Raw genomic sequence first — 70880 nt, 5'->3', positions numbered from 1 at the left:
AAAATGCACAGGTTTGGTAGGTTTCCCTATGTGTCGGCTGAGCTAGAGGCCAAAATCTACAGGTAGGCACTTTGCAAAAAACAGCTCTGTATTTTGTCAAAAAATGGGATGTGTCCACGTTGTGTTTTGGGGCATTTCCTGTCGCGGGCGCTAGGCCTACCCACACAAGTGAGGTATCATTTTTATCGGGAGACTTGGAGGAACGCTAGGTAGAAGGAAATTTGTGGCTCCTCTCAGATTCCAGAACTTTCTGTCACCGAAATGTGAGGAAAACTTGTTTTTTTAGCCACTTTTTGAGGTTTGCAAAGGATTCTGGGTAACAGAACCTGGTCAGAGCCCCACGAGTCACCCCATCTTGGATTCCCCTAGGTCTCTAGTTTTCAAAAATGCACAGGTTTGGTAGGTTTCCCTATGTGCCGGCTGAGGTAGAGGCCAAAATCTACAGGTAGGCACTTTGCAAAAAACAGCTCTGTATTTTGTCAAAAAATGGTATGTGTCCACGTTGTGTTTTGGAGCATTTCCTGACGCTGGCGCTAGGCCTACCCACACAAGTGAGGTACCATTTTTATCGGGAGACTAGGGGGAACGCTGGGTGGAAGGAAATTTGTGGCTCCTCTCAGATTCTAGAACTTTCTGTCACCGAAATTGAGGAAAACTTGTTTTTTTAGCCACTTTTTGAGGTTTGCAAAGGATTCTGGGTAACAGAACCTGGTCAGAGCCCCACGAGTCACCCCATCTTGGATTCCCCTAGGTCTCTAGTTTTAAAAAATGCACAGGTTTGGTAGGTTTCCCTATGTGTCGGCTGAGCTAGAGGCCAAAATCTACAGGTAGGCACTTTCAAAAAACAGCTCTGTATTTTGTCAAAAAATGGGATGTGTCCACGTTGTGTTTAGGGGCATTTCCTGTCGCGGGCGCTAGGCCTACCCACACAAGTGAGGTATCATTTTTATCCGAAGACTTGGGGGAATGCTGGGTGGAAGGAAATTTGTGGCTCCTCTCAGATTCCAGAACTTTCTGTCACCGAAATGTGAGGAAAACTTGTTTTTTTAGCCACTTTTTGAGGTTTGCAAAGGATTCTGGGTAACAGAACCTGGTCAGAGCCCCACGAGTCACCCCATCTTGGATTCCCCTAGGTCTCTAGTTTTAAAAAATGCACAGGTTTGGTAGGTTTCCCTATGTGCCGGCTGAGCTAGAGGCCAAAATCTACAGGTAGGCACTTTGCAAAAAACAGCTCTGTATTTTGTCAAAAAATGGGATGTGTCCACGTTGTGTTTTGGGGCATTTCCTGTCGCGGGCGCTAGGCCTACCCACACAAGTGAGGTATCATTTTTATCGGGAGACTTGGAGGAACGCTAGGTAGAAGGAAATTTGTGGCTCCTCTCAGATTCCAGAACTTTCTGTCACCGAAATGTGAGGAAAACTTGTTTTTTTAGCCACTTTTTGAGGTTTGCAAAGGATTCTGGGTAACAGAACCTGGTCAGAGCCCCACGAGTCACCCCATCTTGGATTCCCCTAGGTCTCTAGTTTTCAAAAATGCACAGGTTTGGTAGGTTTCCCTATGTGCCGGCTGAGGTAGAGGCCAAAATCTACAGGTAGGCACTTTGCAAAAAACAGCTCTGTATTTTGTCAAAAAATGGGATGTGTCCACGTTGTGTTTTGGGGCATTTCCTGTCGCTGGCGCTAGGCCTACCCACACAAGTGAGGTATCATTTTTATCGGGAGACTTGGGGGAATGCTGGGTGGAAGGAAATTTGTGGCTCCTCTCAGATTCCAGAACTTTCTGTCACCGAAATGTGAGGAAAACTTGTTTTTTTTAACTACTTTTTGAGGTTTGCAAAGGATTCTGGGTAACAGAACCTGGTCAGAGCCCCACGAGTCACCCCATCTTGGATTTCCCTAGGTCTCTAGTTTTCAAAAATGCACAGGTTTGGTAGGTTTCCCTATGTGCCGGCTGAGCTAGAGGCCAAAATCTACAGGTAGGCACTTTGCAAAAAACAGCTCTTTATTTTGTCAAAAAATGGGATGTGTCCACGTTGTGTTTTGGGGCATTTGCTGTCGCGGGCGCTAGGCCTACCCACACAAGTGAGGTATCATTTTTATCGGGAGACTTGGGGGAACGCTAGGTAGAAGGAAATTTGTGGCTCCTCTCAGATTCCAGAACTTTCTGTCACCGAAATGTGAGGAAAACTTGTTTTTTTAGCCACTTTTTGAGGTTTGCAAAGGATTCTGGGTAACAGAACCTGGTCAGAGCCCCACGAGTTACCCCATCTTGGATTCCCCTAGGTCTCTAGTTTTCAAAAATGCACAGGTTTGGTAGGTTTCCCTATGTGCCGGCTGAGCTAGAGGCCAAAATCTACAGGTAGGCACTTTGCAAAAAACAGCTCTGTATTTTGTCAAAAAATGGGATGTGTCCACGTTGTGTTTTGGGGCATTTCCTGTCGCGGGCGCTAGGCCTACCCACACAAGTGAGGTATAATTTTTATCGGGAGACTTGGGGGAACACTGGGTGGAAGGAAATTTGTGGCTCCTCTCAGATTCCAGTACTTTCTGTCACCGAAATGTGAGGAAAACTTGTTTTTTTAGCCACTTTTTGAGGTTTGCAAAGGATTCTGGGTAACAGAACCTAGTCAGAGCCCCACGAGTCACCCCATCTTGGATTCCCCTACGTCTCTAGTTTTCAAAAATGCACAGGTTTGGTAGGTTTCCCTATGTGCCGGCTGAGCTAGAGGCCAAAATCTCCAGGTAGGCGCTTTGGAAAAAACAGCTCTGTATTTTGTCAAAAAATGGGATGTGTCCACGTTGTGTTTTGGGGCATTTCCTGTCGCGGGGGTAGGCCTACCCACACAAGTGAGGTATCATTTTTATCGGGAGACTTGGGGGAACGCTGGGTGGAAGGAAATTTGTGGCTCCTCTCAGATTCCAGAACTTTCTGTCACGAAATGTGAGGAAAACGTGTTATTTTAGCCATATTTTGAGGTTTGCAAAGGATTCTGGGTAACAGAACCTGGTCAGAGCCCCACAAGTCACCCCATCTTGGATTCCCCTACGTCTCTAGTTTTCAAAAATGTGCTGGTTTGGTCGGTTTCCCCAGGTGCCGGCTGAGCTAGAGGCCAAAATCCACAGGTAGGCTCTGTTTTCTATGAAAAAATGTGATGTGTCCACGTTGTGTTTTGGGGCATTTCCTGTCGCGGGCGCCAGGCCTACCCACACAAGTGAGGTATCATTTTTATCGGGAGACTTGAGGGAATGCTGTGTGGAAGGAAATTTGTGGCTCCTCTCAGATTCCAGAACTTTCTGTCACAGAAATGTGAGGAAAACTTGTTTTTTTAGCCACTTTTTGAGGTTTGCAAAGGATTCTGGGTAACAGAACCTGGTCAGAGCCCCACGAGTCACCCCATCTTGGATTCCCCTAGGTCTCTAGTTTTCAAAAATGCACAGGTTTGGTAGGTTTCCCTATGTGCCGGCTGAGCTAGAGGCCAAAATCTACAGGTAGGCACTTTGCAAAAAACTGCTCTGTATTTTGTAAAAAAATGGGATGTGTCCACGTTGTGTTTTGGGGCATTTCCTGTCGCGGGCGCTAGGCCTACCCACACAAGTGAGGTATAATTTTTATCCGGAGACTTGGGGGAACGCTGGGTGGAAGGAAATTTGTGGCTCCTCTCAGATTCCAGAACTTTCTGTCACAGAAATGTAAGGAAAACTTGTTTTTTTAGCCACTTTTTGAGGTTTGCAAAGGATTCTGGGTAACAGAACCTGGTCAGAGCCCCACGAGTCACCCCATCTTGGATTCCCCTAGGTCTCTAGTTTTCAAAAATGCACAGGTTTGGTAGGTTTCCCTATGTGCCGGCTGAGCTAGAGGCCAAAATCTACAGGTAGGCACTTTGCAAAAAACAGCTCTGTATTTTGTCAAAAAATGGGATGTGTCCACGTTGTGTTTTGGGGCATTTGCTGTCGCGGGCGCTAGGCCTACCCACACAAGTGAGGTATCATTTTTATCGGGAGACTTGGGGGAACTCTAGGTAGAAGGAAATTTGTGGCTCCTCTCAGATTCCAGAACTTTCTGTCACGAAATGTGAGGAAAACGTGTTATTTTAGCCATATTTTGAGGTTTGCAAAGGATTCTGGGTAACAGAACCTGGTCAGAGCCCCACAAGTCACCCCATCTTGGATTCCCCTACGTCTCTAGTTTTCAAAAATGTGCTGGTTTGGTCGGTTTCCCCAGGTGCCGGCTGAGCTAGAGGCCAAAATCCACAGGTAGGCTCTGTTTTCTATGAAAAAATGTGATGTGTCCACGTTGTGTTTTGGGGCATTTCCTGTCGCGGGCGCCAGGCCTACCCACACAAGTGAGGTATCATTTTTATCGGGAGACTTGGGGGAATGCTGTGGGGAAGGAAATTTGTGGCTCCTCTCAGATTCCAGAACTTTCTGTCACAGAAATGTGAGGAACATGTGTTTTTTTAGCCAAATTTTGAAGTTTGCAAAGGATTCTGGGTAACAGAACCTGGTCAGAGCCCCACAAGTCACCCCATCTTGGATTCCCATATGTCTCTAGTTTTCAAACATGCACAGGTTTGGTAGGTTTCCCTATGTGCCGGCTGAGCTAGAGGCCAAAATCTACAGGTAGGCACTTTGCAAAAAACAGCTCTGTATTTTGTCAAAAAATGGGATGTGTCCACGTTGTGTTTTGGGGCATTTCCTGTCGCGGGGGTAGGCCTACCCACACAAGTGAGGTATCATTTTTATCGGGAGACTTGGGGGAACGCTGGGTGGAAGGAAATTTGTGGCTCCTCTCAGATTCCAGAACTTTCTGTCACCGAAATGTGAGGAAAACTTGTTTTTTTAGCCACTTTTTGAGGTTTGCAAAGGATTCTGGGTAACAGAACCTGGTCAGAGCCCCACGAGTCACCCCATCTTGGATTCCCCTAGGTCTCTAGTTTTCAAAAATGCACAGGTTTGGTAGGTTTCCCTATGTGCCGGCTGAGCTAGAGGCCAAAATCTACAGGTAGGCACTTTGCAAAAAACAGCTCTGTATTTTGTCAAAAAATGGGATGTGTCCACGTTGTGTTTTGGGGCATATCCTGTCGCGGGCGCTAGGCCTACCCACACAAGTGAGGTATAATTTTTATCCGGAGACTTAGGGGAACGCTGGGTGGAAGGAAATTTGTGGCTCCTCTCAGATTCCAGAACTTTCTGTCACCGAAATGTGAGGAAAACTTGTTTTTTTAGCCACTTTTTGAGGTTTGCAAAGGATTCTGGGTAACAGAACCTGGTCAGAGCCCCACGAGTCACCCCATCTTGGATTCCCCTAGGTCTCTAGTTTTCAAAAATGCACAGGTTTGGTAGGTTTCCCTATGTGTCGGCTGAGCTAGAGGCCAAAATCTACAGGTAGGCACTTTGCAAAAAACAGCTCTGTATTTTGTCAAAAAATGGGATGTGTCCACATTGTGTTTTGGGGCATTTCCTGTCGCGGGGGCTAGGCCTACCCACACAAGTGAGGTATCATTTTTATCGGGAGACTTGTGGGAATGCTGGGTGGAAGGAAATTTGTGGCTCCTCTCAGATTCCAGAACTTTCTGTCACGAAATGTGAGGAAAACGTGTTATTTTAGCCATATTTTGAGGTTTGCAAAGGATTCTGGGTAACAGAACCTGGTCAGAGCCCCACAAGTCACCCCATCTTGGATTCCCCTACGTCTCTAGTTTTCAAAAATGTGCTGGTTTGGTCGGTTTCCCCAGGTGCCGGCTGAGCTAGAGGCCAAAATCCACAGGTAGGCTCTGTTTTCTATGAAAAAATGTGATGTGTCCACGTTGTGTTTTGGGGCATTTCCTGTCGCGGGCGCCAGGCCTACCCACACAAGTGAGGTATCATTTTTATCGGGAGACTTGGGGGAATGCTGTGGGGAAGGAAATTTGTGGCTCCTCTCAGATTCCAGAACTTTCTGTCACAGAAATGTGAGGAACATGTGTTTTTTTAGCCAAATTTTGAAGTTTGCAAAGGATTCTGGGTAACAGAACCTGGTCAGAGCCCCACAAGTCACCCCATCTTGGATTCCCATATGTCTCTAGTTTTCAAACATGCACAGGTTTGGTAGGTTTCCCTATGTGCCGGCTGAGCTAGAGGCCAAAATCTACAGGTAGGCACTTTGCAAAAAACAGCTCTGTATTTTGTCAAAAAATGGGATGTGTCCACGTTGTGTTTTGGGGCATTTCCTGTCGCGGGCGTAGGCCTACCCACACAAGTGAGGTATCATTTTTATCGGGAGACTTGGGGGAACGCTGGGTGGAAGGAAATTTGTGGCTCCTCTCAGATTCCAGAACTTTCTGTCACCGAAATGTGAGGAAAACTTGTTTTTTTAGCCACTTTTTGAGGTTTGCAAAGGATTCTGGGTAACAGAACCTGGTCAGAGCCCCACGAGTCACCCCATCTTGGATTCCCCTAGGTCTCTAGTTTTCAAAAATGCACAGGTTTGGTAGGTTTCCCTATGTGCCGGCTGAGCTAGAGGCCAAAATCTACAGGTAGGCACTTTGCAAAAAACAGCTCTGTATTTTGTCAAAAAATGGGATGTGTCCACGTTGTGTTTTGGGGCATATCCTGTCGCGGGCGCTAGGCCTACCCACACAAGTGAGGTATCATTTTTATCCGGAGACTTAGGGGAACGCTGGGTGGAAGGAAATTTGTGGCTCCTCTCAGATTCCAGAACTTTCTGTCACCGAAATGTGAGGAAAACTTGTTTTTTTAGCCACTTTTTGAGGTTTGCAAAGGATTCTGGGTAACAGAACCTGGTCAGAGCCCCACGAGTCACCCCATCTTGGATTCCCCTAGGTCTCTAGTTTTCAAAAATGCACAGGTTTGGTAGGTTTCCCTATGTGTCGGCTGAGCTAGAGGCCAAAATCTACAGGTAGGCACTTTGCAAAAAACAGCTCTGTATTTTGTCAAAAAATGGGATGTGTCCACATTGTGTTTTGGGGCATTTCCTGTCGCGGGGGCTAGGCCTACCCACACAAGTGAGGTATCATTTTTATCGGGAGACTTGGGGGAATGCTGGGTGGAAGGAAATTTGTGGCTCCTCTCAGATTCCAGAACTTTCTGTCACAGAAATGTGAGGAAAACTTGTTTTTTTTAGCCACTTTTTGAGGTTTGCAAAGGATTCTGGGTAACAGAACCTGGTCAGAGCCCCACGAGTCACCCCATCTTGGATTCCCCTAGGTCTCTAGTTTTCAAAAATGCACAGGTTTGGTAGGTTTCCCTATGTGCCGGCTGAGCTAGAGGCCAAAATCTACAGGTAGGCACTTTGCAAAAAACAGCTCTGTATTTTGTCAAAAAATGGGATGTGTCCACGTTGTGTTTTGGGGCATTTGCTGTCGCGGGCGCTAGGCCTACCCACACAAGTGAGGTATCATTTTTATCCAGAGACTTGGGGGAACGCTGGGTGGAAGGAAATTTGTGGCTCCTCTCAGATTCCAGAACTTTCTGTCACCGAAATGTGAGGAAAACTTGTTTTTTTAGCCACTTTTTGAGGTTTGCAAAGGATTCTGGGTAACAGAACCTGGTCAGAGCCCCACGAGTCACCCCATCTTGGATTCCCCTAGGTCTCTAGTTTTCAAAAATGCACAGGTTTGGTAGGTTTCCCTATGTGTCGGCTGAGCTAGAGGCCAAAATCTACAGGTAGGCACTTTGCAAAAAACAGCTCTGTATTTTGTCAAAAAATGGGATGTGTCCACATTGTGTTTTGGGGCATTTCCTGTCGCGGGGGCTAGGCCTACCCACACAAGTGAGGTATCATTTTTATCGGGAGACTTGGGGGAATGCTGGGTGGAAGGAAATTTGTGGCTCCTCTCAGATTCCAGAACTTTCTGTCACAGAAATGTGAGGAAAACTTGTTTTTTTTAGCCACTTTTTGAGGTTTGCAAAGGATTCCGGGTAACAGAACCTGGTCAGAGCCCCACGAGTCACCCCATCTTGGATTCCCCTAGGTCTCTAGTTTTCAAAAATGCACAGGTTTGGTAGGTTTCCCTATGTGCCGGCTGAGCTAGAGGCCAAAATCTACAGGTAGGCACTTTGCAAAAAACAGCTCTGTATTTTGTCAAAAAATGGGATGTGTCCACCTTGTGTTTTGGGGCATTTGCTGTCGCGGGCGCCAGGCCTACCCACACAAGTGAGGTATCATTTTTATCGGGAGACTTGGGGGAATGCTGGGTGGAAGGAAATTTGTGGCTCCTCTCAGATTCCAGAACTTTCTGTCACAGAAATGTGAGGAAAACTTGTTTTTTTTAGCCACTTTTTGAGGTTTGCAAAGGATTCTGGGTAACAGAACCTGGTCAGAGCCCCACGAGTCACCCCATCTTGGATTCCCCTAGGTCTCTAGTTTTCAAAAATGCACAGGTTTGGTAGGTTTCCCTATGTGCCGGCTGAGCTAGAGGCCAAAATCTACAGGTAGGCACTTTGCAAAAAACAGCTCTGTATTTTGTCAAAAAATGGGATGTGTCCACGTTGTGTTTTGGGGCATTTAATGTCGCGGGCACTAGGTCTACCCACACAAGTGAGGTATCATTTTTATCGGGAGACTTGGGGGAACGCTAGGTAGAAGGAAATGTGTGGCTCCTCTCAGATTCCAGAACTTTCTGTCACGAAATGTGAGGAAAACGTGTTATTTTAGCCATATTTTGAGGTTTGCAAAGGATTCTGGGTAACAGAACCTGGTCAGAGCCCCACAAGTCACCCCATCTTGGATTCCCCTACGTCTCTAGTTTTAAAAAATGTGCTGGTTTGGTCGGTTTCCCCAGGTGCCGGCTGAGCTAGAGGCCAAAATCCACAAGTAGGCTCTGTTTTCTATGAAAAAATGTGATGTGTCCACGTTGTGTTTTGGGGCATTTCCTGTCGCGGGCGCCAGGCCTACCCACACAAGTGAGGTATCATTTTTATCGGGAGACTTGGGGGAATGCTGTGTGGAAGGAAATTGGTGGCTCCTCTCAGATTCCAGAACTTTCTGTCACAGAAATGTGAGGAACAGGTGTTTTTTTAGCCAAATTTTGAAGTTTGCAAAGGATTCTGGGTAACAGAACCTGGTCAGAGCCCCACAAGTCACCCCATCTTGGATTCCCATATGTCTCTAGTTTTCAAACATGCACAGGTTTGGTAGGTTTTCCTATGTGCCGGCTGAGCTAGAGGCCAAAATCTACAGGTAGGCACTTTGCAAAAAACAGCTCTGTATTTTGTCAAAAAATGGGATGTGTCCACGTTGTGTTTTGGGGCATTTCCTGTCGCGGGCGTAGGCCTACCCACACAAGTGAGGTATCATTTTTATCGGGAGACTTGGGGGAACGCTGGGTGGAAGGAAATTTGTGGCTCCTCTCAGATTCCAGAACTTTCTGACACCGAAATGTGAGGAAAACTTGTTTTTTTAGCCACTTTTTGAGGTTTGCAAAGGATTCTGGGTAACAGAACCTGGTCAGAGCCCCACGAGTCACCCCATCTTGGATTCCCCTAGGTCTCTAGTTTTCAAAAATGCACAGGTTTGGTAGGTTTCCCTATGTGTCGGCTGAGCTAGAGGCCAAAATATACAGGTAGGCACTTTGCAAAAAACAGCTCTGTATTTTGTCAAAAAATGGGATGTGTCCACATTGTGTTTTGGGGCATTTCCTGTCGCGGGGGCTAGGCCTACCCACACAAGTGAGGTATCATTTTTATCGGGAGACTTGGGGGAATGCTGGGTGGAAGGAAATTTGTGGCTCCTCTCAGATTCCAGAACTTTCTGTCACAGAAATGTGAGGAAAACTTGTTTTTTTTAGCCACTTTTTGAGGTTTGCAAAGGATTCTGGGTAACAGAACCTGGTCAGAGCCCCACGAGTCACCCCATCTTGGATTCCCCTAGGTCTCTAGTTTTCAAAAATGCACAGGTTTGGTAGGTTTCCCTATGTGCCGGCTGAGCTAGAGGCCAAAATCTACAGGTAGGCACTTTGCAAAAAACAGCTCTGTATTTTGTCAAAAAATGGGATGTGTCCACGTTGTGTTTTGGGGCATTTGCTGTCGCGGGCGCTAGGCCTACCCACACAAGTGAGGTATCATTTTTATCGGGAGACTTGGGGGAATGCTGGGTGGAAGGAAATTTGTGGCTCCTCTCAGATTCCAGAACTTTCTGTCACAGAAATGTGAGGAAAACTTGTTTTTTTTAGCCACTTTTTGAGGTTTGCAAAGGATTCCAGGTAACAGAACCTGGTCACAGCCCCACGAGTCACCCCATCTTGGATTCCCCTAGGTCTCTAGTTTTCAAAAATGCACAGGTTTGGTAGGTTTCCCTATGTGCCGGCTGAGCTAGAGGCCAAAATCTACAGGTAGGCACTTTGCAAAAAACAGCTCTGTATTTTGTCAAAAAATGGGATGTGTCCACGTTGTGTTTTGGGGCATTTGCTGTCGCGGGCGCCAGGCCTACCCACACAAGTGAGGTATCATTTTTATCGGGAGACTTGGGGGAATGCTGGGTGGAAGGAAATTTGTGGCTCCTCTCAGATTCCAGAACTTTCTGTCACAGAAATGTGAGGAAAACTTGTTTTTTTTAGCCACTTTTTGAGGTTTGCAAAGGATTCTGGGTAACAGAACCTGGTCAGAGCCCCACGAGTCACCCCATCTTGGATTCCCCTAGGTCTCTAGTTTTCAAAAATGCACAGGTTTGGTAGGTTTCCCTATGTGCCGGCTGAGCTAGAGGCCAAAATCTACAGGTAGGCACTTTGCAAAAAACAGCTCTGTATTTTGTCAAAAAATGGGATGTGTCCACGTTGTGTTTTGGGGCATTTAATGTCGCGGGCACTAGGTCTACCCACACAAGTGAGGTATCATTTTTATCGGGAGACTTGGGGGAACGCTAGGTAGAAGGAAATGTGTGGCTCCTCTCAGATTCCAGAACTTTCTGTCACGAAATGTGAGGAAAACGTGTTATTTTAGCCATATTTTGAGGTTTGCAAAGGATTCTGGGTAACAGAACCTGGTCAGAGCCCCACAAGTCACCCCATCTTGGATTCCCCTACGTCTCTAGTTTTCAAAAATGTGCTGGTTTGGTCGGTTTCCCCAGGTGCCGGCTGAGCTAGAGGCCAAAATCCACAGGTAGGCTCTGTTTTCTATGAAAAAATGTGATGTGTCCACGTTGTGTTTTGGGGCATTTCCTGTTGCGGGCGCCAGGCCTACCCACACAAGTGAGGTATCATTTTTATCGGGAGACTTGAGGGAATGCTGTGTGGAAGGAAATTGGTGGCTCCTCTCAGATTCCAGAACTTTCTGTCACAGAAATGTGAGGAACATGTGTTTTTTTAGCCAAATTTTGAAGTTTGCAAAGGATTCTGGGTAACAGAACCTGGTCAGAGCCCTACAAGTCACCCCATCTTGGATTCCCATATGTCTCTAGTTTTCAAACATGCACAGGTTTGGTAGGTTTCCCTATGTGCCGGCTGAGCTAGAGGCCAAAATCTACAGGTAGGCACTTTGCAAAAAACAGCTCTGTATTTTGTCAAAAAATGGGATGTGTCCACGTTGTGTTTTGGGGCATTTCCTGTCGCGGGCGTAGGCCTACCCACACAAGTGAGGTATCATTTTTATCGGGAGACTTGGGGGAACGCTGGGTGGAAGGAAATGTGTGGCTCCTCTCAGATTCCAGAACTTTCTGTCACCGAAATGTGAGGAAAACTTGTTTTTTTAGCCACTTCTTGAGGTTTGCAAAGGATTCTGGGTAACAGAACCTGGTCAGAGTCCCACGAGTCACCCCATCTTGGATTCCCCTAGGTCTCTAGTTTTCAAAAATGCACAGGTTTGGTAGGTTTCCCTATGTGTCGGCTGCGCTAGAGGCCAAAATCTACAGGTAGGCACTTTGCAAAAAACAGCTCTGTATTTTGTCAAAAAATGGGATGTGTCCACGTTGTGTTTTGGGGCATTTCCTGTCGCGGGCGCTAGGCCTACCCACACAAGTGAGGTATCATTTTTATCGGGAGACTTGGAGGAACGCTAGGTAGAAGGAAATTTGTGGCTCCTCTCAGATTCCAGAACTTTCTGTCACCGAAATGTGAGGAAAACTTGTTTTTTTAGCCACTTTTTGAGGTTTGCAAAGGATTCTGGGTAACAGAACCTGGTCAGAGCCCCACGAGTCACCCCATCTTGGATTCCCCTAGGTCCCTAGTTTTCAAAAATGCACAGGTTTGGTAGGTTTCCCTATGTGCCGGCTGAGGTAGAGGCCAAAATCTACAGGTAGGCACTTTGCAAAAAACAGCTCTGTATTTTGTCAAAAAATGGGATGTGTCCACGTTATGTTTTGGGGCATTTAATGTCGCGGGCGCTAGGCCTACCCACACAAGTGAGGTATCATTTTTATCGGGAGACTTGGGGGAATGCTGGGTGGAAGGAAATTTGTGGCTCCTCTCAGATTCCACAACTTTCTGTCACAGAAATGTGAGGAAAACTTGTTTTTTTTAGCCACTTTTTGAGGTTTGCAAAGGATTCTGGGTAACAGAACCTGGTCAGAGCCCCACGAGTCACCCCATCTTGGATTCCCCTAGGTCTCTAGTTTTCAAAAATGCACAGGTTTGGTAGGTTTCCCTATGTGCCGGCTGAGCTAGAGGCCAAAATCTACAGGTAGGCACTTTGCAAAAAACAGCTCTGTATTTTGTAAAAAAATGGGATGTGTCCACGTTGTGTTTTGGGGCATTTAATGTCGCGGTCACTAGGTCTACCCACACAAGTGAGGTATCATTTTTATCGGGAGACTTGGGGGAACGCTAGGTAGAAGGAAATGTGTGGCTCCTCTCAGATTCCAGAACTTTCTGTCACGAAATGTGAGGAAAACGTGTTATTTTAGCCATATTTTGAGGTTTGCAAAGGATTCTGGGTAACAGAACCTGGTCAGAGCCCCACAAGTCACCCCATCTTGGATTCCCCTACGTCTCTAGTTTTCAAAAATGTGCTGGTTTGGTCGGTTTCCCCAGGTGCCGGCTGAGCTAGAGGCCAAAATCCACAGGTAGGCTCTGTTTTCTATGAAAAAATGTGATGTGTCCACGTTGTGTTTTGGGGCATTTCCTGTCGCGGGCGCCAGGCCTACCCACACAAGTGAGGTATCATTTTTATCGGGAGACTTGGGGGAATGCTGTGTGGAAGGAAATTGGTGGCTCCTCTCAGATTCCAGAACTTTCTGTCACAGAAATGTGAGGAACATGTGTTTTTTTAGCCAAATTTTGAAGTTTGCAAAGGATTCTGGGTAACAGAACCTGGTCAGAGCCCCACAAGTCACCCCATCTTGGATTCCCATATGTCTCTAGTTTTCAAACATGCACAGGTTTGGTAGGTTTTCCTATGTGCCGGCTGAGCTAGAGGCCAAAATCTACAGGTAGGCACTTTGCAAAAAACAGCTCTGTATTTTGTCAAAAAATGGGATGTGTCCACGTTGTGTTTTGGGGCATTTCCTGTCGCGGGCGTAGGCCTACCCACACAAGTGAGGTATCATTTTTATCGGGAGACTTGGGGGAACGCTGGGTGGAAGGAAATTTGTGGCTCCTCTCAGATTCCAGAACTTTCTGACACCGAAATGTGAGGAAAACTTGTTTTTTTAGCCACTTTTTGAGGTTTGCAAAGGATTCTGGGTAACAGAACCTGGTCAGAGCCCCACGAGTCACCCCATCTTGGATTCCCCTAGGTCTCTAGTTTTCAAAAATGCACAGGTTTGGTAGGTTTCCCTATGTGCCGGCTGAGCTAGAGGCCAAAATCTACAGGTAGGCACTTTGCAAAAAACAGCTCTGTATTTTGTAAAAAAATGGGATGTGTCCACGTTGGGTTTTGGGGCATTTGCTGTCGCGGGCGCTAGGCCTACCCACACAAGTGAGGTATCATTTTTATCGGGAGACTTGGGGGAATGCTGGGTGGAAGGAAATTTGTGGCTCCTCTCAGATTCCAGAACTTTCTGTCACCGAAATGTGAGGAAAACTTGTTTTTTTTAGCCACTTTTTGAGGTTTGCAAAGGATTCTGGGTAACAGAACCTGGTCAGAGCCCCACGAGTCACCCCATCTTGGATTCCCCTAGGTCTCTAGTTTTCAAAAATGCACAGGTTTGGTAGGTTTCCCTATGTGCCGGCTGAGCTAGAGGCCAAAATCTACAGGTAGGCACTTTGCAAAAAACAGCTCTGTATTTTGTCAAAAAATGGGATGTGTCCACGTTGTGTTTTGGGGCATTAAATGTCGCGGGCGCTAGGCCTACCCACACAAGTGAGGTATCATTTTTATCGGGAGACTTGGGGGAACGCTAGGTAGAAGGAAATTTGTGGCTCCTCTCAGATTCCAGAACTTTCTGTCACGAAATGTGAGGAAAACGTGTTATTTTAGCCATATTTTGAGGTTTGCAAAGGATTCTGGGTAACAGAACCTGGTCAGAGCCCCACAAGTCACCCCATCTTGGATTCCCCTACGTCTCTAGTTTTCAAAAATGTGCTGGTTTGGTCGGTTTCCCCAGGTGCCGGCTGAGCTAGAGGCCAAAATCCACAGGTAGGCTCTGTTTTCTATGAAAAAATGTGATGTGTCCACGTTGTGTTTTGGGGCATTTCCTGTTGCGGGCGCCAGGCCTACCCACACAAGTGAGGTATCATTTTTATCGGGAGACTTGAGGGAATGCTGTGTGGAAGGAAATTTGTGGCTCCTCTCAGATTCCAGAACTTTCTGTCACAGAAATGTGAGGAACATGTGTTTTTTTAGCCAAATTTTGAAGTTTGCAAAGGATTCTGGGTAACAGAACCTGGTCAGAGCCCCACAAGTCACCCCATCTTGGATTCCCATATGTCTCTAGTTTTCAAACATGCACAGGTTTGGTAGGTTTCCCTATGTGCCGGCTGAGCTAGAGGCCAAAATCTACAGGTAGGCACTTTGCAAAAAACAGCTCTGTATTTTGTCAAAAAATGGGATGTGTCCACGTTGTGTTTTGGGGCATTTCCTGTCGCGGGCGTAGGCCTACCCACACAAGTGAGGTATCATTTTTATCGGGAGACTTGGGGGAACGCTGGGTGGAAGGAAATGTGTGGCTCCTCTCAGATTCCAGAACTTTCTGTCACCGAAATGTGAGGAAAACTTGTTTTTTTAGCCACTTTTTGAGGTTTGCAAAGGATTCTGGGTAACAGAACCTGGTCAGAGCCCCACGAGTCACCCCATCTTGGATTCCCCTAGGTCTCTAGTTTTCAAAAATGCACAGGTTTGGTAGGTTTCCCTATGTGCCGGCTGAGGTAGAGGCCAAAATCTACAGGTAGGCACTTTGCAAAAAACAGCTCTGTATTTTGTCAAAAAATGGGATGTGTCCACGTTGTGTTTTGGAGCATTTCCTGTCGCTGGCGCTAGGCCTACCCACACAAGTGAGGTATCATTTTTATCGGGAGACTAGGGGGAACGCTGGGTGGAAGGAAATTTGTGGCTCCTCTCAGATTCTAGAACTTTCTGTCACCGAAATTGAGGAAAACTTGTTTTTTTAGCCACTTTTTGAGGTTTGCAAAGGATTCTGGGTAACAACCTGGTCAGAGCCCCACGAGTCACCCCATCTTGGATTCCCCTAGGTCTCTAGTTTTAAAAAATGCACAGGTTTGGTAGGTTTCCCTATGTGTCGGCTGAGCTAGAGGCCAAAATCTACAGGTAGGCACTTTGCAAAAAACAGCTCTGTATTTTGTCAAAAAATGGGATGTGTCCACGTTGTGTTTTGGGGCATTTCCTGTCGCGGGCGCTAGGCCTACCCACACAAGTGAGGTATCATTTTTATCCGAAGACTTGGGGGAATGCTGGGTGGAAGGAAATTTGTGGCTCCTCTCAGATTCCAGAACTTTCTGTCACGAAATGTGAGGAAAACATGTTATTTTAGCCATATTTTGAGGTTTGCAAAGGATTCTGGGTAACAGAACCTGGTCAGAGCCCCACGAGTCACCCCATCTTGGATTCCCCTAGGTCTCTAGTTTTCAAAAATGCACAGGTTTGGTAGGTTTCCCTATGTGCCGGCTGAGCTAGAGGCCAAAATCTACAGGTAGGCACTTTGCAAAAAACAGCTCTGTATTTTGTCAAAAAATGGGATGTGTCCACGTTGTGTTTTGGAGCATTTCCTGTCGCTGGCGCTAGGCCTACCCACACAAGTGAGGTATCATTTTTATCGGGAGACTAGGGGGAACGCTGGGTGGAAGGAAATTTGTGGCTCCTCTCAGATTCTAGAACTTTCTGTCACCGAAATTGAGGAAAACTTGTTTTTTTAGCCACTTTTTGAGGTTTGCAAAGGATTCTGGGTAACAGAACCTGGTCAGAGCCCCACGAGTCACCCCATCTTGGATTCCCCTAGGTCTCTAGTTTTAAAAAATGCACAGGTTTGGTAGGTTTCCCTATGTGTCGGCTGAGCTAGAGGCCAAAATCTACAGGTAGGCACTTTGCAAAAAACAGCTCTGTATTTTGTCAAAAAATGGGATGTGTCCACGTTGTGTTTTGGGGCATTTCCTGTCGCGGGCGCTAGGCCTACCCACACAAGTGAGGTATCATTTTTATCCGAAGACTTGGGGGAATGCTGGGTGGAAGGAAATTTGTGGCTCCTCTCAGATTCCAGAACTTTCTGTCACGAAATGTGAGGAAAACGTGTTATTTTAGCCATATTTTGAGGTTTGCAAAGGATTCTGGGTAACAGAACCTGGTCAGAGCCCCACAAGTCACCCCATCTTGGATTCCCCTACGTCTCTAGTTTTCAAAAATGTGCTGGTTTGGTCGGTTTCCCCAGGTGCCGGCTGAGCTAGAGGCCAAAATCCACAGGTAGGCTCTGTTTTCTATGAAAAAATGTGATGTGTCCACGTTGTGTTTTGGGGCATTTCCTGTCGCGGGCGCCAGTCCTACCCACACAAGTGAGGTATCATTTTTATCGGGAGACTTGAGGGAATGCTGTGTGGAAGGAAATTTGTGGCTCCTCTCAGATTCCAGAACTTTCTGTCACAGAAATGTGAGGAACATGTGTTTTTTTAGCCAAATTTTGAAGTTTGCAAAGGATTCTGGGTAACAGAACCTGGTCAGAGCCCCACAAGTCACCCCATCTTGGATTCCCATATGTCTCTAGTTTTCAAACATGCACAGGTTTGGTAGGTTTCCCTATGTGCCGGCTGAGCTAGAGGCCAAAATCTACAGGTAGGCACTTTGCAAAAAACAGCTCTGTATTTTGTCAAAAAATGGGATGTGTCCACGTTGTGTTTTGGGGCATTTCCTGTCGCGGGCGTAGGCCTACCCACACAAGTGAGGTATCATTTTTATCGGGAGACTTGGGGGAACGCTGGGTGGAAGGAAATGTGTGGCTCCTCTCAGATTCCAGAACTTTCTGTCACCGAAATGTGAGGAAAACTTGTTTTTTTAGCCACTTCTTGAGGTTTGCAAAGGATTCTGGGTAACAGAACCTGGTCAGAGTCCCACGAGTCACCCCATCTTGCATTCCCCTAGGTCTCTAGTTTTCAAAAATGCACAGGTTTGGTAGGTTTCCCTATGTGTCGGCTGAGCTAGAGGCCAAAATCTACAGGTAGGCACTTTGCAAAAAACAGCTCTGTATTTTGTCAAAAAATGGGATGTGTCCACGTTGTGTTTTGGGGCATTTCCTGTCGCGGGCGCTAGGCCTACCCACACAAGTGAGGTATCATTTTTATCGGGAGACTTGGAGGAACGCTAGGTAGAAGGAAATTTGTGGCTCCTCTCAGATTCCAGAACTTTCTGTCACCGAAATGTGAGGAAAACTTGTTTTTTTAGCCACTTTTTGAGGTTTGCAAAGGATTCTGGGTAACAGAACCTGGTCAGAGCCCCACGAGTCACCCCATCTTGGATTCCCCTAGGTCTCTAGTTTTCAAAAATGCACAGGTTTGGTAGGTTTCCCTATGTGCCGGCTGAGGTAGAGGCCAAAATCTACAGGTAGGCACTTTGCAAAAAACAGCTCTGTATTTTGTCAAAAAATGGTATGTGTCCACGTTGTGTTTTGGAGCATTTCCTGACGCTGGCGCTAGGCCTACCCACACAAGTGAGGTACCATTTTTATCGGGAGACTAGGGGGAACGCTGGGTGGAAGGAAATTTGTGGCTCCTCTCAGATTCTAGAACTTTCTGTCACCGAAATTGAGGAAAACTTGTTTTTTTAGCCACTTTTTGAGGTTTGCAAAGGATTCTGGGTAACAGAACCTGGTCAGAGCCCCACGAGTCACCCCATCTTGGATTCCCCTAGGTCTCTAGTTTTAAAAAATGCACAGGTTTGGTAGGTTTCCCTATGTGTCGGCTGAGCTAGAGGCCAAAATCTACAGGTAGGCACTTTCAAAAAACAGCTCTGTATTTTGTCAAAAAATGGGATGTGTCCACGTTGTGTTTTGGGGCATTTCCTGTCGCTGGCGCTAGGCCTACCCACACAAGTGAGGTATCATTTTTATCGGGAGACTTGGGGGAATGCTGGGTGGAAGGAAATTTGTGGCTCCTCTCAGATTCCAGAACTTTCTGTCACCGAAATGTGAGGAAAACTTGTTTTTTTTAACTACTTTTTGAGGTTTGCAAAGGATTCTGGGTAACAGAACCTGGTCAGAGCCCCACGAGTCACCCCATCTTGGATTTCCCTAGGTCTCTAGTTTTCAAAAATGCACAGGTTTGGTAGGTTTCCCTATGTGCCGGCTGAGCTAGAGGCCAAAATCTACAGGTAGGCACTTTGCAAAAAACAGCTCTTTATTTTGTCAAAAAATGGGATGTGTCCACGTTGTGTTTTGGGGCATTTGCTGTCGCGGGCGCTAGGCCTACCCACACAAGTGAGGTATCATTTTTATCGGGAGACTTGGGGGAACGCTAGGTAGAAGGAAATTTGTGGCTCCTCTCAGATTCCAGAACTTTCTGTCACCGAAATGTGAGGAAAACTTGTTTTTTTAGCCACTTTTTGAGGTTTGCAAAGGATTCTGGGTAACAGAACCTGGTCAGAGCCCCACGAGTTACCCCATCTTGGATTCCCCTAGGTCTCTAGTTTTCAAAAATGCACAGGTTTGGTAGGTTTCCCTATGTGCCGGCTGAGCTAGAGGCCAAAATCTACAGGTAGGCACTTTGCAAAAAACAGCTCTGTATTTTGTCAAAAAATGGGATGTGTCCACGTTGTGTTTTGGGGCATTTCCTGTCGCGGGCGCTAGGCCTACCCACACAAGTGAGGTATAATTTTTATCGGGAGACTTGGGGGAACACTGGGTGGAAGGAAATTTGTGGCTCCTCTCAGATTCCAGTACTTTCTGTCACCGAAATGTGAGGAAAACTTGTTTTTTTAGCCACTTTTTGAGGTTTGCAAAGGATTCTGGGTAACAGAACCTAGTCAGAGCCCCACGAGTCACCCCATCTTGGATTCCCCTACGTCTCTAGTTTTCAAAAATGCACAGGTTTGGTAGGTTTCCCTATGTGCCGGCTGAGCTAGAGGCCAAAATCTCCAGGTAGGCGCTTTGGAAAAAACAGCTCTGTATTTTGTCAAAAAATGGGATGTGTCCACGTTGTGTTTTGGGGCATTTCCTGTCGCGGGCGCTAGGCCTACCCACACAAGTGAGGTGTAATTTTTATCCGGAGACTTGGGGGAACGCTGGGTGGAAGGAAATTTGTGGCTCCTCTCAGATTCCAGAACTTTCTGTCACCGAAATGTGAGGAAAACTTGTTTTTTTAGCCACTTTTTGAGGTTTGCAAAGGATTCTGGGTAACAGAACCTGGTCAGAGCCCCACGAGTCACCCCATCTTGGATTCCCCTAGGTCTCTAGTTTTAAAAAATGCACAGGTTTGGTAGGTTTCCCTATGTGTCGGCTGAGCTAGAGGCCAAAATCTACAGGTAGGCACTTTGCAAAAAACAGCTCTGTATTTTGTCAAAAAATGGGATGTGTCCACGTTGTGTTTTGGGGCATTTCCTGTCGCGGGCGCTAGGCCTACCCACACAAGTGAGGTATAATTTTTATCGGGAGACTTGGGGGAACACTGGGTGGAAGGAAATTTGTGGCTCCTCTCAGATTCCAGTACTTTCTGTCACCGAAATGTGAGGAAAACTTGTTTTTTTAGCCACTTTTTGAGGTTTGCAAAGGATTCTGGGGAACAGAACCTGGTCAGAGCCCCACGAGTCACCCCATCTTGGATTCCCCTACGTCTCTAGTTTTCAAAAATGCACAGGTTTGGTAGGTTTCCCTATGTGCCGGCTGAGCTAGAGGCCAAAATCTACAGGTAGGCACTTTGGAAAAAACAGCTCTGTATTTTGTCAAAAAATGGGATGTGTCCACGTTGTGTTTTGGGGCATTTCCTGTCGCGGGCGCTAGGCCTACCCACACAAGTGAGGTGTAATTTTTATCCGGAGACTTGGGGGAACGCTGGGTGGAAGGAAATTTGTGGCTCCTCTCAGATTCCAGAACTTTCTGTCACCGAAATGTGAGGAAAACTTGTTTTTTTAGCCACTTTTTGAGGTTTGCAAAGGATTCTGGGTAACAGAACCTGGTCAGAGCCCCACGAGTCACCCCATCTTGGATTCCCCTAGGTCTCTAGTTTTAAAAAATGCACAGGTTTGGTAGGTTTCCCTATGTGTCGGCTGAGCTAGAGGCCAAAATCTACAGGTAGGCACTTTGCAAAAAACAGCTCTGTATTTTGTCAAAAAATGGGATGTGTCCACGTTGTGTTTTGGGGCATTTCCTGTCGCGGGGACTAGGCCTACCCACACAAGTGAGGTATCATTTTTATCGGGAGACTTGGGGGAATGCTGGGTGGAAGGAAATTTGTGGCTCCTCTCAGATTCCAGAACTTTCTGTCACCGAAATGTGAGAAAAACTTGTTTTTTTAGCCACTTTTTGAGGTTTGCAAAGGATTCTGGGTAACAGAACCTGGTCAGAGCCCCACGAGTTACCCCATCTTGGATTCCCCTAGGTCTCTAATTTTCAAAAATGCACAGGTTTGGTAGGTTTCCCTATGTGCCGGCTGAGGTAGAGGCCAAAATCTACAGGTAGGCACTTTGCAAAAAACAGCTCTGTATTTTGTCAAAAAATGGGATGTGTCCACGTTGTGTTTTGGGGCATTTCCTGTCGCTGGCGCTAGGCCTACCCACACAAGTGAGGTGTAATTTTTATCCGGAGACTTGGGGGAACGCTGGGTGGAAGGAAATTTGTGGCTCCTCTCAGATTCCAGAACTTTCTGTCACCGAAATGTGAGGAAAACTTGTTTTTTTAGCCACTTTTTGAGGTTTGCAAAGGATTCTGGGTAACAGAACCTGGTCAGAGCCCCACGAGTCACCCCATCTTGGATTCCCCTAGGTCTCTAGTTTTCAAAAATGCACAGGTTTGGTAGGTTTCTCTATGTGTCGGCTGAGCTAGAGGCCAAAATCTACAGGTAGGCACTTTGCAAAAAACAGCTCTGTATTTTGTCAAAAAATGGGATGTGTCCACGTTGTGTTTTGGGGCATTTCCTGTCGCGGGGACTAGGCCTACCCACACAAGTTAGGTATCATTTTTATCGGGAGACTTGGGGGAATGCTGGGTGGAAGGAAATTTGTGGCTCCTCTCAGATTCCAGAACTTTCTGTCACGGAAATGTGATGAAAACTTGTTTTTTTTAGCCACTTTGAGGTTTGCAAAGGATTCTGGGTAACAGAACCTGGTCAGAGCCCCACGAGTCACCCCATCTTGGATTCCCCTAAGTCTCTAGTTTTCAAAAATGTACACGTTTGGTAGGTTTCCCTATGTGTCGGCTGAGCTAGAGGCCAAAATCTACAGGAAGGCACTTTGCAAAAAACAGCTCTGTATTTTGTCAAAAAATGGGATGTGTCCACGTTGTGTTTTGGGGCATTTCCTGTCGCTGGCGCTAGGCCTACCCACACAAGTGAGGTATCATTTTTATCGGGAGACTTGGGGGAACGCTGGGTGGAAGGAAATTTGTGGCTCCTCTCAGATTCCAGAACTTTCTGTCACGGAAATGTGATGAAAACTTGTTTTTTTTAGCCACTTTTTGAGGTTTGCAAAGGATTCTGGGTAACAGAACCTGGTCAGAGCCCCACGAGTCACCCCATCTTGGATTCCCCTAGGTCTCTAGTTTTCAAAAATGCACAGGTTTGGTAGGTTTCCCTATGTGCCGGCTGAGCTAGAGGCCAAAATCTACAGGTAGGCACTTTGCAAAAAACAGCTCTGTATTTTGTCAAAAAATGGGATGTGTCCACGTTGTGTTTTGGGGCATTTCCTGTCGCGGGCGCTAGGCCTACCCACACAAGTGAGGTATCATTTTTATCGGGAGACTTGGGGGAATGCTGGGTGGAAGGAAATTTGTGGCTCCTCTCAGATTCCAGAACTTTCTGTCACAGAAATGTGAGGAACATGTGTTTTTTTAGCCAAATTTTGAAGTTTGCAAAGGATTCTCGGTAACAGAACCTGGTCAGAGCCCCACAAGTCACCCCATCTTGGATTCCCATATGTCTCTAGTTTTCAAACATGCACAGGTTTGGTAGGTTTCCCTATGTGCCGGCTGAGCTAGAGGCCAAAATCTACAGGTAGGCACTTTGCAAAAAACAGCTCTGTATTTTGTCAAAAAATGGGATGTGTCCACGTTGTGTTTTGGGGCATTTCCTGTCGCGGGCGCCAGGCCTACCCACACAAGTGAGGTATCATTTTTTTCGGGAGACTTGAGGGAATGCTGTGTGGAAGGAAATTTGTGGCTCCTCTCAGATTCCAGAACTTTCTGTCACAGAAATGTGAGGAACATGTGTTTTTTTAGCCAAATTTTGAAGTTTGCAAAGGATTCTCGGTAACAGAACCTGGTCAGAGCCCCACAAGTCACCCCATCTTGGATTCCCATATGTCTCTAGTTTTCAAACATGCACAGGTTTGGTAGGTTTCCCTATGTGCCGGCTGAGCTAGAGGCCAAAATCTACAGGTAGGCACTTTGCAAAAAACAGCTCTGTATTTTGTCAAAAAATGGGATGTGTCCACGTTGTGTTTTGGGGCATTTCCTGTCGCGGGCGTAGGCCTACCCACACAAGTGAGGTATCATTTTTATCGGGAGACTTGGGGGAACGCTGGGTGGAAGGAAATTTGTGGCTCCTCTCAGATTCCAGAACTTTCTGTCACCGAAATGTGAGGAAAACTTGTTTTTTTAGCCACTTCTTGAGGTTTGCAAAGGATTCTGGGTAACAGAACCTGGTCAGAGCCCCACGAGTCACCCCATCTTGGATTTCCCTAGGTCTCTAGTTTTCAAAAATGCACAGGTTTGGTAGGTTTCCCTATGTGCCGGCTGAGCTAGAGGCCAAAATCTACAGGTAGGCACTTTGCAAAAAACAGCTCTTTATTTTGTCAAAAAATGGGATGTGTCCACGTTGTGTTTTGGGGCATTTGCTGTCGCGGGCGCTAGGCCTACCCACACAAGTGAGGTATCATTTTTATCGGGAGACTTGGGGGAACGCTAGGTAGAAGGAAATTTGTGGCTCCTCTCAGATTCCAGAACTTTCTGTCACCGAAATGTGAGGAAAACTTGTTTTTTTAGCCACTTTTTGAGGTTTGCAAAGGATTCTGGGTAACAGAACCTGGTCAGAGCCCCACGAGTCACCCCATCTTGGATTTCCCTAGGTCTCTAGTTTTCAAAAATGCACAGGTTTGGTAGGTTTCCCTATGTGCCGGCTGAGCTAGAGGCCAAAATCTACAGGTAGGCACTTTGCAAAAAACAGCTCTTTATTTTGTCAAAAAATGGGATGTGTCCACGTTGTGTTTTGGGGCATTTGCTGTCGCGGGCGCTAGGCCTACCCACACAAGTGAGGTATCATTTTTATCGGGAGACTTGGGGGAACGCTAGGTAGAAGGAAATTTGTGGCTCCTCTCAGATTCCAGAACTTTCTGTCACCGAAATGTGAGGAAAACTTGTTTTTTTAGCCACTTTTTGAGGTTTGCAAAGGATTCTGGGTAACAGAACCTGGTCAGAGCCCCACGAGTTACCCCATCTTGGATTCCCCTAGGTCTCTAGTTTTCAAAAATGCACAGGTTTGGTAGGTTTCCCTATGTGCCGGCTGAGCTAGAGGCCAAAATCTACAGGTAGGCACTTTGCAAAAAACAGCTCTGTATTTTGTCAAAAAATGGGATGTCTCCACGTTGTGTTTTGGGGCATTTCCTGTCGCGGGCGCTAGGCCTACCCACACAAGTGAGGTATAATTTTTATCGGGAGACTTGGGGGAACACTGGGTGGAAGGAAATTTGTGGCTCCTCTCAGATTCCAGAACTTTCTGTCACCGAAATGTGAGGAAAACTTGTTTTTTTAGCCACTTTTTGAGCTTTGCAAAGGATTCTGGGTAACAGAACCTGGTCAGAGCCCCACGAGTCACCCCATCTTGGATTCCCCTAGGTCTCTAGTTTTCAAAAATGCACAGGTTTGGTAGGTTTCCCTATGTGCCGGCTGAGCTAGAGGCCAAAATCTACAGGTAGGCACTTTGCAAAAAACAGCTCTGTATTTTGTCAAAAAATGGGATGAGTCCACGTTGTGTTTTGGGGCATTTCCTGTCGCGGGCGCTAGGCCTACCCACACAAGTGAGGTATCATTTTTATCCGGAGACTTGGGGGAACGCTGGGTGGAAGGAAATTTGTGGCTCCTCTCAGATTCCAGAACTTTCTGTCACCAAAATGTGAGGAAAACTTGTTTTTTTAGCCACTTTCTGAGGTTTGCAAAGGATTCTGGGTAACAGAACCTGGTCAGAGCCCCACGAGTCACCCCATCTTGGATTCCCCTAGGTCTCTAGTTTTAAAAAATGCACAGGTTTGGTAGGTTTCCCTATGTGCCGGCTGAGCTAGAGGCCAAAATCTACAGGTAGGCACTTTGCAAAAAACAGCTCTGTATTTTGTCAAAAAATGGGATGTGTCCACGTTGTGTTTTGGGGCATTTCCTGTCGCGGGCGCTAGGCCTACCCACACAAGTGAGGTGTAATTTTTATCCGGAGACTTGGGGGAACGCTGGGTGGAAGGAAATTTGTGGCTCCTCTCAGATTCCAGAACTTTCTGTCACCGAAATGTGAGGAAAACTTGTTTTTTTAGCCACTTTTTGAGGTTTGCAAAGGATTCTGGGTAACAGAACCTGGTCAGAGCCCCACGAGTCACCCCATCTTGGATTCCCCTAGGTCTCTAGTTTTAAAAAATGCACAGGTTTGGTAGGTTTCCCTATGTGCCGGCTGAGCTAGAGGCCAAAATCTACAGGTAGGCACTTTGCAATAAACAGCTCTGTATTTTGTCAAATAATAGGATGTGTCCACGTTGTGTTTTGGGGCATTTCCTGTCGTGGGCGCTAGGCCTACCCACACAAGTGAGGTATAATTTTTATCCGGAGACTTGGGGGAACGCTGGGTGGAAGGAAATTTGTGGCTCCTCTCAGATTCCAGAACTTTCTGTCACCAAAATGTGATGAAAACTTGTTTTTTTAGCCACTTTCTGAGGTTTGCAAAGGATTCTGGGTAACAGAACCTGGTCAGAGCCCCACGAGTCACCCCATCTTGGATTCCCCTAGGTCTCTAGTTTTAAAAAATGCACAGGTTTGGTAGGTTTCCCTATGTGCCGGCTGAGCTAGAAGCCAAAATCTACAGGTAGGCACTTTGCAAAAAACAGCTCTGTATTTTGTCAAAAAATGGGATGTGTCCACGTTGTGTTTTGGGGCATTTCCTGTCGCAGGCGCTAACCTACCCACACAAGTGAGGTATCATTTTTATCGGAAGACTTGGAGGAACGCTAGGTAGAAGGAAATTTGTGGCTCCTCTCAGATTCCAGAACTTTCTGTCACCGAAATGTGAGGAAAACTTGTTTTTTTAGCCACTTTTTGAGGTTTGCAAAGGATTCTGGGTAACAGAACCTGGTCAGAGCCCCACGAGTCACCCCATCGTGGATTCCCCTAGGTCTCTAGTTTTCAAAAATGCACAGGTTTGGTAGGTTTCCCTATGTGCCGGCTGAGCTAGAGGCCAAAATCTACAGGTAGGCACTTTGCAAAAAACAGCTCTGTATTTTGTCAAAAAATGGGATGTGTCCACGTTGTGTTTTGGGGCATTTCCTGTCGCGGGCGCTAGGCCTACCCACACAAGTGAGGTGTAATTTTTATCCGGAGACTTGGGGGAACGCTGGGTGGAAGGAAATTTGTGGCTCCTCTCAGATTCCAGAACTTTCTGTCACCGAAATGTGAGGAAAACTTGTTTTTTTAGCCACTTTTTGAGGTTTGCAAAGGATTCTGGGTAACAGAACCTGGTCAGAGCCCCACGAGTCACCCCATCTTGGATTCCCCTAGGTCTCTAGTTTTCAAAAATGCACAGGTTTGGTAGGTTTCCCTATGTGTCGGCTGAGCTAGAGGCCAAAATCTACAGGTAGGCACTTTGCAAAAAACAGCTCTGTATTTTGTCAAAAAATGGGATGTGTCCACGTTGTGTTTTGGGGCATTGCCTGTCGCGGGGACTAGGCCTACCCACACAAGTGAGGTATCATTTTTATCGGGAGACTTGGGGGAATGCTGGGTGGAAGGAAATTTGTGGCTCCTCTCAGATTCCAGAACTTTCTGTCACCGAAATGTGAGGAAAACTTGTTTTTTTAGCCACTTTTTGAGGTTTGCAAAGGATTCTGGGTAACAGAACCTGGTCAGAGCCCCACGAGTCACCCCATCGTGGATTCCCCTAGGTCTCTAGTTTTAAAAAATGCACAGGTTTGGTAGGTTTCCCTATGTGCCGGCTGAGCTAGAGGCCAAAATCTACAGGTAGGCACTTTGCAAAAAACAGCTCTGTATTTTGTCAAAAAATGGGATGTGTCCACGTTGTGTTTTGGGGCATTTCCTGTCGCTGGCGCTAGGCCTACCCACACAAGTGAGGTATCATTTTTATCGGGAGACTTGGGGGAACGCTGGATGGAAGGAAATTTGTGGCTCCTCTCAGATTCCAGAACTTTCTGTCACCGAAATGTGAGGAAAACTTGTTTTTTTAGCCACTTTTTGAGGTTTGCAAAGGATTCTGGGTAACAGAACCTGGTCAGAGCCCCACAAGTCACCCCATCCTGGATTCCCCTACGTCTCTAGTTTTCAAAAATGCACAGGTTTGGTAGGTTTCCCTATGTGCCGGCTGAGCTAGAGGCCAAAATCTACAGGTAGGCACTTTGCAAAAAACAGCTCTGTATTTTGTCAAAAAATGGGATGTGTCCACGTTGTGTTTTGGGGCATTTCCTGTCGCGGGCGCTAGGCCTACCCACACAAGTGAGGTATCATTTTTATCGGGAGACTTGGAGGAACGCTAGGTAGAAGGAAATTTGTGGCTCCTCTCAGATTCCAGAACTTTCTGTCACCGAAATGTGAGGAAAACTTGTTTTTTTAGCCACTTTTTGAGGTTTGCGAAGGATTCTGGGTAACAGAACCTGGTCAGAGCCCCACGAGTCACCCCATCTTGGATTCCCCTAGGTCTCTAGTTTTCAAAAATGCACAGGTTTGGTAGGTTTCCCTATGTGCCGGCTGAGGTAGAGGCCAAAATCTACAGGTAGGCACTTTGCAAAAAACAGCTCTGTATTTTGTCAAAAAATGGGATGTGTCCACGTTGTGTTTTGGGGCATTTCCTGTCGCTGGTGCTAGGCCTACCCACACAAGTGAGGTATCATTTTTATCGGGAGACTTGGGGAAACGCTGGGTGGAAGGAAATTTGTGGCTCCTCTCAGATTCTAGAACTTTCTGTCACCGAAATGTGAGGAAAACTTGTTTTTTTAGCCACTTTTTGAGGTTTGCAAAGGATTCTGGGTAACAGAACCTGGTCAGAGCCCCACGAGTCACCCCATCTTGGATTCCCCTAGGTCTCTAGTTTTCAAAAATGCACAGGTTTGGTAGGTTTCCCTATGTGCCGGCTGAGCTAGAGGCCAAAATCTACAGGTAGGCACTTTGCAAAAAACAGCTCTGTATTTTGTCAAAAAATGAGATGTGTCCACGTTGTGTTTTGGGGCATTTCCTGTCGCGGGCGCTAGGCCTACCCACACAAGTGAGGTATCATTTTTATCGGGAGACTTGGAGGAACGCTAGGTAGAAGGAAATTTGTGGCTCCTCTCAGATTCCAGAACTTTCTGTCACCGAAATGTGAGGAAAACTTGTTTTTTTAGCCACTTTTTGAGGTTTGCAAAGGATTCTGGGTAACAGAACCTGGTCAGAGCCCCACGAGTCACCCCATCTTGGATTCCCCTAGGTCTCTAGTTTTCAAAAATGCACAGGTTTGGTAGGTTTCCCTATGTGCCGGCTGAGCTAGAAGCCAAAATCTACAGGTAGGCACTTTGCAAAAAACAGCTCTGTATTTTGTCAAAAAATGGGATGTGTCCACGTTGTGTTTTGGGGCATTTCCTGTCGCAGGCGCTAGGCCTACCCACACAAGTGAGGTATCATTTTTATCGGGAGACTTGGGGGAACGCTGGATGGAAGGAAATTTGTGGCTCCTCTCAGATTCCAGAACTTTCTGTCACCGAAATGTGAGGAAAACTTGTTTTTTTAGCCACTTTTTGAGGTTTGCAAAGGATTCTGGGTAACAGAACCTGGTCACAGCCCCACGAGTCACCCCATCCTGGATTCCCCTACGTCTCTAGTTTTCAAAAATGCACAGGTTTGGTAGGTTTCCCTATGTGCCGGCTGAGCTAGAGGCCAATATCTACAGGTAGGCACTTTGGAAAAAACAGCTCTGTATTTTGTCAAAAAATGGGATGTGTCCACGTTGTGTTTTGGGGCATTTCCTGTCGCTGGCGCTAGGCCTACCCACACAAGTGAGGTATCATTTTTATCGGGAGACTTGGGGAAACGCTGGGTGGAAGGAAATTTGTGGCTCCTCTCAGATTCTAGAACTTTCTGTCACCGAAATGTGTGGAAAACTTGTTTTTTTAGCCACTTTTTGAGGTTTGCAAAGGATTCTGGGTAACAGAACCTGGTCAGAGCCCCACGAGTCACCCCATCTTGGATTCCCCTAAGTCTCTAGTTTTCAAAAATGTACACGTTTGGTAGGTTTCCCTATGTGTCGGCTGAGCTAGAGGCCAAAATCTACAGGAAGGCACTTTGCAAAAAACAGCTCTGTATTTTGTCAAAAAATGGGATGTGTCCACGTTGTGTTTTGGGGCATTTCCTGTCGCTGGCGCTAGGCCTACCCACACAAGTGAGGTATCATTTTTATCGGGAGACTTGGGGGAACGCTGGGTGGAAGGAAATTTGTGGCTCCTCTCAGATTCCAGAACTTTCTGTCACCGAAATGTGAGGAAAACTTGGTTTTTTAGCCACTTTTTGAGGTTTGCAAAGGATTCTGGGTAACAGAACCTGGTCAGAGCCCCACGAGTCACCCCATCTTGGATTCCCCTAGGTCTCTAGTTTTCAAAAATGCACAGGCTTGGTAGGTTTCCCTATGTGCCGGCTGAGCTAGAGGCCAAAATCTACAGGTAGGCACTTTGCAAAAAACAGCTCTGTATTTTGTCAAAAAATGGGATGTGTCCACGTTGTGTTTTGGGGCATTTCCTGTCGCGGGCGCTAGGCCTACCCACACAAGTGAGGTATCATTTTTATCCGGAGACTTGGAGGAACGCTAGGTAGAAGGAAATTTGTGGCTCCTCTCAGATTCCAGAACTTTCTGTCACCGAAATGTGAGGAAAACTTGTTTTTTTAGCCACTTTTTGAGGTTTGCAAAGGATTCTGGGTAACAGAACCTGGTCAGAGCCCCACGAGTCACCCCATCTTGGATTCCCCTAGGTCTCTAGTTTTAAAAAATGCACAGGTTTGGTAGGTTTCCCTATGTGCCGGCTGAGCTAGAGGCCAAAATCTACAGGTAGGCACTTTGCAAAAAACAGCTCTGTATTTTGTCAAAAAATGGGATGTGTCCACGTTGTGTTTTGGGGCATTTCCTGTCGCTGGCGCTAGGCCTACCCACACAAGTGAGGTATCATTTTTATCGGGAGACTTGGGGGAACGCTGGATGGAAGGAAATTTGTGGCTCCTCTCAGATTCCAGAACTTTCTGTCACCGAAATGTGAGGAAAACTTGTTTTTTTAGCCACTTTTTGAGGTTTGCAAAGGATTCTGGGTAACAGAACCTGGTCAGAGCCCCATGAGTCACCCCATCTTGGATTCCCCTAGGTCTCTAGTTTTCAAAAATGCACAGGTTTGGTAGGTTTCCCTATGTGCCGGCTGAGCTAGAGGCCAAAATCTACAGGTAGGCACTTTGCAAAAAACAGCTCTGTATTTGGTCAAAAAATGGGATGTGTCCACGTTGTGTTTTGGGGCATTTCCTGTCGCGGGTGCTAGGCCTACCCACACAAGTGAGGTATCATTTTTATCGGGAGACTTGGAGGAACGCTAGGTAGAAGGAAATTTTTGGCTCCTCTCAGATTCCAGAACTTTCTGTCACCGAAATGTGAGGAAAACTTGTTTTTTTAGCCACTTTTTGAGGTTTGCGAAGGATTCTGGGTAACAGAACCTGGTCAGAGCCCCACGAGTCACCCCATCTTGGATTCCCCTAGGTCTCTAGTTTTCAAAAATGCACAGGTTTGGTAGGTTTCCCTATGTGCCGGCTGAGGTAGAGGCCAAAATCTACAGGTAGGCACTTTGCAAAAAACAGCTCTGTATTTTGTCAAAAAATGGGATGTGTCCACGTTGTGTTTTGGGGCATTTCCTGTCGCGGGCGCTAGGCCTACCCACACAAGTGAGGTATCATTTTTATCGGGAGACTTGGAGGAACGCTAGGTAGAAGGAAATTTGTGGCTCCTCTCAGATTCCAGAACTTTCTGTCACCGAAATGTGAGGAAAACTTGTTTTTTTAGCCACTTTTTGAGGTTTGCAAAGGATTCTGGGTAACAGAACCTGGTCAGAGCCCCACGAGTCACCCCATCTTGGATTCCCCTAGGTCTCTAGTTTTAAAAAATGCACAGGTTTGGTAGGTTTCCCTATGTGCCGGCTGAGCTAGAGGCCAAAATCTACAGGTAGGCACTTTGCAAAAAACAGCTCTGTATTTTGTCAAAAAATGGGATGTGTCCACGTTGTGTTTTGGGGCATTTCCTGTCGCTGGCGCTAGGCCTACCCACACAAGTGAGGTATCATTTTTATCGGGAGACTTGGGGGAACGCTGGATGGAAGGAAATTTGTGGCTCCTCTCAGATTCCAGAACTTTCTGTCACCGAAATGTGAGGAAAACTTGTTTTTTTAGCCACTTTTTGAGGTTTGCAAAGGATTCTGGGTAACAGAACCTGGTCAGAGCCCCATGAGTCACCCCATCTTGGATTCCCCTAGGTCTCTAGTTTTCAAAAATGCACAGGTTTGGTAGGTTTCCCTATGTGCCGGCTGAGCTAGAGGCCAAAATCTACAGGTAGGCACTTTGCAAAAAACAGCTCTGTATTTTGTCAAAAAATGGGATGTGTCCACGTTGTGTTTTGGGGCATTTCCTGTCGCGGGTGCTAGGCCTACCCACACAAGTGAGGTATCATTTTTATCGGGAGACTTGGAGGAACGCTAGGTAGAAGGAAATTTTTGGCTCCTCTCAGATTCCAGAACTTTCTGTCACCGAAATGTGAGGAAAACTTGTTTTTTTAGCCACTTTTTGAGGTTTGCGAAGGATTCTGGGTAACAGAACCTGGTCAGAGCCCCACGAGTCACCCCATCTTGGATTCCCCTAGGTCTCTAGTTTTCAAAAATGCACAGGTTTGGTAGGTTTCCCTATGTGCCGGCTGAGGTAGAGGCCAAAATCTACAGGTAGGCACTTTGCAAAAAACAGCTTTGTATTTTGTCAAAAAATGGGATGTGTCCACGTTGTGTTTTGGGGCATTTCCTGTCGCTGGCGCTAGGCCTACCCACACAAGTGAGGTATCATTTTTATCGGGAGACTTGGGGGAACGCTGGGTGGAAGGAAATTTGTGGCTCCTCTCAGATTCTAGAACTTTCTGTCACCGAAATGTGAGGAAAACTTGTTTTTTTAGCCACTTTTTGAGGTTTGCAAAGGATTCTGGGTAACAGAACCTGGTCAGAACCCCACGAGTCACCCCATCTTGGATTCCCCTAGGTCTCTAGTTTTAAAAAATGCACAGGTTTGGTAGGTTTCCCTATGTGCCGGCTGAGCTAGAGGCCAAAATCTACAGGTAGGCACTTTGCAAAAAACAGCTCTGTATTTTGTCAAAAAATGGGATGTGTCCACGTTGTGTTTTGGGGCATTTCCTGTCGCGGGCGCTAGGCCTACCCACACAAGTGAGGTATCATTTTTATCGGGAGACTTGGAGGAACGCTAGGTAGAAGGAAATTTGTGGCTCCTCTCAGATTCCAGAACTTTCTGTCACCGAAATGTGAGGAAAACTTGTTTTTTTAGCCACTTTTTGAGGTTTGCAAAGGATTCTGGGTAACAGAACCTGGTCAGAGCCCCACGAGTCACCCCATCTTGGATTCCCCTAGGTCTCTAGTTTTCAAAAATGCACAGGTTTGGTAGGTTTCCCTATGTGCCGGCTGAGCTAGAAGCCAAAATCTACAGGTAGGCACTTTGCAAAAAACAGCTCTGTATTTTGTCAAAAAATGGGATGTGTCCACGTTGTGTTTTGGGGCATTTCCTGTCGCAGGCGCTAGGCCTACCCACACAAGTGAGGTATCATTTTTATCGGGAGACTTGGAGGAACGCTAGGTAGAAGGAAATTTGTGGCTCCTCTCAGATTCCAGAACTTTCTGTCACCGAAATGTGAGGAAAACTTGTTTTTTTAGCCACTTTTTAAAGTTTGCAAAGGATTCTGGGTAACAGAACCTGGTCAGAGCCCCACGAGTCACCCCATCTTGGATTCCCCTAAGTCTCTAGTTTTCAAAAATGTACACGTTTGGTAGGTTTCCCTATGTGTCGGCTGAGCTAGAGGCCAAAATCTACAGGTAGGCAATTTGCAAAAAACAGCTATGTATTTTGTCAAAAAATGGGATGTGTACACGTTGTGTTTTGGGGCATTTCCTGTCGCTGGCGCTAGGCCTACCCACACAAGTGAGGTATCATTTTTATCGGGAGACTTGGGGGAACGCTGGGTGGAAGGAAATTTGTGGCTCCTCTCAGATTCCAGAACTTTCTGTCACCGAAATGTGAGGAAAACTTGGTTTTTTAGCCACTTTTTGAGGTTTGCAAAGGATTCTGGGTAACAGAACCTGGTCAGAGCCCCACGAGTCACCCCATCTTGGATTCCCCTAGGTCTCTAGTTTTCAAAAATGCACAGGTTTGGTAGGTTTCCCTATGTGCCGGCTGAGCTAGAGGCCAAAATCTACAGGTAGGCACTTTGCAAAAAACAGCTCTGTATTTTGTCAAAAAATGGGATGTGTCCACGTTGTGTTTTGGGGCATTTCCTGTCGCGGGCGCTAGGCCTACCCACACAAGTGAGGTATCATTTTTATCGGGAGACTTGGAGGAACGCTAGGTAGAAGGAAATTTGTGGCTCCTCTCAGATTCCAGAAATTTCTGTCACCGAAATGTGAGGAAAACTTGTTTTTTTAGCCACTTTTTGAGGTTTGCAAAGGATTCTGGGTAACAGAACCTGGTCAGAGCCCCACGAGTCACCCCATCTTGGATTCCCCTAGGTCTCTAGTTTTAAAAAATGCACAGGTTTGGTAGGTTTCCCTATGTGCCGGCTGAGCTAGAGGCCAAAATCTACAGGTAGGCACTTTGCAAAAAACAGCTCTGTATTTTGTCAAAAAATGGGATGTGTCCACGTTGTGTTTTGGGGCATTTCCTGTCGCTGGCGCTAGGCCTACCCACACAAGTGAGGTATCATTTTTATCGGGAGACTTGGGGGAACGCTGGATGGAAGGAAATTTGTGGCTCCTCTCAGATTCCAGAACTTTCTGTCACCGAAATGTGAGGAAAACTTGGTTTTTTAGCCACTTTTTGAGGTTTGCAAAGGATTCTGGGTAACAGAACCTGGTCAGAGCCCCACGAGTCACCCCATCTTGGATTCCCCTAGGTCTCTAGTTTTCAAAAATGCACAGGTTTGGTAGGTTTCCCTATGTGCCGGCTGAGCTAGAGGCCAAAATCTACAGGTAGGCACTTTGCAAAAAACAGCTCTGTATTTTGTCAAAAAATGGGATGTGTCCACGTTGTGTTTTGGGGCATTTCCTGTCGCGGGTGCTAGGCCTACCCACACAAGTGAGGTATCATTTTTATCGGGAGACTTGGAGGAACGCTAGGTAGAAGGAAATTTGTGGCTCCTTTCAGATTCCAGAACTTTCTGTCACCGAAATGTGAGGAAAACTTGTTTTTTTAGCCACTTTTTGAGGTTTGCAAAGGATTCTGGGTAACAGAACCTGGTCAGAGCCCCACGAGTCACCCCATCTTGGATTCCCCTAGGTCTCTAGTTTTCAAAAATGCACAGGTTTGGTAGGTTTCCCTATGTGCCGGCTGAGGTAGAGGCCAAAATCTACAGGTAGGCACTTTGCAAAAAACAGCTTTGTGTTTTGTCAAAAAATGGGATGTGTCCACGTTGTGTTTTGGGGCATTTCCTGTCGCTGGCGCTAGGCCTACCCACACAAGTGAGGTATCATTTTTATCGGGAGACTTGGAGGAACGCTAGGTAGAAGGAAATTTGTGGCTCCTCTCAGATTCCAGAACTTTCTGTCACCGAAATGTGAGGAAAACTTGTTTTTTTAGCCACTTTTTGAGGTTTGCAAAGGATTCTGGGTAACAGAACCTGGTCAGAGCCCCACGAGTCACCCCATCTTGGATTCCCCTAGGTCTCTAGTTTTAAAAAAGGCACAGGTTTGGTAGGTTTCCCTATGTGCCGGCTGAGCTAGAGGCCAAAATCTACAGGTAGGCACTTTGCAAAAAACAGCTCTGTATTTTGTCAAAAAATGGGATGTGTCCACGTTGTGTTTTGGGGCATTTCCTGTCGCTGGCGCTAGGCCTACCCACACAAGTGAGGTATCATTTTTATCAGGAGACTTGGGGGAACGCTGGGTGGAAGGAAATTTGTGGCTCCTCTCAGATTCTAGAACTTTCTGTCACCGAAATGTGAGGAAAACTTGTTTTTTTAGCCACTTTTTGAGGTTTGCAAAGGATTCTGGGTAACAGAACCTGGTCAGAGCCCCACGAGTCACCCCATCATGAATTCCCCTAGGTCTCTAGTTTTCAAAAATGCACAGGTTTGGTAGGTTTCCCTATGTGCCGGCTGAGCTAGAGGTCAAAATCTACAGGTAGGCACTTTGCAAAAAACAGCTCTGTATTTTGTCAAAAAATGGGATGTGTCCACGTTGTGTTTTGGGGCATTTCCTGTCGCGGGTGCTAGGCCTACCCACACAAGTGAGGTATCATTTTTATCGGGAGACTTGGAGGAACGCTAGGTAGAAGGAAATTTGTGGCTCCTCTCAGATTCCAGAACTTTCTGTCACCGAAATGTGAGGAAAACTTGTTTTTTTAGCCACTTTTTGAGGTTTGCGAAGGATTCTGGGTAACAGAACCTGGTCAGAGCCCCACGAGTCACCCCATCTTGGATTCCCCTAGGTCTCTAGTTTTCAAAAATGCACAGGTTTGGTAGGTTTCCCTATGTGCCGGCTGAGGTAGAGGCCAAAATCTACAGGTAGGCACTTTGCAAAAAACAGCTTTGTATTTTGTCAAAAAATGGGATGTGTCTACGTTGTGTTTTGGGGCATTTCCTGTCGCTGGCGCTAGGCCTACCCACACAAGTGAGGTATCATTTTTATCGGGAGACTTGGAGGAACGCTAGGTAGAAGGAAATTTGTGGCTCCTCTCAGATTCCAGAACTTTCTGTCACCGAAATGTGAGGAAAACTTGTTTTTTTAGCCACTTTTTGAGGTTTGCAAAGGATTCTGGGTAACAGAACCTGGTCAGAGCCCCACGAGTCACCCCATCTTGGATTCCCCTAGGTCTCTAGTTTTAAAAAAGGCACAGGTTTGGTAGGTTTCCCTATGTGCCGGCTGAGCTAGAGGCCAAAATCTACAGGTAGGCACTTTGCAAAAAACAGCTCTGTATTTTGTCAAAAAATGGGATGTGTCCACGTTGTGTTTTGGGGCATTTCCTGTCGCTGGCGCTAGGCCTACCCACACAAGTGAGGTATCATTTTTATCGGGAGACTTGGGGGAACGCTGGATGGAAGGAAATTTGTGGCTCCTCTCAGATTCCAGAACTTTCTGTCACCGAAATGTGAGGAAAACTTGTTTTTTTAGCCACTTTTTGAGGTTTGCAAAGGATTCTGGGTAACAGAACCTGGTCAGAGCCCCACGAGTCACCCCATCCTGGATTTCCCTAGGTCTCTAGTTTTCAGAAATGCACAGGTTTGGTAGGTTTCCCTATGTGCCGGCTGAGCTAGAGGCCAAAATCTACAGGTAGGCACTTTGCAAAAAACAGCTCTGTATTTTGTCAAAAAATGGGATGTGTCCACGTTGTGTTTTGGGGCATTTCCTGTCGCGGGCGCTAGGCCTACCCACACAACTGAGGTATCATTTTTATCGGGAGACTTGGAGGAACGCTAGGTAGAAGGAAATTTGTGGCTCCTCTCAGATTCCAGAACTTTGTCACCGAAATGTGAGGAAAACTTGTTTTTTTAGCCACTTTTTGAGGTTTGCGAAGGATTCTGGGTAACAGAACCTGGTCAGAGCCCCACGAGTCACCCCATCTTGGATTCCCCTAGGTCTCTAGTTTTCAAAAATGCACAGGTTTGGTAGGTTTCCCTATGTGCCGGCTGAGGTAGAGGCCAAAATCTACAGGTAGGCACTTTGCAAAAAACAGCTCTGTATTTTGTCAAAAAATGGGATGTGTCCACGTTGTGTTTTGGGGCATTTCCTGTCGCTGGCGCTAGGCCTACCCACACAAGTGAGGTATCATTTTTATCGGGAGACTTGGGCAAACGCTGGGTGGAAGGAAATTTGTGGCTCCTCTCAGATTCTAGAACTTTCTGTCACCGAAATGTGAGGAAAACTTGTTTTTTTAGCCACTTTTTGAGGTTTGCAAAGGATTCTGGGTAACAGAACCTGGTCAGAGCCCCACGAGTCACCCCATCTTGGATTCCCCTAAGTCTCTAGTTTTCAAAAATGTACACGTTTGGTAGGTTTCCCTATGTGTCGGCTGAGCTAGAGGCCAAAATCTACAGGTAGGCAATTTGCAAAAAACAGCTATGTATTTTGTCAAAAAATGGGATGTGTCCACGTTGTGTTTTGGGGCATTTCCTGTCGCTGGCGCTAGGCCTACCCACACAAGTGAGGTATCATTTTTATCGGGAGACTTGGGGGAACGCTGGGTGGAAGGAAATTTGTGGCTCCTCTCAGATTCCAGAACTTTCTGTCACCGAAATGTGAGGAAAACTTGGTTTTTTAGCCACTTTTTGAGGTTTGCAAAGGATTCTGGGTAACAGAACCTGGTCAGAGCCCCACGAGTCACCCCATCTTGGATTCCCCTAGGTCTCTAGTTTTCAAAAATGCACAGGTTTGGTAGGTTTCCCTATGTGCCGGCTGAGCTAGAGGCCAAAATCTACAGGTAGGCACTTTGCAAAAAACAGCTCTGTATTTTGTCAAAAAATGGGATGTGTCCACGTTGTGTTTTGGGGCATTTCCTGTCGCGGGCGCTAGGCCTACCCACACAAGTGAGGTATCATTTTTATCGGGAGACTTGGAGGAACGCTAGGTAGAAGGAAATTTGTGGCTCCTCTCAGATTCCAGAAATTTCTGTCACCGAAATGTGAGGAAAACTTGTTTTTTTAGCCACTTTTTGAGGTTTGCAAAGGATTCTGGGTAACAGAACCTGGTCAGAGCCCCACGAGTCACCCCATCTTGGATTCCCCTAGGTCTCTAGTTTTAAAAAATGCACAGGTTTGGTAGGTTTCCCTATGTGCCGGCTGAGCTAGAGGCCAAAATCTACAGGTAGGCACTTTGCAAAAAACAGCTCTGTATTTTGTCAAAAAATGGGATGTGTCCACGTTGTGTTTTGGGGCATTTCCTGTCGCTGGCGCTAGGCCTACCCACACAAGTGAGGTATCATTTTTATCGGGAGACTTGGGGGAACGCTGGATGGAAGGAAATTTGTGGCTCCTCTCAGATTCCAGAACTTTCTGTCACCGAAATGTGAGGAAAACTTGGTTTTTTAGCCACTTTTTGAGGTTTGCAAAGGATTCTGGGTAACAGAACCTGGTCAGAGCCCCACGAGTCACCCCATCTTGGATTCCCCTAGGTCTCTAGTTTTCAAAAATGCACAGGTTTGGTAGGTTTCCCTATGTGCCGGCTGAGCTAGAGGCCAAAATCTACAGGTAGGCACTTTGCAAAAAACAGCTCTGTATTTTGTCAAAAAATGGGATGTGTCCACGTTGTGTTTTGGGGCATTTCCTGTCGCGGGTGCTAGGCCTACCCACACAAGTGAGGTATCATTTTTATCGGGAGACTTGGAGGAACGCTAGGTAGAAGGAAATTTGTGGCTCCTCTCAGATTCCAGAACTTTCTGTCACCGAAATGTGAGGAAAACTTGTTTTTTTAGCCACTTTTTGAGGTTTGCAAAGGATTCTGGGTAACAGAACCTGGTCAGAGCCCGAGTCACCCCATCTTGGATTCCCCTAGGTCTCTAGTTTTCAAAAATGCACAGGTTTGGTAGGTTTCCCTATGTGCCGGCTGAGGTAGAGGCCAAAATCTACAGGTAGGCACTTTGCAAAAAACAGCTTTGTATTTTGTCAAAAAATGGGATGTGTCCACGTTGTGTTTTGGGGCATTTCCTGTCGCTGGCGCTAGGCCTACCCACACAAGTGAGGTATCATTTTTATCGGGAGACTTGGAGGAACGCTAGGTAGAAGGAAATTTGTGGCTCCTCTCAGATTCCAGAACTTTCTGTCACCGAAATGTGAGGAAAACTTGTTTTTTTAGCCACTTTTTGAGGTTTGCAAAGGATTCTGGGTAACAGAACCTGGTCAGAGCCCCACGAGTCACCCCATCTTGGATTCCCCTAGGTCTCTAGTTTTAAAAAAGGCACAGGTTTGGTAGGTTTCCCTATGTGCCGGCTGAGCTAGAGGCCAAAATCTACAGGTAGGCACTTTGCAAAAAACAGCTCTGTATTTTGTCAAAAAATGGGATGTGTCCACGTTGTGTTTTGGGGCATTTCCTGTCGCTGGCGCTAGGCCTACCCACACAAGTGAGGTATCATTTTTATCGGGAGACTTGGGGGAACGCTGGATGGAAGGAAATTTGTGGCTCCTCTCAGATTCCAGAACTTTCTGTCACCGAAATGTGAGGAAAACTTGTTTTTTTAGACACTTTTTGAGGTTTGCAAAGGATTCTGGGTAACAGAACCTGGTCAGAGCCCCACGAGTCACCCCATCCTGGATTTCCCTAGGTCTCTACTTTTCAGAAATGCACAGGTTTGGTAGGTTTCCCTATGTGTCGGCTGAGCTAGAGGCCAAAATCTACAGGTAGGCACTTTGCAAAAAACAGCTCTGTATTTTGTCAAAAAATGGGATGTGTCCACGTTGTGTTTTGGGGCATTTCCTGTCGCTGGCGCTAGGCCTACCCACACAAGTGAGGTATCATTTTTATCGGGAGACTTGGGGGAACGCTGGGTGGAAGGAAATTTGTGGCTCCTCTCAGATTCCAGAACTTTCTGTCACCGAAATGTGAGGAAAACTTGTTTTTTTAGCCACTTTTTGAGGTTTGCAAAGGATTCTGGGTAACAGAACCTGGTCAGAGCCCCACGAGTCACCCCATCTTGGATTCCCCTAGGTCTCTAGTTTTCAAAAATGCACAGGTTTGGTAGGTTTCCCTATGTGCCGGCTGAGGTAGAGGCCAAAATCTACAGGTAGGCACTTTGCAAAAAACAGCTTTGTATTTTGTCAAAAAATGGGATGTGTCCACGTTGTGTTTTGGGGCATTTCCTGTCGCTGGCGCTAGGCCTACCCACACAAGTGAGGTATCATTTTTATCGGGAGACTTGGGGGAACGCTGGGTGGAAGGAAATTTGTGGCTCCTCTCAGATTCTAGAAGTTTCTGTCACCGAAATGTGAGGAAAACTTGTTTTTTTAGCCACTTTTTGAGGTTTGCAAAGGATTCTGGGTAACAGAACCTGGTCAGAGCCCCACGAGTCACCCCATCTTGGATTCCCCTACGTCTCTAGTTTTCAAAACTGCACAGGTTTGGTAGGTTTCCCTATGTGCCGGGTGAGCTAGAGGCCAAAATCTACAAGTAGGCACTTTGCAAAAAACAGCTCTGTATTTTGTCAAAAAATGGGATGTGTCCACGTTGTGTTTTGGGGCATTTCCTGTCGCGGGCGCTAGGCCTACCCACACAAGTGAGGTGTAATTTTTATCCGGAGACTTGGGGGAACGCTGGGTGGAAGGAAATTTGTGGCTCCTCTCAGATTCCAGAACTTTCTGTCACCGAAATGTGAGGAAAACTTGTTTTTTTAGCCACTTTTTGAGGTGTGCAAAGGATTCTGGGTAACAGAACCTGGTCAGAGCCCCACGAGTCACCCCATCTTGGATTCCCCTAGGTCTCTAGTTTTCAAAAATGCACAGGTTTGGTAGGTTTCTCTATGTGTCGGCTGAGCTAGAGGCCAAAATCTACAGGTAGGCACTTTGCAAAAAACAGCTCTGTATTTTGTCAAAAAATGGGATGTGTCCACGTTGTGTTTTGGGGCATTTCCTGTCGCGGGGACTAGGCCTACCCACACAAGTTAGGTATCATTTTTATCGGGAGACTTGGGGGAATGCTGGGTGGAAGGAAATTTGTGGCTCCTCTCAGATTCCAGAACTTTCTGTCACGGAAATGTGATGAAAACTTGTTTTTTTTAGCCACTTTGAGGTTTGCAAAGGATTCTGGGTAACAGAACCTGGTCAGAGCCCCACGAGTCACCCCATCTTGGATTCCCCTAAGTCTCTAGTTTTCAAAAATGTACACGTTTGGTAGGTTTCCCTATGTGTCGGCTGAGCTAGAGGCCAAAATCTACAGGAAGGCACTTTGCAAAAAACAGCTCTGTATTTTGTCAAAAAATGGGATGTGTCCACGTTGTGTTTTGGGGCATTTCCTGTCGCTGGCGCTAGGCCTACCCACACAAGTGAGGTATCATTTTTATCGGGAGACTTGGGGGAACGCTGGGTGGAAGGAAATTTGTGGCTCCTCTCAGATTCCAGAACTTTCTGTCACGGAAATGTGATGAAAACTTGTTTTTTTTAGCCACTTTTTGAGGTTTGCAAAGGATTCTGGGTAACAGAACCTGGTCAGAGCCCCACGAGTCACCCCATCTTGGATTCCCCTAGGTCTCTAGTTTTCAAAAATGCACAGGTTTGGTAGGTTTCCCTATGTGCCGGCTGAGCTAGAGGCCAAAATCTACAGGTAGGCACTTTGCAAAAAACAGCTCTGTATTTTGTCAAAAAATGGGATGTGTCCACGTTGTGTTTTGGGGCATTTCCTGTCGCGGGCGCTAGGCCTACCCACACAAGTGAGGTATCATTTTTATCGGGAGACTTGGGGGAATGCTGGGTGGAAGGAAATTTGTGGCTCCTCTCAGATTCCAGAACTTTCTGTCACAGAAATGTGAGGAACATGTGTTTTTTTAGCCAAATTTTGAAGTTTGCAAAGGATTCTCGGTAACAGAACCTGGTCAGAGCCCCACAAGTCACCCCATCTTGGATTCCCATATGTCTCTAGTTTTCAAACATGCACAGGTTTGGTAGGTTTCCCTATGTGCCGGCTGAGCTAGAGGCCAAAATCTACAGGTAGGCACTTTGCAAAAAACAGCTCTGTATTTTGTCAAAAAATGGGATGTGTCCACGTTGTGTTTTGGGGCATTTCCTGTCGCGGGCGCCAGGCCTACCCACACAAGTGAGGTATCATTTTTTTCGGGAGACTTGAGGGAATGCTGTGTGGAAGGAAATTTGTGGCTCCTCTCAGATTCCAGAACTTTCTGTCACAGAAATGTGAGGAACATGTGTTTTTTTAGCCAAATTTTGAAGTTTGCAAAGGATTCTCGGTAACAGAACCTGGTCAGAGCCCCACAAGTCACCCCATCTTGGATTCCCATATGTCTCTAGTTTTCAAACATGCACAGGTTTGGTAGGTTTCCCTATGTGCCGGCTGAGCTAGAGGCCAAAATCTACAGGTAGGCACTTTGCAAAAAACAGCTCTGTATTTTGTCAAAAAATGGGATGTGTCCACGTTGTGTTTTGGGGCATTTCCTGTCGCGGGCGTAGGCCTACCCACACAAGTGAGGTATCATTTTTATCGGGAGACTTGGGGGAACGCTGGGTGGAAGGAAATTTGTGGCTCCTCTCAGATTCCAGAACTTTCTGTCACCGAAATGTGAGGAAAACTTGTTTTTTTAGCCACTTCTTGAGGTTTGCAAAGGATTCTGGGTAACAGAACCTGGTCAGAGCCCCACGAGTCACCCCATCTTGGATTTCCCTAGGTCTCTAGTTTTCAAAAATGCACAGGTTTGGTAGGTTTCCCTATGTGCCGGCTGAGCTAGAGGCCAAAATCTACAGGTAGGCACTTTGCAAAAAACAGCTCTTTATTTTGTCAAAAAATGGGATGTGTCCACGTTGTGTTTTGGGGCATTTGCTGTCGCGGGCGCTAGGCCTACCCACACAAGTGAGGTATCATTTTTATCGGGAGACTTGGGGGAACGCTAGGTAGAAGGAAATTTGTGGCTCCTCTCAGATTCCAGAACTTTCTGTCACCGAAATGTGAGGAAAACTTGTTTTTTTAGCCACTTTTTGAGGTTTGCAAAGGATTCTGGGTAACAGAACCTGGTCAGAGCCCCACGAGTCACCCCATCTTGGATTTCCCTAGGTCTCTAGTTTTCAAAAATGCACAGGTTTGGTAGGTTTCCCTATGTGCCGGCTGAGCTAGAGGCCAAAATCTACAGGTAGGCACTTTGCAAAAAACAGCTCTTTATTTTGTCAAAAAATGGGATGTGTCCACGTTGTGTTTTGGGGCATTTGCTGTCGCGGGCGCTAGGCCTACCCACACAAGTGAGGTATCATTTTTATCGGGAGACTTGGGGGAACGCTAGGTAGAAGGAAATTTGTGGCTCCTCTCAGATTCCAGAACTTTCTGTCACCGAAATGTGAGGAAAACTTGTTTTTTTAGCCACTTTTTGAGGTTTGCAAAGGATTCTGGGTAACAGAACCTGGTCAGAGCCCCACGAGTTACCCCATCTTGGATTCCCCTAGGTCTCTAGTTTTCAAAAATGCACAGGTTTGGTAGGTTTCCCTATGTGCCGGCTGAGCTAGAGGCCAAAATCTACAGGTAGGCACTTTGCAAAAAACAGCTCTGTATTTTGTCAAAAAATGGGATGTCTCCACGTTGTGTTTTGGGGCATTTCCTGTCGCGGGCGCTAGGCCTACCCACACAAGTGAGGTATAATTTTTATCGGGAGACTTGGGGGAACACTGGGTGGAAGGAAATTTGTGGCTCCTCTCAGATTCCAGAACTTTCTGTCACCGAAATGTGAGGAAAACTTGTTTTTTTAGCCACTTTTTGAGCTTTGCAAAGGATTCTGGGTAACAGAACCTGGTCAGAGCCCCACGAGTCACCCCATCTTGGATTCCCCTAGGTCTCTAGTTTTCAAAAATGCACAGGTTTGGTAGGTTTCCCTATGTGCCGGCTGAGCTAGAGGCCAAAATCTACAGGTAGGCACTTTGCAAAAAACAGCTCTGTATTTTGTCAAAAAATGGGATGAGTCCACGTTGTGTTTTGGGGCATTTCCTGTCGCGGGCGCTAGGCCTACCCACACAAGTGAGGTATCATTTTTATCCGGAGACTTGGGGGAACGCTGGGTGGAAGGAAATTTGTGGCTCCTCTCAGATTCCAGAACTTTCTGTCACCAAAATGTGAGGAAAACTTGTTTTTTTAGCCACTTTCTGAGGTTTGCAAAGGATTCTGGGTAACAGAACCTGGTCAGAGCCCCACGAGTCACCCCATCTTGGATTCCCCTAGGTCTCTAGTTTTAAAAAATGCACAGGTTTGGTAGGTTTCCCTATGTGCCGGCTGAGCTAGAGGCCAAAATCTACAGGTAGGCACTTTGCAAAAAACAGCTCTGTATTTTGTCAAAAAATGGGATGTGTCCACGTTGTGTTTTGGGGCATTTCCTGTCGCGGGCGCTAGGCCTACCCACACAAGTGAGGTGTAATTTTTATCCGGAGACTTGGGGGAACGCTGGGTGGAAGGAAATTTGTGGCTCCTCTCAGATTCCAGAACTTTCTGTCACCGAAATGTGAGGAAAACTTGTTTTTTTAGCCACTTTTTGAGGTTTGCAAAGGATTCTGGGTAACAGAACCTGGTCAGAGCCCCACGAGTCACCCCATCTTGGATTCCCCTAGGTCTCTAGTTTTAAAAAATGCACAGGTTTGGTAGGTTTCCCTATGTGCCGGCTGAGCTAGAGGCCAAAATCTACAGGTAGGCACTTTGCAATAAACAGCTCTGTATTTTGTCAAATAATAGGATGTGTCCACGTTGTGTTTTGGGGCATTTCCTGTCGTGGGCGCTAGGCCTACCCACACAAGTGAGGTATAATTTTTATCCGGAGACTTGGGGGAACGCTGGGTGGAAGGAAATTTGTGGCTCCTCTCAGATTCCAGAACTTTCTGTCACCAAAATGTGATGAAAACTTGTTTTTTTAGCCACTTTCTGAGGTTTGCAAAGGATTCTGGGTAACAGAACCTGGTCAGAGCCCCACGAGTCACCCCATCTTGGATTCCCCTAGGTCTCTAGTTTTAAAAAATGCACAGGTTTGGTAGGTTTCCCTATGTGCCGGCTGAGCTAGAAGCCAAAATCTACAGGTAGGCACTTTGCAAAAAACAGCTCTGTATTTTGTCAAAAAATGGGATGTGTCCACGTTGTGTTTTGGGGCATTTCCTGTCGCAGGCGCTAACCTACCCACACAAGTGAGGTATCATTTTTATCGGAAGACTTGGAGGAACGCTAGGTAGAAGGAAATTTGTGGCTCCTCTCAGATTCCAGAACTTTCTGTCACCGAAATGTGAGGAAAACTTGTTTTTTTAGCCACTTTTTGAGGTTTGCAAAGGATTCTGGGTAACAGAACCTGGTCAGAGCCCCACGAGTCACCCCATCGTGGATTCCCCTAGGTCTCTAGTTTTCAAAAATGCACAGGTTTGGTAGGTTTCCCTATGTGCCGGCTGAGCTAGAGGCCAAAATCTACAGGTAGGCACTTTGCAAAAAACAGCTCTGTATTTTGTCAAAAAATGGGATGTGTCCACGTTGTGTTTTGGGGCATTTCCTGTCGCGGGCGCTAGGCCTACCCACACAAGTGAGGTGTAATTTTTATCCGGAGACTTGGGGGAACGCTGGGTGGAAGGAAATTTGTGGCTCCTCTCAGATTCCAGAACTTTCTGTCACCGAAATGTGAGGAAAACTTGTTTTTTTAGCCACTTTTTGAGGTTTGCAAAGGATTCTGGGTAACAGAACCTGGTCAGAGCCCCACGAGTCACCCCATCTTGGATTCCCCTAGGTCTCTAGTTTTCAAAAATGCACAGGTTTGGTAGGTTTCCCTATGTGTCGGCTGAGCTAGAGGCCAAAATCTACAGGTAGGCACTTTGCAAAAAACAGCTCTGTATTTTGTCAAAAAATGGGATGTGTCCACGTTGTGTTTTGGGGCATTGCCTGTCGCGGGGACTAGGCCTACCCACACAAGTGAGGTATCATTTTTATCGGGAGACTTGGGGGAACGCTGGATGGAAGGAAATTTGTGGCTCCTCTCAGATTCCAGAACTTTCTGTCACCGAAATGTGAGGAAAACTTGTTTTTTTAGCCACTTTTTGAGGTTTGCAAAGGATTCTGGGTAACAGAACCTGGTCAGAGCCCCACAAGTCACCCCATCCTGGATTCCCCTACGTCTCTAGTTTTCAAAAATGCACAGGTTTGGTAGGTTTCCCTATGTGCCGGCTGAGCTAGAGGCCAAAATCTACAGGTAGGCACTTTGCAAAAAACAGCTCTGTATTTTGTCAAAAAATGGGATGTGTCCACGTTGTGTTTTGGGGCATTTCCTGTCGCGGGCGCTAGGCCTACCCACACAAGTGAGGTATCATTTTTATCGGGAGACTTGGAGGAACGCTAGGTAGAAGGAAATTTGTGGCTCCTCTCAGATTCCAGAACTTTCTGTCACCGAAATGTGAGGAAAACTTGTTTTTTTAGCCACTTTTTGAGGTTTGCGAAGGATTCTGGGTAACAGAACCTGGTCAGAGCCCCACGAGTCACCCCATCTTGGATTCCCCTAGGTCTCTAGTTTTCAAAAATGCACAGGTTTGGTAGGTTTCCCTATGTGCCGGCTGAGGTAGAGGCCAAAATCTACAGGTAGGCACTTTGCAAAAAACAGCTCTGTATTTTGTCAAAAAATGGGATGTGTCCACGTTGTGTTTTGGGGCATTTCCTGTCGCTGGTGCTAGGCCTACCCACACAAGTGAGGTATCATTTTTATCGGGAGACTTGGGGAAACGCTGGGTGGAAGGAAATTTGTGGCTCCTCTCAGATTCTAGAACTTTCTGTCACCGAAATGTGAGGAAAACTTGTTTTTTTAGCCACTTTTTGAGGTTTGCAAAGGATTCTGGGTAACAGAACCTGGTCAGAGCCCCACGAGTCACCCCATCTTGGATTCCCCTAGGTCTCTAGTTTTCAAAAATGCACAGGTTTGGTAGGTTTCCCTATGTGCCGGCTGAGCTAGAGGCCAAAATCTACAGGTAGGCACTTTGCAAAAAACATCTCTGTATTTTGTCAAAAAATGAGATGTGTCCACGTTGTGTTTTGGGGCATTTCCTGTCGCGGGCGCTAGGCCTACCCACACAAGTGAGGTATCATTTTTATCGGGAGACTTGGAGGAACGCTAGGTAGAAGGAAATTTGTGGCTCCTCTCAGATTCCAGAACTTTCTGTCACCGAAATGTGAGGAAAACTTGTTTTTTTAGCCACTTTTTGAGGTTTGCAAAGGATTCTGGGTAACAGAACCTGGTCAGAGCCCCACGAGTCACCCCATCTTGGATTCCCCTAGGTCTCTAGTTTTCAAAAATGCACAGGTTTGGTAGGTTTCCCTATGTGCCGGCTGAGCTAGAAGCCAAAATCTACAGGTAGGCACTTTGCAAAAAACAGCTCTGTATTTTGTCAAAAAATGGGATGTGTCCACGTTGTGTTTTGGGGCATTTCCTGTCGCAGGCGCTAGGCCTACCCACACAAGTGAGGTATCATTTTTATCGGGAGACTTGGGGGAACGCTGGATGGAAGGAAATTTGTGGCTCCTCTCAGATTCCAGAACTTTCTGTCACCGAAATGTGAGGAAAACTTGTTTTTTTAGCCACTTTTTGAGGTTTGCAAAGGATTCTGGGTAACAGAACCTGGTCACAGCCCCACGAGTCACCCCATCCTGGATTCCCCTACGTCTCTAGTTTTCAAAAATGCACAGGTTTGGTAGGTTTCCCTATGTGCCGGCTGAGCTAGAGGCCAATATCTACAGGTAGGCACTTTGGAAAAAACAGCTCTGTATTTTGTCAAAAAATGGGATGTGTCCACGTTGTGTTTTGGGGCATTTCCTGTCGCTGGCGCTAGGCCTACCCACACAAGTGAGGTATCATTTTTATCGGGAGACTTGGGGAAACGCTGGGTGGAAGGAAATTTGTGGCTCCTCTCAGATTCTAGAACTTTCTGTCACCGAAATGTGTGGAAAACTTGTTTTTTTAGCCACTTTTTGAGGTTTGCAAAGGATTCTGGGTAACAGAACCTGGTCAGAGCCCCACGAGTCACCCCATCTTGGATTCCCCTAAGTCTCTAGTTTTCAAAAATGTACACGTTTGGTAGGTTTCCCTATGTGTCGGCTGAGCTAGAGGCCAAAATCTACAGGAAGGCACTTTGCAAAAAACAGCTCTGTATTTTGTCAAAAAATGGGATGTGTCCACGTTGTGTTTTGGGGCATTTCCTGTCGCTGGCGCTAGGCCTACCCACACAAGTGAGGTATCATTTTTATCGGGAGACTTGGGGGAACGCTGGGTGGAAGGAAATTTGTGGCTCCTCTCAGATTCCAGAACTTTCTGTCACCGAAATGTGAGGAAAACTTGGTTTTTTAGCCACTTTTTGAGGTTTGCAAAGGATTCTGGGTAACAGAACCTGGTCAGAGCCCCACGAGTCACCCCATCTTGGATTCCCCTAGGTCTCTAGTTTTCAAAAATGCACAGGTTTGGTAGGTTTCCCTATGTGCCGGCTGAGCTAGAGGCCAAAATCTACAGGTAGGCACTTTGCAAAAAACAGCTCTGTATTTTGTCAAAAAATGGGATGTGTCCACGTTGTGTTTTGGGGCATTTCCTGTCGCGGGCGCTAGGCCTACCCACACAAGTGAGGTATCATTTTTATCCGGAGACTTGGAGGAACGCTAGGTAGAAGGAAATTTGTGGCTCCTCTCAGATTCCAGAACTTTCTGTCACCGAAATGTGAGGAAAACTTGTTTTTTTAGCCACTTTTTGAGGTTTGCAAAGGATTCTGGGTAACAGAACCTGGTCAGAGCCCCACGAGTCACCCCATCTTGGATTCCCCTAGGTCTCTAGTTTTAAAAAATGCACAGGTTTGGTAGGTTTCCCTATGTGCCGGCTGAGCTAGAGGCCAAAATCTACAGGTAGGCACTTTGCAAAAAACAGCTCTGTATTTTGTCAAAAAATGGGATGTGTCCACGTTGTGTTTTGGGGCATTTCCTGTCGCTGGCGCTAGGCCTACCCACACAAGTGAGGTATAATTTTTATCGGGAGACTTGGGGGAACGCTGGATGGAAGGAAATTTGTGGCTCCTCTCAGATTCCAGAACTTTCTGTCACCGAAATGTGAGGAAAACTTGTTTTTTTAGCCACTTTTTGAGGTTTGCAAAGGATTCTGGGTAACAGAACCTGGTCAGAGCCCCATGAGTCACCCCATCTTGGATTCCCCTAGGTCTCTAGTTTTCAAAAATGCACAGGTTTGGTAGGTTTCCCTATGTGCCGGCTGAGCTAGAGGCCAAAATCTACAGGTAGGCACTTTGCAAAAAACAGCTCTGTATTTTGTCAAAAAATGGGATGTGTCCACGTTGTGTTTTGGGGCATTTCCTGTCGCGGGTGCTAGGCCTACCCACACAAGTGAGGTATCATTTTTATCGGGAGACTTGGAGGAACGCTAGGTAGAAGGAAATTTTTGGCTCCTCTCAGATTCCAGAACTTTCTGTCACCGAAATGTGAGGAAAACTTGTTTTTTTAGCCACTTTTTGAGGTTTGCGAAGGATTCTGGGTAACAGAACCTGGTCAGAGCCCCACGAGTCACCCCATCTTGGATTCCCCTAGGTCTCTAGTTTTCAAAAATGCACAGGTTTGGTAGGTTTCCCTATGTGCCGGCTGAGGTAGAGGCCAAAATCTACAGGTAGGCACTTTGCAAAAAACAGCTCTGTATTTTGTCAAAAAATGGGATGTGTCCACGTTGTGTTTTGGGGCATTTCCTGTCGCGGGCGCTAGGCCTACCCACACAAGTGAGGTATCATTTTTATCGGGAGACTTGGAGGAACGCTAGGTAGAAGGAAATTTGTGGCTCCTCTCAGATTCCAGAACTTTCTGTCACCGAAATGTGAGGAAAACTTGTTTTTTTAGCCACTTTTTGAGGTTTGCAAAGGATTCTGGGTAACAGAACCTGGTCAGAGCCCCACGAGTCACCCCATCTTGGATTCCCCTAGGTCTCTAGTTTTAAAAAATGCACAGGTTTGGTAGGTTTCCCTATGTGCCGGCTGAGCTAGAGGCCAAAATCTACAGGTAGGCACTTTGCAAAAAACAGCTCTGTATTTTGTCAAAAAATGGGATGTGTCCACGTTGTGTTTTGGGGCATTTCCTGTCGCTGGCGCTAGGCCTACCCACACAAGTGAGGTATCATTTTTATCGGGAGACTTGGGGGAACGCTGGATGGAAGGAAATTTGTGGCTCCTCTCAGATTCCAGAACTTTCTGTCACCGAAATGTGAGGAAAACTTGTTTTTTTAGCCACTTTTTGAGGTTTGCAAAGGATTCTGGGTAACAGAACCTGGTCAGAGCCCCATGAGTCACCCCATCTTGGATTCCCCTAGGTCTCTAGTTTTCAAAAATGCACAGGTTTGGTAGGTTTCCCTATGTGCCGGCTGAGCTAGAGGCCAAAATCTACAGGTAGGCACTTTGCAAAAAACAGCTCTGTATTTTGTCAAAAAATGGGATGTGTCCACGTTGTGTTTTGGGGCATTTCCTGTCGCGGGTGCTAGGCCTACCCACACAAGTGAGGTATCATTTTTATCGGGAGACTTGGAGGAACGCTAGGTAGAAGGAAATTTTTGGCTCCTCTCAGATTCCAGAACTTTCTGTCACCGAAATGTGAGGAAAACTTGTTTTTTTAGCCACTTTTTGAGGTTTGCGAAGGATTCTGGGTAACAGAACCTGGTCAGAGCCCCACGAGTCACCCCATCTTGGATTCCCCTAGGTCTCTAGTTTTCAAAAATGCACAGGTTTGGTAGGTTTCCCTATGTGCCGGCTGAGGTAGAGGCCAAAATCTACAGGTAGGCACTTTGCAAAAAACAGCTTTGTATTTTGTCAAAAAATGGGATGTGTCCACGTTGTGTTTTGGGGCATTTCCTGTCGCTGGCGCTAGGCCTACCCACACAAGTGAGGTATCATTTTTATCGGGAGACTTGGGGGAACGCTGGGTGGAAGGAAATTTGTGGCTCCTCTCAGATTCTAGAACTTTCTGTCACCGAAATGTGAGGAAAACTTGTTTTTTTAGCCACTTTTTGAGGTTTGCAAAGGATTCTGGGTAACAGAACCTGGTCAGAACCCCACGAGTCACCCCATCTTGGATTCCCCTAGGTCTCTAGTTTTAAAAAATGCACAGGTTTGGTAGGTTTCCCTATGTGCCGGCTGAGCTAGAGGCCAAAATCTACAGGTAGGCACTTTGCAAAAAACAGCTCTGTATTTTGTCAAAAAATGGGATGTGTCCACGTTGTGTTTTGGGGCATTTCCTGTCGCGGGCGCTAGGCCTACCCACACAAGTGAGGTATCATTTTTATCGGGAGACTTGGAGGAACGCTAGGTAGAAGGAAATTTGTGGCTCCTCTCAGATTCCAGAACTTTCTGTCACCGAAATGTGAGGAAAACTTGTTTTTTTAGCCACTTTTTGAGGTTTGCAAAGGATTCTGGGTAACAGAACCTGGTCAGAGCCCCACGAGTCACCCCATCTTGGATTCCCCTAAGTCTCTAGTTTTCAAAAATGTACACGTTTGGTAGGTTTCCCTATGTGTCGGCTGAGCTAGAGGCCAAAATCTACAGGTAGGCAATTTGCAAAAAACAGCTATGTATTTTGTCAAAAAATGGGATGTGTACACGTTGTGTTTTGGGGCATTTCCTGTCGCTGGCGCTAGGCCTACCCACACAAGTGAGGTATCATTTTTATCGGGAGACTTGGGGGAACGCTGGGTGGAAGGAAATTTGTGGCTCCTCTCAGATTCCAGAACTTTCTGTCACCGAAATGTGAGGAAAACTTGGTTTTTTAGCCACTTTTTGAGGTTTGCAAAGGATTCTGGGTAACAGAACCTGGTCAGAGCCCCACGAGTCACCCCATCTTGGATTCCCCTAGGTCTCTAGTTTTCAAAAATGCACAGGTTTGGTAGGTTTCCCTATGTGCCGGCTGAGCTAGAGGCCAAAATCTACAGGTAGGCACTTTGCAAAAAACAGCTCTGTATTTTGTCAAAAAATGGGATGTGTCCACGTTGTGTTTTGGGGCATTTCCTGTCGCGGGCGCTAGGCCTACCCACACAAGTGAGGTATCATTTTTATCGGGAGACTTGGAGGAACGCTAGGTAGAAGGAAATTTGTGGCTCCTCTCAGATTCCAGAAATTTCTGTCACCGAAATGTGAGGAAAACTTGTTTTTTTAGCCACTTTTTGAGGTTTGCAAAGGATTCTGGGTAACAGAACCTGGTCAGAGCCCCACGAGTCACCCCATCTTGGATTCCCCTAGGTCTCTAGTTTTAAAAAATGCACAGGTTTGGTAGGTTTCCCTATGTGCCGGCTGAGCTAGAGGCCAAAATCTACAGGTAGGCACTTTGCAAAAAACAGCTCTGTATTTTGTCAAAAAATGGGATGTGTCCACGTTGTGTTTTGGGGCATTTCCTGTCGCTGGCGCTAGGCCTACCCACACAAGTGAGGTATCATTTTTATCGGGAGACTTGGGGGAACGCTGGATGGAAGGAAATTTGTGGCTCCTCTCAGATTCCAGAACTTTCTGTCACCGAAATGTGAGGAAAACTTGGTTTTTTAGCCACTTTTTGAGGTTTGCAAAGGATTCTGGGTAACAGAACCTGGTCAGAGCCCCACGAGTCACCCCATCTTGGATTCCCCTAGGTCTCTAGTTTTCAAAAATGCACAGGTTTGGTAGGTTTCCCTATGTGCCGGCTGAGCTAGAGGCCAAAATCTACAGGTAGGCACTTTGCAAAAAACAGCTCTGTATTTTGTCAAAAAATGGGATGTGTCCACGTTGTGTTTTGGGGCATTTCCTGTCGCGGGTGCTAGGCCTACCCACACAAGTGAGGTATCATTTTTATCGGGAGACTTGGAGGAACGCTAGGTAGAAGGAAATTTGTGGCTCCTCTCAGATTCCAGAACTTTCTGTCACCGAAATGTGAGGAAAACTTGTTTTTTTAGCCACTTTTTGAGGTTTGCAAAGGATTCTGGGTAACAGAACCTGGTCAGAGCCCCACGAGTCACCCCATCTTGGATTCCCCTAGGTCTCTAGTTTTCAAAAATGCACAGGTTTGGTAGGTTTCCCTATGTGCCGGCTGAGGTAGAGGCCAAAATCTACAGGTAGGCACTTTGCAAAAAACAGCTTTGTATTTTGTCAAAAAAATGGGATGTGTCCACGTTGTGTTTTGGGGCATTTCCTGTCGCTGGCGCTAGGCCTACCCACACAAGTGAGGTATCATTTTTATCGGGAGACTTGGAGGAACGCTAGGTAGAAGGAAATTTGTGGCTCCTCTCAGATTCCAGAACTTTCTGTCACCGAAATGTGAGGAAAACTTGTTTTTTTAGCCACTTTTTGAGGTTTGCAAAGGATTCTGGGTAACAGAACCTGGTCAGAGCCCCACGAGTCACCCCATCTTGGATTCCCCTAGGTCTCTAGTTTTAAAAAAGGCACAGGTTTGGTAGGTTTCCCTATGTGCCGGCTGAGCTAGAGGCCAAAATCTACAGGTAGGCACTTTGCAAAAAACAGCTCTGTATTTTGTCAAAAAATGGGATGTGTCCACGTTGTGTTTTGGGCATTTCCTGTCGCTGGCGCTAGGCCTACCCACACAAGTGAGGTATCATTTTTATCAGGAGACTTGGGGGAACGCTGGGTGGAAGGAAATTTGTGGCTCCTCTCAGATTCTAGAACTTTCTGTCACCGAAATGTGAGGAAAACTTGTTTTTTTAGCCACTTTTTGAGGTTTGCAAAGGATTCTGGGTAACAGAACCTGGTCAGAGCCCCACGAGTCACCCCATCATGGATTCCCCTAGGTCTCTAGTTTTCAAAAATGCACAGGTTTGGTAGGTTTCCCTATGTGCCGGCTGAGCTAGAGGTCAAAATCTACAGGTAGGCACTTTGCAAAAAACAGCTCTGTATTTTGTCAAAAAATGGGATGTGTCCACGTTGTGTTTTGGGGCATTTCCTGTCGCGGGTGCTAGGCCTACCCACACAAGTGAGGTATCATTTTTATCGGGAGACTTGGAGGAACGCTAGGTAGAAGGAAATTTGTGGCTCCTCTCAGATTCCAGAACTTTCTGTCACCGAAATGTGAGGAAAACTTGTTTTTTTAGCCACTTTTTGAGGTTTGCGAAGGATTCTGGGTAACAGAACCTGGTCAGAGCCCCACGAGTCACCCCATCTTGGATTCCCCTAGGTCTCTAGTTTTCAAAAATGCACAGGTTTGGTAGGTTTCCCTATGTGCCGGCTGAGGTAGAGGCCAAAATCTACAGGTAGGCACTTTGCAAAAAACAGCTTTGTATTTTGTCAAAAAATGGGATGTGTCTACGTTGTGTTTTGGGGCATTTCCTGTCGCTGGCGCTAGGCCTACCCACACAAGTGAGGTATCATTTTTATCGGGAGACTTGGAGGAACGCTAGGTAGAAGGAAATTTGTGGCTCCTCTCAGATTCCAGAACTTTCTGTCACCGAAATGTGAGGAAAACTTGTTTTTTTAGCCACTTTTTGAGGTTTGCAAAGGATTCTGGGTAACAGAACCTGGTCAGAGCCCCACGAGTCACCCCATCTTGGATTCCCCTAGGTCTCTAGTTTTAAAAAAGGCACAGGTTTGGTAGGTTTCCCTATGTGCCGGCTGAGCTAGAGGCCAAAATCTACAGGTAGGCACTTTGCAAAAAACAGCTCTGTATTTTGTCAAAAAATGGGATGTGTCCACGTTGTGTTTTGGGGCATTTCCTGTCGCTGGCGCTAGGCCTACCCACACAAGTGAGGTATCATTTTTATCGGGAGACTTGGGGGAACGCTGGATGGAAGGAAATTTGTGGCTCCTCTCAGATTCCAGAACTTTCTGTCACCGAAATGTGAGGAAAACTTGTTTTTTTAGCCACTTTTTGAGGTTTGCAAAGGATTCTGGGTAACAGAACCTGGTCAGAGCCCCACGAGTCACCCCATCCTGGATTTCCCTAGGTCTCTAGTTTTCAGAAATGCACAGGTTTGGTAGGTTTCCCTATGTGCCGGCTGAGCTAGAGGCCAAAATCTACAGGTAGGCACTTTGCAAAAAACAGCTCTGTATTTTGTCAAAAAATGGGATGTGTCCACGTTGTGTTTTGGGGCATTTCCTGTCGCGGGCGCTAGGCCTACCCACACAACTGAGGTATCATTTTTATCGGGAGACTTGGAGGAACGCTAGGTAGAAGGAAATTTGTGGCTCCTCTCAGATTCCAGAACTTTCTGTCACCGAAATGTGAGGAAAACTTGTTTTTTTAGCCACTTTTTGAGGTTTGCGAAGGATTCTGGGTAACAGAACCTGGTCAGAGCCCCACGAGTCACCCCATCTTGGATTCCCCTAGGTCTCTAGTTTTCAAAAATGCACAGGTTTGGTAGGTTTCCCTATGTGCCGGCTGAGGTAGAGGCCAAAATCTACAGGTAGGCACTTTGCAAAAAACAGCTCTGTATTTTGTCAAAAAATGGGATGTGTCCACGTTGTGTTTTGGGGCATTTCCTGTTGTGGGCGCTAGGCCTACCCACACAAGTGAGGTATCATTTTTATCCGGAGACTTGGGGGAACGCTGGGTGGAAGGAAATTTGTGGCTCCTCTCAGATTCCAGAACTTTCTGTCACCAAAATGTGAGGAAAACTTGTTTTTTTAGCCACTTTCTGAGGTTTGCAAAGGATTCTGGGTAACAGAACCTGGTCAGAGCCCCACGAGTCACCCCATCTTGGATTCCCCTAGGTCTCTAGTTTTCAAAAATGCACAGGTTTGGTAGGTTTCCCTATGTGCCGGCTGAGCTAGAGGCCAAAATCTACAGGTAGGCACTTTGCAAAAAACAGCTCTGTATTTTGTCAAAAAATGGGATGTGTCCACGTTGTGTTTTGGGGCATTTCCTGTCGCGGGCGCTAGGCCTACCCACACAAGTGAGGTATCATTTTTATCGGGAGACTTGGAGGAACGCTAGGTAGAAGGAAATTTGTGGCTCCTCTCAGATTCCAGAACTTTCTGTCACCGAAATGTGAGGAAAACTTGTTTTTTTAGCCACTTTTTGAGGTTTGCAAAGGATTCTGGGTAACAGAACCTGGTCAGAGCCCCACGAGTCACCCCATCTTGGATTCCCCTAGGTCTCTAGTTTTCAAAAATGCACAGGTTTGGTAGGTTTCCCTATGTGCCGGCTGAGCTAGAAGCCAAAATCTACAGGTAGGCACTTTGCAAAAAACAGCTCTGTATTTTGTCAAAAAAATGGGATGTGTCCACGTTGTGTTTTGGGGCATTTCCTGTCGCAGGCGCTAACCTACCCACACAAGTGAGGTATCATTTTTATCGGAAGACTTGGTGGAACGCTAGGTAGAAGGAAATTTGTGGCTCCTCTCAGATTCCAGAACTTTCTGTCACCGAAATGTGAGGAAAACTTGTTTTTTTAGCCACTTTTTGAGGTTTGCAAAGGATTCTGGGTAACAGAACCTGGTCAGAGCCCCACGAGTCACCCCATCGTGGATTCCCCTAGGTCTCTAGTTTTCAAAAATGCACAGGTTTGGTAGGTTTCCCTATGTGCCGGCTGAGCTAGAGGCCAAAATCTACAGGTAGGCACTTTGCAAAAAACAGCTCTGTATTTTGTCAAAAAATGGATGTGTCCACGTTGTGTTTTGGGGCATTTCCTGTCGCGGGCGCTAGGCCTACCCACACAAGTGAGGTATCATTTTTATCGGGAGACTTGGGGGAACGGGAACGCTGGGTGGAAGGAAATTTGTGGCTCCTCTCAGATTCCAGAACTTTCTGTCACCGAAATGTGAGGAAAACTTGTTTTTTTTAGCCACTTTTTGAGGTTTGCAAAGGATTCTGGGTAACAGAAACTGGTCAGAGCCCCACGAGTCACCCCATCTTGGATTCCCCTAGGTCTCTAGTTTTCAAAAATGCACAGGTTTGGTAGGTTTCCCTATGTGCCGGCTGAGCTAGAAGCCAAAATCTACAGGTCGGCACTTTGCAAAAAACAGCTCTGTATTTTGTCAAAAAATGGGATGTGTCCACGTTGTGTTTTGGGGCATTTCCTGTCGCGGGCGCTAGGCCTACCCACACAAGTGAGGTATCATTTTTATCGGGAGACTTGGAGGAACGCTATGTAGAAGGAAATTTGTGGCTCCTCTCAGATTCCAGAAATTTCTGTCACCGAAAATGTGAGGAAAACTTGTTTTTTTAGCCACTTTTTGAGGTTTGCAAAGGATTCTGGGTAACAGAACCTGGTCAGAGCCCCACGAGTCACCCCATCTTGGATTCCCCTAGGTCTCTAGTTTTCAAAAATGCACAGGTTTGGTAGGTTTCCCTATGTGCCGGCTGAGCTAGAAGCCAAAATCTACAGGTAGGCACTTTGCAAAAAACAGCTCTGTATTTTGTCAAAAAATGGGATGTGTCCACGTTGTGTTTTGGGGCATTTCCTGTCGCAGGCGCTAGGCCTACCCACACAAGTGAGGTATCATTTTTATCGGGAGACTTGGAGGAACGCTAGGTAGAAGGAAATTTGTGGCTCCTCTCAGATTCCAGAACTTTCTGTCACCGAAATGTGAGGAAAACTTGTTTTTTTAGCCACTTTTTGAGGTTTGCAAAGGATTCTGGGTAACAGAACCTGGTCAGAGCCCCACGAGTCACCCCATCGTGGATTCCCCTAGGTCTCTAGTTTTCAAAAATGCACAGGTTTGGTAGGTTTCCCTATGTGCCGGCTGAGCTAGTGGCCAAAATCTACAGGTAGGCACTTTGCAAAAAACAGCTCTGTATTTTGTCAAAAAATGGGATGTGTCCACGTTGTGTTTTGGGGCATTTCCTGTCGCTGGCGCTAGGCCTACCCACACAAGTGAGGTATCATTTTTATCGGGAGACTTGGGGAAACGCTGGATGGAAGGAAATTTGTGGCTCCTCTCAGATTCCAGAACTTTCTGTCACCGAAATGTGAGGAAAACTTGTTTTTTTAGCCACTTTGAGGTTTGCAAAGGATTCTGGGTAACAGAACCTGGTCAGAGCCCCACGAGTCACCCCATCCTGGATTCCCCTAGGTCTCTAGTTTTCAAAAATGCACAGGTTTGGTAGGTTTCCCTATGTGCCGGCTGAGCTAGAGGCCAAAATCTACAGGTAGGCACTTTGCTAAAAACAGCTCTGTATTTTGTCAAAAAATGGGATGTGTCCACGTTGTGTTTTGGGGCATTTCCTGTCGCGGGCGATAGGCCTACCCACACAAGTGAGGTATAATTTTTATCGGGAGACTTGGAGGAACGCTAGGTAGAAGGAAATTTGTGGCTCCTCTCAGATTCCAGAACTTTCTGTCACCGAAATGTGAGGAAAACTTGTTTTTTTAGCCACTTTTTGAGGTTTGCGAAGGATTCTGGGTAACAGAACCTGGTCAGAGCCCCACGAGTCACCCCATCTTGGATTCCCCTAGGTCTCTAGTTTTCAAAAATGCACAGGTTTGGTAGGTTTCCCTATGTGCCGGCTGAGGTAGAGGCCAAAATCTACAGGTAGGCACTTTGCAAAAAACAGCTCTGTATTTTGTCAAAAAATGGGATGTGTCCACGTTGTGTTTTGGGGCATTTCCTGTCGCTGGCGCTAGGCCTACCCACACAAGTGAGGTATCATTTTTATCGGGAGACTTGGGCAAACGCTGGGTGGAAGGAAATTTGTGGCTCCTCTCAGATTCTAGAACTTTCTGTCACCGAAATGTGAGGAAAACTTGTTTTTTTAGCCACTTTTTGAGGTTTGCAAAGGATTCTGGGTAACAGAACCTGGTCAGAGCCCCACGAGTCACCCCATCTTGGATTCCCCTAAGTCTCTAGTTTTCAAAAATGTACACGTTTGGTAGGTTTCCCTATGTGTCGGCTGAGCTAGAGGCCAAAATCTACAGGTAGGCAATTTGCAAAAAACAGCTATGTATTTTGTCAAAAAATGGGATGTGTCCACGTTGTGTTTTGGGGCATTTCCTGTCGCTGGCGCTAGGCCTACCCACACAAGTGAGGTATCATTTTTATCGGGAGACTTGGGGGAACGCTGGGTGGAAGGAAATTTGTGGCTCCTCTCAGATTCCAGAACTTTCTGTCACCGAAATGTGAGGAAAACTTGGTTTTTTAGCCACTTTTTGAGGTTTGCAAAGGATTCTGGGTAACAGAACCTGGTCAGAGCCCCACGAGTCACCCCATCTTGGATTCCCCTAGGTCTCTAGTTTTCAAAAATGCACAGGTTTGGTAGGTTTCCCTATGTGCCGGCTGAGCTAGAGGCCAAAATCTACAGGTAGGCACTTTGCAAAAAACAGCTCTGTATTTTGTCAAAAAATGGGATGTGTCCACGTTGTGTTTTGGGGCATTTCCTGTCGCGGGCGCTAGGCCTACCCACACAAGTGAGGTATCATTTTTATCGGGAGACTTGGAGGAACGCTAGGTAGAAGGAAATTTGTGGCTCCTCTCAGATTCCAGAAATTTCTGTCACCGAAATGTGAGGAAAACTTGTTTTTTTAGCCACTTTTTGAGGTTTGCAAAGGATTCTGGGTAACAGAACCTGGTCAGAGCCCCACGAGTCACCCCATCTTGGATTCCCCTAGGTCTCTAGTTTTAAAAAATGCACAGGTTTGGTAGGTTTCCCTATGTGCCGGCTGAGCTAGAGGCCAAAATCTACAGGTAGGCACTTTGCAAAAAACAGCTCTGTATTTTGTCAAAAAATGGGATGTGTCCACGTTGTGTTTTGGGGCATTTCCTGTCGCTGGCGCTAGGCCTACCCACACAAGTGAGGTATCATTTTTATCGGGAGACTTGGGGGAACGCTGGATGGAAGGAAATTTGTGGCTCCTCTCAGATTCCAGAACTTTCTGTCACCGAAATGTGAGGAAAACTTGGTTTTTTAGCCACTTTTTGAGGTTTGCAAAGGATTCTGGGTAACAGAACCTGGTCAGAGCCCCACGAGTCACCCCATCTTGGATTCCCCTAGGTCTCTAGTTTTCAAAAATGCACAGGTTTGGTAGGTTTCCCTATGTGCCGGCTGAGCTAGAGGCCAAAATCTACAGGTAGGCACTTTGCAAAAAACAGCTCTGTATTTTGTCAAAAAATGGGATGTGTCCACGTTGTGTTTTGGGGCATTTCCTGTCGCGGGTGCTAGGCCTACCCACACAAGTGAGGTATCATTTTTATCGGGAGACTTGGAGGAACGCTAGGTAGAAGGAAATTTGTGGCTCCTCTCAGATTCCAGAACTTTCTGTCACCGAAATGTGAGGAAAACTTGTTTTTTTAGCCACTTTTTGAGGTTTGCAAAGGATTCTGGGTAACAGAACCTGGTCAGAGCCCCACGAGTCACCCCATCTTGGATTCCCCTAGGTCTCTAGTTTTCAAAAATGCACAGGTTTGGTAGGTTTCCCTATGTGCCGGCTGAGGTAGAGGCCAAAATCTACAGGTAGGCACTTTGCAAAAAACAGCTTTGTATTTTGTCAAAAAATGGGATGTGTCCACGTTGTGTTTTGGGGCATTTCCTGTCGCTGGCGCTAGGCCTACCCACACAAGTGAGGTATCATTTTTATCGGGAGACTTGGAGGAACGCTAGGTAGAAGGAAATTTGTGGCTCCTCTCAGATTCCAGAACTTTCTGTCACCGAAATGTGAGGAAAACTTGTTTTTTTAGCCACTTTTTGAGGTTTGCAAAGGATTCTGGGTAACAGAACCTGGTCAGAGCCCCACGAGTCACCCCATCTTGGATTCCCCTAGGTCTCTAGTTTTAAAAAAGGCACAGGTTTGGTAGGTTTCCCTATGTGCCGGCTGAGCTAGAGGCCAAAATCTACAGGTAGGCACTTTGCAAAAAACAGCTCTGTATTTTGTCAAAAAATGGGATGTGTCCACGTTGTGTTTTGGGGCATTTCCTGTCGCTGGCGCTAGGCCTACCCACACAAGTGAGGTATCATTTTTATCGGGAGACTTGGGGGAACGCTGGATGGAAGGAAATTTGTGGCTCCTCTCAGATTCCAGAACTTTCTGTCACCGAAATGTGAGGAAAACTTGTTTTTTTAGCCACTTTTTGAGGTTTGCAAAGGATTCTGGGTAACAGAACCTGGTCAGAGCCCCACGAGTCACCCCATCCTGGATTTCCCTAGGTCTCTAGTTTTCAGAAATGCACAGGTTTGGTAGGTTTCCCTATGTGTCGGCTGAGCTAGAGGCCAAAATCTACAGGTAGGCACTTTGCAAAAAACAGCTCTGTATTTTGTCAAAAAATGGGATGTGTCCACGTTGTGTTTTGGGGCATTTCCTGTCGCTGGCGCTAGGCCTACCCACACAAGTGAGGTATCATTTTTATCGGGAGACTTGGGGGAACGCTGGGTGGAAGGAAATTTGTGGCTCCTCTCAGATTCCAGAACTTTCTGTCACCGAAATGTGAGGAAAACTTGTTTTTTTAGCCACTTTTTGAGGTTTGCAAAGGATTCTGGGTAACAGAACCTGGTCAGAGCCCCACGAGTCACCCCATCTTGGATTCCCCTAGGTCTCTAGTTTTCAAAAATGCACAGGTTTGGTAGGTTTCCCTATGTGCCGGCTGAGGTAGAGGCCAAAATCTACAGGTAGGCACTTTGCAAAAAACAGCTTTGTATTTTGTCAAAAAATGGGATGTGTCCACGTTGTGTTTTGGGGCATTTCCTGTCGCTGGCGCTAGGCCTACCCACACAAGTGAGGTATCATTTTTATCGGGAGACTTGGGGGAACGCTGGGTGGAAGGAAATTTGTGGCTCCTCTCAGATTCTAGAAGTTTCTGTCACCGAAATGTGAGGAAAACTTGTTTTTTTAGCCACTTTTTGAGGTTTGCAAAGGATTCTGGGTAACAGAACCTGGTCAGAGCCCCACGAGTCACCCCATCATGGATTCCCCTAGGTCTCTAGTTTTCAAAAATGCACAGGTTTGGTAGGTTTCCCTATGTGCCGGCTGAGCTAGAGGTCAAAATCTACAGGTAGGCACTTTGCAAAAAACAGCTCTGTATTTTGTCAAAAAATGGGATGTGTCCACGTTGTGTTTTGGGGCATTTCCTGTCGCGGGTGCTAGGCCTACCCACACAAGTGAGGTATCATTTTTATCGGGAGACTTGGAGGAACGCTAGGTAGAAGGAAATTTGTGGCTCCTCTCAGATTCCAGAACTTTCTGTCACCGAAATGTGAGGAAAACTTGTTTTTTTAGCCACTTTTTGAGGTTTGCGAAGGATTCTGGGTAACAGAACCTGGTCAGAGCCCCACGAGTCACCCCATCTTGGATTCCCCTAGGTCTCTAGTTTTCAAAAATGCACAGGTTTGGTAGGTTTCCCTATGTGCCGGCTGAGCTAGAGGCCAAAATCTACAGGTAGGCACTTTGCAAAAAACAGCTTTGTATTTTGTCAAAAAATGGGATGTGTCTACGTTGTGTTTTGGGGCATTTCCTGTCGCTGGCGCTAGGCCTACCCACACAAGTGAGGTATCATTTTTATCGGGAGACTTGGAGGAACACTAGGTAGAAGGAAATTTGTGGCTCCTCTCAGATTCCAGAACTTTCTGTCACCGAAATGTGAGGAAAACTTGTTTTTTTAGCCACTTTTTGAGGTTTGCGAAGGATTCTGGGTAACAGAACCTGGTCAGAGCCCCACGAGTCACCCCATCTTGGATTCCCCTAGGTCTCTAGTTTTCAAAAATGCACAGGTTTGGTAGGTTTCCCTATGTGCCGGCTGAGGTAGAGGCCAAAATCTACAGGTAGGCACTTTGCAAAAAACAGCTCTGTATTTTGTCAAAAAATGGGATGTGTCCACGTTGTGTTTTGGGGCATTTCCTGTCGTGGGCGCTAGGCCTACCCACACAAGTGAGGTATCATTTTTATCCGGAGACTTGGGGGAACGCTGGGTGGAAGGAAATTTGTGGCTCCTCTCAGATTCCAGAACTTTCTGTCACCAAAATGTGAGGAAAACTTGTTTTTTTAGCCACTTTCTGAGGTTTGCAAAGGATTCTGGGTAACAGAACCTGGTCAGAGCCCCACGAGTCACCCCATCTTGGATTCCCCTAGGTCTCTAGTTTTCAAAAATGCACAGGTTTGGTAGGTTTCCCTATGTGCCGGCTGAGCTAGAGGCCAAAATCTACAGGTAGGCACTTTGCAAAAAACAGCTCTGTATTTTGTCAAAAAATGGGATGTGTCCACGTTGTGTTTTGGGGCATTTCCTGTCGCGGGTGCTAGGCCTACCCACACAAGTGAGGTATCATTTTTATCGGGAGACTTGGAGGAACGCTAGGTAGAAGGAAATTTTTGGCTCCTCTCAGATTCCAGAACTTTCTGTCACCGAAATGTGAGGAAAACTTGTTTTTTTAGCCACTTTTTGAGGTTTGCGAAGGATTCTGGGTAACAGAACCTGGTCAGAGCCCCACGAGTCACCCCATCTTGGATTCCCCTAGGTCTCTAGTTTTCAAAAATGCACAGGTTTGGTAGGTTTCCCTATGTGCCGGCTGAGCTAGAGGCCAAAATCTACAGGTAGGCACTTTGCAAAAAACAGCTCTGTATTTTGTCAAAAAATGGGATGTGTCCACGTTGTGTTTTGGGGCATTTCCTGTCGCGGGCGCTAGGCCTACCCACACAAGTGAGGTATCATTTTTATCGGGAGACTTGGAGGAACGCTAGGTAGAAGGAAATTTGTGGCTCCTCTCAGATTCCAGAACTTTCTGTCACCGAAATGTGAGGAAAACTTGTTTTTTTAGCCACTTTTTGAGGTTTGCAAAGGATTCTGGGTAACAGAACCTGGTCAGAGCCCCACGAGTCACCCCATCTTGGATTCCCCTAGGTCTCTAGTTTTCAAAAATGCACAGGTTTGGTAGGTTTCCCTATGTGCCGGCTGAGCTAGAAGCCAAAATCTACAGGTAGGCACTTTGCAAAAAACAGCTCTGTATTTTGTCAAAAAATGGGATGTGTCCACGTTGTGTTTTGGGGCATTTCCTGTCGCAGGCGCTAACCTACCCACACAAGTGAGGTATCATTTTTATCGGAAGACTTGGAGGAACGCTAGGTAGAAGGAAATTTGTGGCTCCTCTCAGATTCCAGAACTTTCTGTCACCGAAATGTGAGGAAAACTTGTTTTTTTAGCCACTTTTTGAGGTTTGCAAAGGATTCTGGGTAACAGAACCTGGTCAGAGCCCCACGAGTCACCCCATCGTGGATTCCCCTAGGTCTCTAGTTTTCAAAAATGCACAGGTTTGGTAGGTTTCCCTATGTGCCGGCTGAGCTAGAGGCCAAAATCTACAGGTAGGCACTTTGCAAAAAACAGCTCTGTATTTTGTCAAAAAATGGGATGTGTCCACGTTGTGTTTTGGGGCATTTCCTGTCGCTGGCGCTAGGCCTACCCACACAAGTGAGGTATCATTTTTATCGGGAGACTTGGGGGAACGCTGGATGGAAGGAAATTTGTGGCTCCTCTCAGATTCCAGAACTTTCTGTCACCGAAATGTGAGGAAAACTTGTTTTTTTAGCCACTTTTTGAGGTTTGCAAAGGATTCTGGGTAACAGAACCTGGTCAGAGCCCCACAAGTCACCCCATCCTGGATTCCCCTACGTCTCTAGTTTTAAAAAATGCACAGGTTTGGTAGGTTTCCCTATGTGCCGGCTGAGCTAGAGGCCAAAATCTACAGGTAGGCACTTTGCAAAAAACAGCTCTGTATTTTGTCAAAAAATGGGATGTGTCCACGTTGTGTTTTGGGGCATTTCCTGTCGCGGGCGCTAGGCCTACCCACACAAGTGAGGTATCATTTTTATCGGGAGACTTGGAGGAACGCTAGGTAGAAGGAAATTCGTGGCTCCTCTCAGATTCCAGAACTTTCTGTCACCGAAATGTGAGGAAAACTTGTTTTTTTAGCCACTTTGAGGTTTGCGAAGGATTCTGGGTAACAGAACCTGGTCAGAGCCCCACGAGTCACCCCATCTTGGATTCCCCTAGGTCTCTAGTTTTCAAAAATGCACAGGTTTGGTAGGTTTCCCTATGTGCCGGCTGAGGTAGAGGCCAAAATCTACAGGTAGGCACTTTGCAAAAAACAGCTCTGTATTTTGTCAAAAAATGGGATGTGTCCACGTTGTGTTTTGGGGCATTTCCTGTCGCTGGTGCTAGGCCTACCCACACAAGTGAGGTATCATTTTTATCGGGAGACTTGGGGAAACGCTGGGTGGAAGGAAATTTGTGGCTCCTCTCAGATTCTAGAACTTTCTGTCACCGAAATGTGAGGAAAACTTGTTTTTTTAGCCACTTTTTGAGGTTTGCAAAGGATTCTGGGTAACAGAACCTGGTCAGAGCCCCACGAGTCACCCCATCTTGGATTCCCCTAGGTCTCTAGTTTTCAAAAATGCACAGGTTTGGTAGGTTTCCCTATGTGCCGGCTGAGCTAGAGGCCAAAATCTACAGGTAGGCACTTTGCAAAAAACAGCTCTGTATTTTGTCAAAAAATGAGATGTGTCCACGTTGTGTTTTGGGGCATTTCCTGTCGCGGGCGCTAGGCCTACCCACACAAGTGAGGTATCATTTTTATCGGGAGACTTGGAGGAACGCTAGGTAGAAGGAAATTTGTGGCTCCTCTCAGATTCCAGAACTTTCTGTCACCGAAATGTGAGGAAAACTTGTTTTTTTAGCCACTTTTTGAGGTTTGCAAAGGATTCTGGGTAACAGAACCTGGTCAGAGCCCCACGAGTCACCCCATCTTGGATTCCCCTAGGTCTCTAGTTTTCAAAAATGCACAGGTTTGGTAGGTTTCCCTATGTGCCGGCTGAGCTAGAAGCCAAAATCTACAGGTAGGCACTTTGCAAAAAACAGCTCTGTATTTTGTCAAAAAATGGGATGTGTCCACGTTGTGTTTTGGGGCATTTCCTGTCGCAGGCGCTAGGCCTACCCACACAAGTGAGGTATCATTTTTATCGGGAGACTTGGGGGAACGCTGGATGGAAGGAAATTTGTGGCTCCTCTCAGATTCCAGAACTTTCTGTCACCGAAATGTGAGGAAAACTTGTTTTTTTAGCCACTTTTTGAGGTTTGCAAAGGATTCTGGGTAACAGAACCTGGTCACAGCCCCACGAGTCACCCCATCCTGGATTCCCCTACGTCTCTAGTTTTCAAAAATGCACAGGTTTGGTAGGTTTCCCTATGTGCCGGCTGAGCTAGAGGCCAATATCTACAGGTAGGCACTTTGGAAAAAACAGCTCTGTATTTTGTCAAAAAATGGGATGTGTCCACGTTGTGTTTTGGGGCATTTCCTGTCGCGGGCGCTAGGCCTACCCACACAAGTGAGGTATCATTTTTATCGGGAGACTTGGAGGAACGCTAGGTAGAAGGAAATTTGTGGCTCCTCTCAGATTCCAGAACTTTCTGTCACCGAAATGTGAGGAAAACTTGTTTTTTTAGCCACTTTTTGAGGTTTGCAAAGGATTCTGGGTAACAGAACCTGGTCAGAGCCCCACGAGTCACCCCATCGTGGATTCCCCTAGGTCTCTAGTTTTAAAAAATGCACAGGTTTGGTAGGTTTCCCTATGTGCCGGCTGAGCTAGAGGCCAAAATCTACAGGTAGGCACTTTGCAAAAAACAGCTCTGTATTTTGTCAAAAAATGGGATGTGTCCACGTTGTGTTTTGGGGCATTTCCTGTCGCTGGCGCTAGGCCTACCCACACAAGTGAGGTATCATTTTTATCGGGAGACTTGGGGGAACGCTGGATGGAAGGAAATTTGTGGCTCCTCTCAGATTCCAGAACTTTCTGTCACCGAAATGTGAGGAAAACTTGTTTTTTTAGCCACTTTTTGAGGTTTGCAAAGGATTCTGGGTAACAGAACCTGGTCAGAGCCCCACAAGTCACCCCATCCTGGATTCCCCTACGTCTCTAGTTTTCAAAAATGCACAGGTTTGGTAGGTTTCCCTATGTGCCGGCTGAGCTAGAGGCCAAAATCTACAGGTAGGCACTTTGCAAAAAACAGCTCTGTATTTTGTCAAAAAATGGGATGTGTCCACGTTGTGTTTTGGGGCATTTCCTGTCGCGGGCGCTAGGCCTACCCACACAAGTGAGGTATCATTTTTATCGGGAGACTTGGAGGAACGCTAGGTAGAAGGAAATTTGTGGCTCCTCTCAGATTCCAGAACTTTCTGTCACCGAAATGTGAGGAAAACTTGTTTTTTTAGCCACTTTTTGAGGTTTGCGAAGGATTCTGGGTAACAGAACCTGGTCAGAGCCCCACGAGTCACCCCATCTTGGATTCCCCTAGGTCTCTAGTTTTCAAAAATGCACAGGTTTGGTAGGTTTCCCTATGTGCCGGCTGAGGTAGAGGCCAAAATCTACAGGTAGGCACTTTGCAAAAAACAGCTTTGTATTTTGTCAAAAAATGGGATGTGTCCACGTTGTGTTTTGGGGCATTTCCTGTCGCTGGCGCTAGGCCTACCCACACAAGTGAGGTATCATTTTTATCGGGAGACTTGGGGGAACGCTGGATGGAAGGAAATTTGTGGCTCCTCTCAGATTCCAGAACTTTCTGTCACCGAAATGTGAGGAAAACTTGTTTTTTTAGCCACTTTTTGAGGTTTGCAAAGGATTCTGGGTAACAGAACCTGGTCAGAGCCCCATGAGTCACCCCATCTTGGATTCCCCTAGGTCTCTAGTTTTCAAAAATGCACAGGTTTGGTAGGTTTCCCTATGTGCCGGCTGAGCTAGAGGCCAAAATCTACAGGTAGGCACTTTGCAAAAAACAGCTCTGTATTTTGTCAAAAAATGGGATGTGTCCACGTTGTGTTTTGGGGCATTTCCTGTCGCGGGTGCTAGGCCTACCCACACAAGTGAGGTATCATTTTTATCGGGAGACTTGGAGGAACGCTAGGTAGAAGGAAATTTTTGGCTCCTCTCAGATTCCAGAACTTTCTGTCACCGAAATGTGAGGAAAACTTGTTTTTTTAGCCACTTTTTGAGGTTTGCGAAGGATTCTGGGTAACAGAACCTGGTCAGAGCCCCACGAGTCACCCCATCCTGGATTCCCCTACGTCTCTAGTTTTCAAAAATGCACAGGTTTGGTAGGTTTCCCTATGTGCCGGCTGAGCTAGAGGCCAATATCTACAGGTAGGCACTTTGGAAAAAACAGCTCTGTATTTTGTCAAAAAATGGGATGTGTCCACGTTGTGTTTTGGGGCATTTCCTGTCGCGGGCGCTAGGCCTACCCACACAAGTGAGGTATCATTTTTATCGGGAGACTTGGAGGAACGCTAGGTAGAAGGAAATTTGTGGCTCCTCTCAGATTCCAGAACTTTCTGTCACCGAAATGTGAGGAAAACTTGTTTTTTTAGCCACTTTTTGAGGTTTGCAAAGGATTCTGGGTAACAGAACCTGGTCAGAGCCCCACGAGTCACCCCATCGTGGATTCCCCTAGGTCTCTAGTTTTAAAAAATGCACAGGTTTGGTAGGTTTCCCTATGTGCCGGCTGAGCTAGAGGCCAAAATCTACAGGTAGGCACTTTGCAAAAAACAGCTCTGTATTTTGTCAAAAAATGGGATGTGTCCACGTTGTGTTTTGGGGCATTTCCTGTCGCTGGCGCTAGGCCTACCCACACAAGTGAGGTATCATTTTTATCGGGAGACTTGGGGGAACGCTGGATGGAAGGAAATTTGTGGCTCCTCTCAGATTCCAGAACTTTCTGTCACCGAAATGTGAGGAAAACTTGTTTTTTTAGCCACTTTTTGAGGTTTGCAAAGGATTCTGGGTAACAGAACCTGGTCAGAGCCCCACAAGTCACCCCATCCTGGATTCCCCTACGTCTCTAGTTTTCAAAAATGCACAGGTTTGGTAGGTTTCCCTATGTGCCGGCTGAGCTAGAGGCCAAAATCTACAGGTAGGCACTTTGCAAAAAACAGCTCTGTATTTTGTCAAAAAATGGGATGTGTCCACGTTGTGTTTTGGGGCATTTCCTGTCGCGGGCGCTAGGCCTACCCACACAAGTGAGGTATCATTTTTATCGGGAGACTTGGAGGAACGCTAGGTAGAAGGAAATTTGTGGCTCCTCTCAGATTCCAGAACTTTCTGTCACCGAAATGTGAGGAAAACTTGTTTTTTTAGCCACTTTTTGAGGTTTGCGAAGGATTCTGGGTAACAGAACCTGGTCAGAGCCCCACGAGTCACCCCATCTTGGATTCCCCTAGGTCTCTAGTTTTCAAAAATGCACAGGTTTGGTAGGTTTCCCTATGTGCCGGCTGAGGTAGAGGCCAAAATCTACAGGTAGGCACTTTGCAAAAAACAGCTTTGTATTTTGTCAAAAAATGGGATGTGTCCACGTTGTGTTTTGGGGCATTTCCTGTCGCTGGCGCTAGGCCTACCCACACAAGTGAGGTATCATTTTTATCGGGAGACTTGGGGGAACGCTGGATGGAAGGAAATTTGTGGCTCCTCTCAGATTCCAGAACTTTCTGTCACCGAAATGTGAGGAAAACTTGTTTTTTTAGCCACTTTTTGAGGTTTGCAAAGGATTCTGGGTAACAGAACCTGGTCAGAGCCCCATGAGTCACCCCATCTTGGATTCCCCTAGGTCTCTAGTTTTCAAAAATGCACAGGTTTGGTAGGTTTCCCTATGTGCCGGCTGAGCTAGAGGCCAAAATCTACAGGTAGGCACTTTGCAAAAAACAGCTCTGTATTTTGTCAAAAAATGGGATGTGTCCACGTTGTGTTTTGGGGCATTTCCTGTCGCGGGTGCTAGGCCTACCCACACAAGTGAGGTATCATTTTTATCGGGAGACTTGGAGGAACGCTAGGTAGAAGGAAATTTTTGGCTCCTCTCAGATTCCAGAACTTTCTGTCACCGAAATGTGAGGAAAACTTGTTTTTTTAGCCACTTTTTGAGGTTTGCGAAGGATTCTGGGTAACAGAACCTGGTCAGAGCCCCACGAGTCACCCCATCTTGGATTCCCCTAGGTCTCTAGTTTTCAAAAATGCACAGGTTTGGTAGGTTTCCCTATGTGCCGGCTGAGCTAGAGGCCAAAATCTACAGGTAGGCACTTTGCAAAAAACAGCTCTGTATTTTGTCAAAAAATGGGATGTGTCCACGTTGTGTTTTGGGGCATTTCCTGTCGCGGGCGCTAGGCCTACCCACACAAGTGAGGTATCATTTTTATCGGGAGACTTGGAGGAACGCTAGGTAGAAGGAAATTTGTGGCTCCTCTCAGATTCCAGAACTTTCTGTCACCGAAATGTGAGGAAAACTTGTTTTTTTAGCCACTTTTTGAGGTTTGCAAAGGATTCTGGGTAACAGAACCTGGTCAGAGCCCCACGAGTCACCCCATCTTGGATTCCCCTAGGTCTCTAGTTTTCAAAAATGCACAGGTTTGGTAGGTTTCCCTATGTGCCGGCTGAGCTAGAAGCCAAAATCTACAGGTAGGCACTTTGCAAAAAACAGCTCTGTATTTTGTCAAAAAATGGGATGTGTCCACGTTGTGTTTTGGGGCATTTCCTGTCGCAGGCGCTAACCTACCCACACAAGTGAGGTATCATTTTTATCGGAAGACTTGGAGGAACGCTAGGTAGAAGGAAATTTGTGGCTCCTCTCAGATTCCAGAACTTTCTGTCACCGAAATGTGAGGAAAACTTGTTTTTTTAGCCACTTTTTGAGGTTTGCAAAGGATTCTGGGTAACAGAACCTGGTCAGAGCCCCACGAGTCACCCCATCGTGGATTCCCCTAGGTCTCTAGTTTTCAAAAATGCACAGGTTTGGTAGGTTTCCCTATGTGCCGGCTGAGCTAGAGGCCAAAATCTACAGGTAGGCACTTTGCAAAAAACAGCTCTGTATTTTGTCAAAAAATGGGATGTGTCCACGTTGTGTTTTGGGGCATTTCCTGTCGCTGGCGCTAGGCCTACCCACACAAGTGAGGTATCATTTTTATCGGGAGACTTGGGGGAACGCTGGATGGAAGGAAATTTGTGGCTCCTCTCAGATTCCAGAACTTTCTGTCACCGAAATGTGAGGAAAACTTGTTTTTTTAGCCACTTTTTGAGGTTTGCAAAGGATTCTGGGTAACAGAACCTGGTCAGAGCCCCACAAGTCACCCCATCCTGGATTCCCCTACGTCTCTAGTTTTCAAAAATGCACAGGTTTGGTAGGTTTCCCTATGTGCCGGCTGAGCTAGAGGCCAAAATCTACAGGTAGGCACTTTGCAAAAAACAGCTCTGTATTTTGTCAAAAAATGGGATGTGTCCACGTTGTGTTTTGGGGCATTTCCTGTCGCGGGCGCTAGGCCTACCCACACAAGTGAGGTATCATTTTT

Source organism: Pleurodeles waltl, chromosome 5, assembly GCF_031143425.1.
Source record: "Pleurodeles waltl isolate 20211129_DDA chromosome 5, aPleWal1.hap1.20221129, whole genome shotgun sequence".
NCBI classification, from domain to species: Eukaryota; Metazoa; Chordata; class Amphibia; order Caudata; family Salamandridae; genus Pleurodeles; species Pleurodeles waltl.
The sequence above is the reverse complement of the archived record's forward strand: the minus strand, read 5'-3'. Positions refer to the sequence as shown.